The sequence below is a fragment of the Humulus lupulus genome, chromosome X (assembly GCF_963169125.1).
Source record: "Humulus lupulus chromosome X, drHumLupu1.1, whole genome shotgun sequence".
In the NCBI taxonomy this organism is placed as follows: domain Eukaryota; kingdom Viridiplantae; phylum Streptophyta; class Magnoliopsida; order Rosales; family Cannabaceae; genus Humulus; species Humulus lupulus.
In genome coordinates, this window is record NC_084802.1 from 204,827,979 (window position 1) to 204,900,067 (window position 72,089).

The 72,089-nt window shown below is 37.1% G+C and overlaps 3 protein-coding genes, 1 long non-coding RNA gene and 1 pseudogene across 4 annotated transcripts; 3 read left to right on the forward strand and 2 right to left on the reverse strand.

Annotated features, from left to right (window-relative positions):
* The first annotated feature begins 11,392 nt into the window (after window positions 1-11,392).
* Window positions 11,393-13,793, forward strand: LOC133804809 (large ribosomal subunit protein eL30-like; annotated as a pseudogene).
* A 939-nt stretch (window positions 13,794-14,732) lies between these two features.
* LOC133806658 (uncharacterized) lies at window positions 14,733-15,557 on the forward strand. The gene has a single exon (XM_062244753.1). It carries the CDS (start codon window positions 14,733-14,735, stop codon window positions 15,555-15,557), a length of 825 nt encoding a protein of 274 aa, XP_062100737.1.
* Window positions 15,558-37,174: 21,617 nt separating this feature from the next.
* Window positions 37,175-38,631, forward strand: LOC133804910 (target of rapamycin complex 2 subunit AVO1). The gene has a single exon (XM_062243016.1). The coding sequence runs from the start codon at window positions 37,461-37,463 to the stop codon at window positions 38,328-38,330; it is 870 nt and encodes a 289-aa protein (XP_062099000.1). The 5' UTR covers window positions 37,175-37,460; the 3' UTR covers window positions 38,331-38,631.
* A 21,506-nt stretch (window positions 38,632-60,137) lies between these two features.
* Window positions 60,138-60,972, reverse strand: LOC133803759 (uncharacterized). The gene is made up of 3 exons (XR_009878133.1): window positions 60,679-60,972; window positions 60,509-60,565; window positions 60,138-60,416 (listed from the first exon to the last, which is right to left on the reverse strand). It is a non-coding gene; the product is annotated as an uncharacterized LOC133803759 (long non-coding RNA).
* Window positions 60,973-62,341: 1,369 nt separating this feature from the next.
* On the reverse strand, window positions 62,342-68,174 carry LOC133806659 (uncharacterized). The gene is made up of 6 exons (XM_062244754.1): window positions 67,933-68,174; window positions 66,996-67,542; window positions 66,408-66,912; window positions 62,828-62,952; window positions 62,492-62,497; window positions 62,342-62,395 (listed from the first exon to the last, which is right to left on the reverse strand). Exons 1-6 carry the CDS (start codon window positions 68,172-68,174, stop codon window positions 62,342-62,344), a joined length of 1,479 nt encoding a protein of 492 aa, XP_062100738.1.
* Window positions 68,175-72,089: the final 3,915 nt, after the last annotated feature.

Sequence of the window (72,089 nt, forward strand, 5' to 3'; positions counted from 1 at the left end):
GGTTGGACTCGTCCAACAGAAAGCGATGATATAACTAAGGTAAAATCTGAACTTGAATGGACTGATGCTGAAGATAAACTGTCCAGTTACAATAATAAAGCATTACATGCTATTTTTAATGGTGTTGGTGAAGGTTACATTAAATTGATTTCTTCATGTGTTTCGGCCAAAGATGCTTGGCAAATTCTTCAAACTCAATTTGAAGGAATTGTTGATGTCAAGCGTTCTAGGCTTGTTATGCTCACAACAAAATTTGAAAATTTGAAAATGAATGAAAATGAAACCCTCACTGAATTTTATGAGAAATTGTCAGATATTGCTAACGAATATTTTGCTCTTGGTGAAAAACTTGAAGAGAATGTTTTGGTTCGAAAAATTGTTAGAGTTCTTCCTGACAGGTTTCAAACAAAGCTAACTGCAATTGAAGAAGCAAAAGATCTGGACAAAATAAAAGTAGAGGAACTGATGGGTTCACTTCAAACTTTTGAACTAAACCAACAAATTAGACAAAAAGGTAAGACAGAGGAAATCAAGGAAAAATCTATTGCCTTGAAATCCTCTAAAGAAAAGAAGGAAAGTTCGGAAGATGAGGATGATGAGATGGCTCTGTTGACAAAAAATTTCCAAAAATACATAAAGAAATTGGGAAACAAAAAGGCCATATCCAAAAACCCAAAAAGTAATTTTTCTAAACCCTTTGAGACTAATAAAAAGGGTATTCAGTGCAGGGAATGTGAAGGATTTGGACACATTAAATCTGAGTGTGCAAATATCTTAAAGAAAAAGAAAGTCATGACAGCCACATGGAGTGATCAAGACTCTGAACAGAGTGATGAGGAGGAAAATAGTGTTGCCTTAACCTCTGTTCACAAAGGTATTGTTTTTTCTTCGGTCAATTACAAGGATGTATTATGCCTTAATAATTCTGTTCAGAACAATGAGAATTCAGACAGTGATTCTGATGATTCTGATTTAGATGAGGAGTCATTGAAATAGTCTTATAAAATAATGTATGATCAATGGCTGAAAGTGTGTTCTGAGAATCGTCTAATGGCTGGCAGTAATAAAACTTTTGTTGAAAAAATTGAAAAACTTGAGATGATTATTGCTTCCAAAATTGATGAAATTATTTCTTTGAATAAAGAAATTGAGTTTTTGCAAAAAGGTGTCAAAATGCTTAATCCTAGATTTGGAATTTTGGATGATATTCTTTCTGTAGGAAAAAAGGTTGGTGACTACAGTGGATTAGGATCTAATGGATCTGAGTCCTCAAGAAAAATGGTTTTTGTAAAATCTATGAATTATCCATCTGTTGTGTTAACTAATTGTGTTGCAGGAACAAGTCACGCTGCTGAGAGGACAAAGTTGTCATCTATTGAAACAGATCTACAACTAAAGAAAAGTTCTCCAAAAAGAAACATTGAACATTTTGTACCAGTTTGTCATTTTTGTGGGATGAAAGGTCACATAAGACCTAAGTGTTTTTCTCTGTTAAACTTATTCAAAAAGAATTATGATAAACACTTTGGTGGTATGAATCAATTCTTGACCAAAAGAAATTCAAAATCAAAAACAGTATGGGTCAAGAAAGTTAACTCTATTTGCTTGGCTACTTTTATCTGTCACAAAATGCATGCATCTAGTTCATGGTACTTTGATAGCGGCTGTTCAAGACATATGACAGGTAATGCCAACATACTTACCAACTTCAAATCCTTGAAGTGTGGAGTAGTAACTTTTGGGGATGGAATGACAGGAAATATTTTTGGTAAAGGTACTCTAAACATTGAAGGGTTATCGAAACTGAAAAATGTGCTTCTTGTTGATGGGCTGAAAGCCAACTTAATTAGCATAAGTCAAATTTGTGACCAAGGTTTTTATGTTAATTTTTCACATGATGAGTGTAATGTTTTAAATCAAAATGATGGTATTATTCTCAAAGGTTCTCGTTCTTTGGATAATTGTTACACTCTCACACAAAAATTCACATGTCATGCATCTTCATCAAGTTTTAATATTACTGACTTGTGGCATGAAAAACTTGGTCATATAAATTTCAAAAACTTGAAAAAGATTGCTAATGCAGGTCTCATCCGTGGTATACCCAAGTTGGGTAAAGAATCACTTGGTAAGTGTGAATCATGCCAATTGGGAAAACAGTTGAAAATTTCCCATAAAGCATTATTTGATGTTAATACTTCAAATGTGTTAGAATTATTGCATATGGATCTCATGGGTCCTATACAAGTTGAAAGTATTAATGGCAAGAGATACATTTTTGTTTGTGTGGATGATTTTTCTAGGTTTACTTGGGTAGATTTCTTGAGAGAAAAATCAGATACATTTGAAGCTTTTCAAACTCTATGTACAAGATTGAGAGTTGAAAAAAATTGTAATATTGGAAATATTGTACGAATAAGGAGTGATCATGGTAAGGAGTTCGAAAATTCTGTTTTATGAAGAATATTGTAAATCCTTTGGAATTTTGCATGAATTTTCTGCTCCCAAAACCCCTGAACAAAATGGGGTAGTGGAACGGAAAAATCGTACCTTGCAGGAAATGGCCAGAGTTATGCTTAACAGCAAAAAACTCACAAAGAAATTGTGGGCAGAAGCTATTAATACAGCTTGTTACACAATTAATCGTGTTTTTCTGCGTCTAGGTACAAACAAAAGTCCTTATGAAATCTGTAAAGGTAGAAAACCCAATGTTAACTACTTTCATGTTTTTGGGTGTCTATGCTATATTCTTAGAGATCGTGAGAATCTAGGCAAATTTGATGCTAAGAGTGATATGGGAGTTTTTCTTGGTAATTCCACTAATAGTAGGGCTTATCGTGTCTATAATATGAGAACCCAAACTATTATGGAATCAGCTAATGTGGTTGTAGATGATTTAAAAGATTTTTCTGAGTACTCCCATGAGGAGGAAATTGACAGGCTCATAGATGTTCAACATCATAAAGAAATGGCGGATCCGACAGCAAAGCCTTCAGAGGGGACAACAGCCACTGCTGACGTATCAAATGCCAATTCTATTGAAACAACAATTGGGCAAACAGAGAAGGAAAATCCAGTTACTTCCTCTGACTCCGTTCAAAAAGAACCATCAACCAGAGTAAAAAAGAATCACCCTTCTGACCTTATTCTGGGAAATCTTGAAGAGAGTATGGTCACTCGAAAGAGGTATGTAAATTTGGTTCAATTTGTTTGTTTTACTTCCACTTTGGAACCTAAAAATGTGAAGGAGGCCTTAAATGATGAATCATGGATCAATGCTATGCAAGAAGAGTTAGATCAATTCACAAGGAATGAGGTATAGATTCTTGTCCCTAGACCGAGTCATACCAATGTTATATGTACAAAGTGGATATTTAAAAACAAAACTGATGAATTTGGGACCATAATAAGAAATAAAGCTAGACTAGTTGCACAGGGGTACACTCAAGTTGAAGGAATTGATTTTGATGAGACATTTTCCCCTATTGCAAGACTTGAATCCATAAGATTATTACTAGCTATTTCATGTGTTCTAGGTTTTAAATTGTTCCAAATGGATGTAAAATCCGCATTTCTAAATGGATTTTTGAATGGGAAAGCTTATGTGGAACAACCCAAAGGGTTTGAGGATCCTTACAATCCTAATCATGTTTTTAAATTGTAAAAAGCTTTGTATGGGCTGAAACAAGCCCCACGGGCTTGGTATGAGAGACTAACTCAATTTTTGGTCTCAAAGGGGTACAAGAGAGGGGGAGTAGACAAAACATTGTTTATCAAAAATGTTGATGAAAATATTATGGTAGCACAAATCTATGTTGATGATATAGTGTTCGGTTCTACTAATGATTCTCTAGTGCAAGAATTTGTGAAACAAATGCAGGAAGAGTTTGAGATGAGCATGGTAGGAGAACTCAATTTCTTCCTAGGACTTCAAGTAAAGCAGTCTGATGAAGGAATTTTCATTTCACAAAGCAAGTATGCAAGAAGTCTTGTGAAAAGATTTGGACTCGATGCATCTAAACCTGCTAAAACTCCCATGGGTACCACGGTCAAATTGTCTAAAGATGAAAATGGGAAGAAAGTTGATCCAACTCTTTACAGGAGTATGATTGGGAGTCTCCTTTACTTAACTGCAAGTCGCCCTAACATAAGTCACAGTGTTGGAGTGTGTGCACGTTTCCAAGGGAACCCCATGGAGTCTCATGTGATTGCTGTAAAAAGAATTATTCGTTACATCAATAATACTCTTGATTTAGGAATTTGGTACTCCAAAGAAACAAATTCTAACCTTGTGTGTTATAGTGATGCAGATTGGGCAGGAAACACTGATGATCGAAAAAGCACAAGTGGTGGTTGTTTTTACTTAGGAAACAATTTGGTCCCCTGGCATAGTAAAAAACAAAACTCCATCTCCTTGTCAACAACCGAAGCTGAGTACATTGCTGCTGGAAGCTGTTGTACTCAACTTTTGTGGATGAAACAAATGTTGGTAGACTATGGGTTTGATGTTAAAACTTTAACCATTTTTTGTGATAATACAAGTGCTATTAATATCTCTAAAAATCTTGTTTAGCACTCTCGCACCAAACATATTGACATTCGTCATTATTTTATTAGGGAACTTGTTGAAAACAAAACATTGATTTTAGAATATGTTGAGACTAACAAACAAATTGCAGACATCTTTACTAAAGCCTTAGACACGGTCAGATTTGATTCCCTCAGGAAGTCCTTGGGGGTTTGTTTTATTTGAAATTTCCAATAAATTGATTATTCTGCCTTGCATATGTGTTTTTGTAAATCTCTTGTCCTGATTGGAAGAAATTTGATGAGCATATTTTTTGTATTTTAGAGAATGATCGTTATAAGTCCTATACTTTGTTGGAATAAAAAACCATATTTAAAAAATTATAGATCATCCAATTTATATTTGATCAAATCATTATCATTGTATGAGCATTCCTAATCCAGTTTCTTTTTTCAGGCTCTATTTTGGAAAAGAGCTACCTATACTGATGTGTGAAAGCCGACACTGAGTAAGTTGGTTCCAGGTAATTAGCAATTATATTGGAGGATACTCTACCAGCATAAAGGGCTACCATCAGTATAAGAGTTATAGCCTCCATTATGGTTACAATTGGAAAAAGGCTAAAAATCGCCAAATATGGGCAATGACCCTAGCTTTAAAAGGCCAAAAAGAAACGCCAAATTGCTTACACATGCACACACATATGTCTGTTCTAGACTGTGTAAGATGGTTGTAAGACTCATACATATAATGAATTGACTCAAATATGTTTTGTGATTGGTATGTTTTTCGAATTATGGTCTCTTAGTATTTGAATTATAACTCATTTCTCTAATTTGTGAAAAATATGGTTATCTTGTTTCTTCTTAACAGGACTTGGCATTTACATGGACACATATGGTATGGCAATCTAAACTCTATTTTCGGCAATTTTGTAATAAAAAAATAATTAAAAAAATTGAAAAATAAGATCTGTTATCTACCGTGTACTTAAAAAAAAGGTTTGAAAAATTAATTGATGCAATTTATTTGTTTTATCTCAATATATTCTAAAAATATTCAAAAAGTTTCCAATCTTGAGGTGTGAAAGAATTTGTTTAAACAAAAAAAACAAGAGGAGATATTTTGGCATTTATCACTAAAATTCGGTTACCCAATTTTGGTTACCCATTTTTGAACTTGCCTCATTTGTGCACCGAATACTCGATTCGGATTCACTTTGGTTGTTTTATAATCAGTGTTTTTCCTGTTTGTCTCTCTCACGAATAACCAAAGTGTTTAGGGTTTTTGCTCTTTGTGTGTCTCCATTTGTTTTTATTCTAGCAGCCATGAAATCCAAGGAGCCTAACACCCCTGCTGTCATGACTGCTCTCGCTTCTGTCCAGACAGGTCTTACACATCTTTATGACCGGTTCACTCTAATGGAGGATACTCAGCGCCAAATTCTTGCTTCATTGGCCCTTATCAGTGCATCCACCTCTCCTGCTCCATGATGGTTACAGTTCCCTTTGATCTATTTTTATTTTGCTTTTGATAGACGTAAAAGAACACTTGATGGGTCTTTCTTTTGGTTTCGTTTCCTTTGTTCTTTGGCATTTTCTTAGACAATGAGGGGGAGAGAGAGTAACTCTGTTTTTGGCACTTTGATTATGTTGCCCTGCTGTTTCATATTGTTCTTTGTTAACTATGCTTTGGTTATCTTTCGCAGGGGGAGTCATTTTTTGATTATTTTGTGACTCTTATGTTTTTAAGCACTTACTTGTGTTTTGCAGGGATCTTTTAAAAATAGATATTCCTTGTCTATAAAATTGTCAAAGAGGGAGATTGTAAATCCTATAATTGGCATTTTTATAGAAATATCTTTTTTCTTAAAAGATAAATTGGTTGATTTAATTGTTTCCTTTTATTATAATTTTCGAAAATATTTGTTTTCTTTTTATTATAATTTTCAGATATATTTGTTTTCCTTTATTATATTTTTCGGAATTGTTTGGAAATATTTGGTTTCCTTTATTTCAATTTTCGGAAACCCTCTTTCCTTTTGTGTGATTTTTGGTCAATAATATGCTTCCTTATTTAGCATATATTGTCTCATTTTGTTTATAAAGGAAACAAAGTTTATTGCAAATATTCGGTACTTACCCAAAGTTGTTTTTGGATTATTTGCTGATATATTTTCGTGCAGCTCAAGGATTGCAATCAGGAAACTGGTTCTTAATGTCATTAATAATTGTTTCCTTTTTGAGCTCGTTTTGATCAGACACAGGTCTGAGTTGTCCCCACCGATATCGCATCTGTCGGATCAGCATTTTCTAAAAAAGGCAACTCTTCATCAATCAAGAATAACTACTGTGATTCTTGCTTTTATTAGAAGAATTCTTTCTCTGCCTTTGTGAGCACGAAAAAGACTCTATAAATAGGGCTCTAAAGGCAATGAGAAAAGCGAACTATTTGGTGCATTATTCATGAGCTTTATTGTAATATTGTGAGAGTTCCTCTTTGTATTCAAGATCATAAGTATTCATGTGATCTTGTTGAATTATGTGTGTTTAGTTTTTAGTGGTGAGTTTATACCATGTTCATGAGTGAATACACATTGTAATTTGAACACAGCGTTTGTAGTCTTCGGGAGAAGATTTTTTACAAGCCTTGCGTCGGGAGGATGCAGGCACTCGCTGACCATTGAAGGGAGTTCAAGTGGTTGAGCGTTTCAATCAAGATCAGATTAGTGAAGAGAAGCACAACAAGTTGCAGCAAATCTCAAGAGGGAGTCTTGTTTTGTTTAAGTCAATGTTTTTGTACTTGTGATTCTTTATTAATTGGTTTTATTCTTTGGGTGTGGCCCCAAGGAGTAGGTTATCCGAAAGGGTTTCTGAACCTTGTAAAAATTCGTTGTGTTCTTTATTCTTTTGCACTGTCTTTTTATTGTGTTCAGTTTCTGTCGTGACAAGTTTGGTTTCTGTCCCGACAGAACTGTATTCTGTGCAAACAGTTAATTACCATTCCGTACTTTAATTAATTCACTTGGTTTAATTAATTTGGTAATTACTAAAAACGGAATTTCATAGTTATCTAGAGTTATCAAGCCTTTTTGATATATTTTCTAGCCAAGTGCTTTGTGGATAGAAAAAAATGTGTCTTACAAGTGAGCACTAGGCTCTTATTTATAGAGTTTTGAGACACCATTTCAATTTCAAATTCCACCAACCCTCGTTGCTATTACCAATGTTGAATTTGGTGTTTATGGAATTAAAATGAAGATTTGAGAGTTACTTGAGCTGTCCAAAATGTTCAAATTAATCAATGTGCAAAATGAGATTTGGCAGTCAGCACCCCAAGCCATAACTTGGGATATTCTAGGCCATGACCTAGAGTGTTTTGTAACCTCCCAATTTTGCATCTTTTCACAAAAAATGTTTCAAACATTTCCTAATTGATTTTGTAACCTCCATACACCTAATGAAAGCTAACACCATATATTCAACAGTTATATCACATTATGGTTAATGAAATCAACTTTTAGAAATGTGTAACTCTTAATATTATGTTATAATATGTGACAAACACATTTGTCGCACTATTTAATCTACGTTATATTATATAAAATAATATAACAAAAAAGCTATACTTTTTTTTATCCATTAACATTTATATCTTCTTATAAACCCATATATAAAACCTTCTAAAATTAAAAAAAAAAAAAAAAAGCATAAAAACAATAACAAAAATAAATTCTCATAAAAAAAAAAAACTACGTAAAAAAAGGGATCTTTACAATTATATACTTATAATATAAAATAATTAAAAAAATCACTTACAAAATTTTATTTACAAAAATACCTTACCACGTCATAAAAAAATACGAGATTCTAAAAGTAATATACCAGATTTTGAAACATTCCCTAAATCCCGATTTTCCTGTTTTTCTGAGTTTAAAAAAGTAACATTTTGGTTACTTAAAATGTTAATAAGTTACCAATTAATTAGTTTTATCAACGTTTTTATACCGCTTTTTTCAACTTTTATTTTAATTTTCTTTTTGTTTTTTTTTTCATGGTATGGGGCCTCTCTTTCTCTCTCTCTCTCCAATATACTCTTTTTTTTTTTTTAATTTATTAATTTCTTACGTTCTCTCTTATCTTTAATTTCAAAACTTATTTCCAGCTACACCGCTAGTCGGTTAGGCTCAAAAGTGGTACCATCGCGACCTACTCTTGAAGATTATCATTTTGATATGTGGGAAGCATATGTTTTTTGGCCGTCGTCGGAGAAGATGACTAGAATAAAAAGCAACCTTTTAATTTCTTTTTTATACTGTGTTGACCAAATAGTAACTAAATTTTAAACTTGATCAAAATTTAATTTACTAAAATTTGTATATTTATTTTACATTTAAAAGATACTATATTGTATTCTAAACAACTTAAATTTATTTTAAAATATTCAAAGTAAATTTTTTAAAATAGATTATTTATGATATTGTTTGGTAACTTTTAAATAGAATATAAAAAAATTACTATATAATATATTAAAAGTAACTTTTAATAATAAGCTATATAGTAATTTGTTATATTTTATTGTAACTCATTAGTTTCTAAAAAATTACTAATTGGCAACGTAAAAGTATTTTAAGCAATAAGACACCATAATATAACTTCAAAATGACTAATTAGTGTTTTAAGATAAAAAAAATTTCAAAAAATAAGTATTGTAGGTAACCAAAATGTATATAGAATAATATGCTATAAAAATAACTTTTTTCATGAAAAAAGTAACTAATTAGTAACTTATTAATATTTTAAGTAACCAAAATCTTTCTTTTTAAATTCAGAAAAACGAGAAAATTAGGATTTCGGGAAAGTTTCAAATTTAGGTATATTACTTTAAAAATCCACTATTTTTTTAAGACATGGTAATATATTTTTGTAAATAAAATTTTGTAGGTGATTTTTGTAATTAAATTATAAAAAACAGTAAAGAATGTAAATTTCCAAAAGAAAAAACAATATGTAATGTAATTTTCAATAGAGAAGTTTACATAAATATGAGAAAAATAAATAAAGTTTCTATATTTATGGGGAAAAAACTAATTGCACAAAATATGGTAACAAACTGAGAAAAAAAAATTAATATGGGAGATCCATAAAATTAGAAAATCAATTACCATAAAATGTTACAAAAATTCATGCAAAAGTATCATCTCTCACCTATGTATATCGTTCTTTTTTTCTTCTTCTTCTTCTTGTTCTCATTCTGCAATGGTGGTTCGTGAGCCCCTCTCCCAGTCACGAGATAGGATCGTCATTCTTCTTCTCCTTCTTCTTCTTCTTCTTCTTCTTCTACATCGGGTATGGTTTTTTGCTTATTTGATTTATTTTAAGAACTAGTTAGCATTGTCTTCTTCTTCTGTTGCTGCTGCTGCTGCAATGGATATATTTAGCTCTGTTTTCATATCTGACTTTTTTTTTTTCTGTTAGTTTGGCTAAGTAACCAGTTACTATGACGATTTGGTTTTGTGTTTCAAATCTGTGTTTGTTTTAGATTTACCTGTAACCAGTTACCATCACGATGGGTTTATGTTTTTCTTGTTCAGATCTTATTTTAAAATTTTGGACTTGACTAAGTAACCAGTTACCATCTTTGATTTTCTTCCTTCTTCTTCTTCTTCATAAAGGTTGTTTTCATATCTAATTGTTTTTTTATATTTGGATTTTTTCCCCCAAATATGGTAAGTAACCAGTTTTCTTCTTCATTCTTGTTTTTAAATCTGATTTTTTTTTATAACTGATTTTCTCTTCAGATGTAAGATATGACAAAGTAATCAATTATTAAATTGTTATTTTAATAGGGGTAACCGGTTACCATCACCTTCTTCTTCTTCTTCTTCTTCTTCTTCTCATATCTATTTTTTTCTTTTTCAGATTTATTATTTTGATAGGGGTAACCGATTACCATCTTCTTCTTCTTCTTCTTCTTCTTCTTGGGTCTATTTTTTCGAACTAATTTTTTATTTCTAGATTTGGCTTAGTAACTAGATACCATTCAGTTTGTTATTTTGATAGGGGTAACTGATTACCACATCATTCTTCTTCTTCTTCTTCTTCTTTAGGGGTTATATTTTGATCTGGATTTTTTCTTCAAATCTGATAGTAACTAGTTACAATTCACTAAGTACTTGCATGGCACACACAAACAGTCACTATCCTCACATATTTTTTTTAAAAATATTTAGGTAACTGATTACCACATCATTCTTCTTCTTCTTCTTTAGTGGTTATATTTTGATCTGGATTTTTTCTTCAAATCTGATAGTAACTAGTTACAATTCACTAAGTACTTGCATGGTAGACACAAACAGTCACTATCCTCACATATTTTTTTAAAAAATATATAAAAAAAAGAACAAAACTTTTTGTAAAACATGAATAATAAAAAATATTATATATATTAAAAATATATCATATAAAAAAGCGTTATATAAATTTTGTTTAATAAAATAAAACAAAATTATAATTAAAGTACTACAATATCCTCACAAATTTTCAAAACTAGTTTCTAAAAATTCATACAATAAAATATGGAAGTAATACTAAATTATTACAAAAATATGGGAAAACAAACCCCACCAAAATGTAAAAAAACAGAAAATACCATATAAAATGCACAATATTTAAAATGCCATATTTATCAAACTTTTGGAAAAATTCCCATATTCCATGTAAATTCCACTTTTCAATATTTTTGATGTAACGGATCCATATGAAAGTCTAGGCAGCCCATCAAACTGTTATTTTTTCTAATTTCTCACGAGATATGCACGTGCAACGACAGAGGCACTTTAATAACGAAACCCTAAAAAATAGTTAGGCTCAGTTGGTAACGGTCAACCTTCCCGCGCCTCCCTGCTCACCGCAGACGGCTTTGGGACGAGCTTGGAGAAAGTACAGCAATGGCGCCGGTCAAGAAGACAGTAAAAATCTCTCTCCCTCTAGTTCTCTCAAAATGCTTTGTGTTTAACATGTAATGAAGTGTCGTTTTCAAGACATTGATCAATGTTATGCATTTTGATTTAAATGTGCAGAAGAAGACCCATGGGAGCATTAACAACAGGCTCGCCCCGTGATTAAGAGTGGCAAGTTTAGTCTCCGTTACAAGACCGTCCTTCGCTCTCTCCGTAACTCCAAAGGTTTGTATTTTATTTTTGTACATTTGTATTTTTTTTAAGAAGATTAAATATTGAATTACATGAAATTCGGTTTCTGGGTTTTGCAATGGAAATGTAGGTAAGCTGATTTTAATCTCGAAAAATTGTCCACCTCTGAGGAAATCGGAAATCGAGTACTATGCAATGCTTTCCAAGGTTGCCGTGCACCATTATAACGGAAGTAAGTGGTTCATTACAAACTATGTATTCTTTCCAGTATTTGGTTATTGTTTTTGTTTGTATTTTTTCGGGTATGTCGCTAGTTTCTCTTTTGAACTTTTGATTGGCATTTCTTTCGGACCGGATTTGTTTGTGGGGTTTGAGTTAGTGTGTTAGACTTATGGCTTCAATGTAAGTGGAGATGTGAATGTAAGGACTGCTTCTAATGTTTCTGTTTCGAGTTCCCTTACAAGAGTGTTTGCTTTTCTTTAAAATTAAGTAGAACAATGGTAAATAAGACTTGTTGAGGGTTGTATGATCACGTCCTTGGTGGGTTCTTAATTGGGTTGGTATGGTTAAATTCAATAGAACACCATTTCCAAGAAATCTCCTGTAGTCTAAACTAATCATTCTGATAAGCATTTGAAGTTAATGGGAAGAGTTCAATTTGGAATATCAAAGATTACTGTGCTGTTGACACTAATATTGTTGTAGGAAAACTCTTATGTTTTCTGTGAACAAGACTCTTAGAATTTAATCAGCAGTGACATAAACAATTGCAATAACTAATATATCAGATTAGTTATAAGGAAATGCTAGTAATCAAAAGTTAAATGCAGAAATATAAAGGAAGAATACCCAAAAATTTTATACAGGTTCAAACCAGATCAATCTGGACTACATCCTGTTTGATCCACTATCATCATCATCAATCGATGAATACAATTACAGTTGAGAACAAGCACTTCAGGACTCCCAAGAACCTTTCTCTCTCTAAGGTTCTAATCTCAAACACTTTCTAACAGTTGTGTTTTTCTCTCACAATACACAAGCTCAAATTCTCTTTCTCTGTATTCTCTCTTTCTCTCAATACAATTTCTCTCCTCTTTCTTTCACACTCTTTTTTCCACACTCCTAAAATGAAAGACAACAACACAGGCTGCCAAGATTAGTTGACAGCTAATATAGTTGGGTTAGTTAGGATTTGTAGGAAAGATCTCCACAATTGTAATTGGTATGAAGTATCCCTTGACAGAATCATGTTGTCTATCTTTCAAATTTCTTTTTAGATATACTTTGCTTTTCAATCGTATCTTCTTGTCCAGTTTCAAGAAGAATTTTCATTTATTATGTGTATGTAGCAAACAAAATAATCTTCAATTTCTTCCAAAGACAACAAATTTTAAGTTTCATCTTCCACTAAGGTTTTACATGTACTAATTTTTCTAGTGTGCTAGCTGAGGGTCACTGGATAAAGCTCTTCACACACCCACACTTGCAGGGTATTTGTTATTTTAGATCCTAATCAACTTTCATTAAAGTTCTTTGGCTGTAACTGGTATAGTGTGATTAATGATTCTTATGTTTTGAACATTTAGACAATGTTGACCCGGGGACAGCATGCGGCAAGTACTTCTGCGTATCATGCCTTAGCATTGTTGATCCAGGTACCAATATCACTCAATTTTACCATATATTTGAGGAATATGTTCTAACATAAGTAATATGAAAGAACAGATTTGGCTAACTTTCCTATGTTTGCTATAATGTTTTAGGGGATTCTGACATTATCAAGTCACTGCCTGGTGATCACTGAGAAACATATGGATGTGGGCTTGTCTCTTCTTACTGTTTCTGGTTTTGGCATTGTTTTCTCTGATTATCAAATATTTCAATTTCTTATGTAATGACAATTTTTGTTTGGTATGTAGTATATGTTTATTAATTATTATATTATATATTTGATGGAATATGGTTGATTCCATTATAGGTTGTTTATTACATATGTACAGAACTCGCAATTTGATTCCTTCACAGTAGTTGATTTTATCAAATTCACACCAAATGAAATAAGACAACTCATGCTAATGTAATAAAAAAGAGTTTTAATAATTAATGTTATTTCCTTGGAAAGTAGATACCAAATGATGATGTTCCTTGTGATCATTGCCTCCCTTCTGGCCTCAACGTATAGAAGCTGAACTTGTATTCAGAACTATGGTAATGTTTGGTTAGGGTAATAGAATAGAACAATGGAAATGAATAAGTTTGTATTCTATATTTTTGTTTTGTTGTATTTTAGAGTATTTAGAATGTCATTTCAATAGAATGTTTTTTCTACTATTTTGGTAGAATGATTATTCTATTTGAGAATGGAAGGAAATACTATTCCAATGTAAGATTAAAAAAAATTAATAATTATTTTTATTATTTTTTTATTCATATTAGTTTTATTTTATTTTTATTTATTTTCTCATTCTTATTTCTTAATTTTTATTCCCTCTGACTAAACGTCACTAAAAAATAAATAATATTTTTTTAAAGCTGAAATAGAGGAATTTTAGCTGAATTTAATTTAATTTTTTTATTATATATATATATAAATTTATTTAGTAATAGAAAGATGAAGAATGAATCTTTTTGAAATAGTCTATCTTTCACTTTATATTACTTTCAAAATGATCTATTTTGAAAAGAGAATTCATTTAATATTTCAACCAAAGTAATATTATAATTATAGGGTTAGTACTTATATTACATCAATTCATATTCATCTATGGTTACCTTTTTTTTTTCATTCGTTGGATCATTATTGAATGATTGTGATCAACTAGAAAAATAATAGTATTTATTCAACATATATTATTTACTTAAAAAGAATGTTAATTGATTCAAATTCTTCTCTGATGAACCTTCTGTACTCGAGGCATTTTCTACTATCTGCCTTACCTTAAAAGTCTCTTTTCTAAATAATAAAGTCTTGACTTCTGTCATAGTCAGATAGTTTTCTCTCAGTCTTTTTGTCTTTTTTCCAAAAAGTTGTTGTTTGTTTTATCTTCTATGGCTTCGTCCAGTAATCCCAGTCATATTATGGATGAACTGGTAATTGAAGAAGAGCTTGAAGAAGGTCTCGTGCTCCAAGATCTTGGTGGAGTTGGTGAGGAGGAGTTTGTTTATGATTGGAGATTGTGTTTGGTGGGTCGTTTTATCTTTTCAGGGACTATAGACTTCCCCTCTATGCAGCAAACTCTGGCAGCACTATGGAAACCTGGTAAGGGGGTCTATATGAAGGAACTAGACGCCAACCAATTTCTATTTCAATTCTACCACGAAATTGATATTAAACGAGTCGTTGCAGGCAGCCCGTGGTATTTTAATAGAAAGGCTTTGATTATCACTCGCATGAAGGAGGAGTCTAACCCCCGTTATCTTGCTCTAAATACGCTAGACTTATGGGTACAACTGCATGATCTTAAAACAGGATTCATGACTTCAACGGTGTTACAGGCTGTCGGAAACTATGTTGGTGCTTTTGTCGAATCTTGTCCTAAAAATTTCATGGGAATCTGGAGGGATTACATGAAGATAAGGGTCACTATTGATCTGTCAAAACCACTGAAACGTCGTATGCGAGTTCGCAAAACTGGAGACGATTGGATATGGATCACATTCAAGTATGAGAATGTTCCCACCTTTTGTTTTATCTGTGGAATATTGGGTCATTCGGAGAGATTTTGTCCAAAACTTTTTGATACACCTGAACATGAAATCACAAGACCATATGGGGAGTGGATGAAAGCTCCGTTTAGGCGTTCAACTAAACTCATTGGAGCACAGTGGCTGAGAAATGGCGTTCGAAGGTGGCACGGAAAGGATGACCGGTAGACCAGAGAATCTCGGACACGAAAGAGTAGTTACTGATTGAGGATTTCGTGGCAGCAATATTGCATTAACTACCCCTGATTTTCAGGGCGTTAATGTTACAGGCACAAATCGTGGGAAATGATTATTGGGTTCTAATTTGGTTGACCCGAATATTGGTCTATCACATTCATTACTGCAGCAAGGAGGGCATGAGATGGCAAATAATGTATCATCAATGAAAAAAGGCCCTATTTTAGTGGAGTCTAAGAAAAGAAGGACAGCTGGAGAGTTGGGCCTAAGTGATAACGTGGGCTTCAATACTGAGTTGGACCCAGAATCTGATGAAGAAGAACATGTCAGTATGGAACAAGATGAAAATGGCAGTCCAAAAAACTTGTGTGGGGCGGGATCCGTGGAACGGACCCGCCAAGGATTATGAGTATTTTAAGCTGGAATTGTCGTGGGCTTGGGACCCCATGGACCGTTCAATTCCTTAAGGATACTGTTGTCCAGAAGAAACCCAATTTTATTTTTCTTTGTGAAATTTTGTGTAAGAAGGAAAAAGTTGATAGAATTAAAAATGCTCTGGGCTTTGAAGGTATGGTTACGGTAGAGGCCCAAGGTCACAGTGGTGGTCTTGCATTTCTATGGAGATACAAGGAAGAAGCCGTTTTGAAGAAATTTGGTCAGAATCACATCGACATGGTGCTCACGGTCCAGGGGTGGCCTGAATTTCGTCTCACTGGAATTTACGGCGAACCAAATCGCGCAAAAAGGTACCTTACTTGGAAGTTAATTAGTGATCTTGTTGTTAACTCTACTTTTCCATGGTGCCTCATTGGAGACATGAACAATGTCCTTAGTCAAAACGATAAAAAAGGGGGACGCCCATACCCGAACTCACTTCTGCAAGGGTTCCAAGATGTGTTGGCTAGCTGTGATTTGATCGATATGGAATTAGAAGGTTATCCATTTACATGGGAACGAGGTAAGGGTACTGCTAGTTGGATTGAAATTCGGTTGGACAGGGCATTGGCCTCCCCAGGTTGGCTGGATAAATTCCAAGATGCTAAACTTATTAATCTTGAGGTTTCTACCTCCGATCACTGCCCCCTTCTCCTTGAACCGGTTGTTCGCCTTGCTGCAACTATAATGAGAAAGTTCAAGTTCGAAAATGCCTGGCTTTGCGAACCCATGTGTCATAAATTAGTGGAGGATGCCTGGCTCTCAACTCGTGACAAACCTTTAGCAGAGAAGATCTTTTACTGCTCTAAAGTTTTGGGTGAATGGGGACAAAACATCACAGGAAATTTTCAGCATCGTATATCTCAGAGCAAGAAAATTATTAGATCCTTGAAAGGCCATCGTGATGAATACTCGGTTCAGAGATACCAAGACGAACACAAGCATTTATTCGAAATTCTCACTCAAAAAGAGATATTTTGGAAACAAAGGTCTAAGCAATTTTGGTTGAAAGAGGGAGACCAAAATTCAAAGTATTTCCATGCTGCTGCAAAAACCAGGAAACACACTAATCATATTCGTTCTCTACAGAATGAAGATGGCCAAATGGTAGATTGGGAAAGTGGGATACAAGAGGTCATGGTGACATACTTTCAGAAGCTTTTCACGCCCTCTGAGTCTAATTGGGAGGAGGTAGTGAACTGTATTCCCAGTATGATTACTCAATCACATAATGAACAACTGTTACTTCCCATTGAAGACAATGAAGTAAAAGATGCCTTGTTCCAAATGCACCCGGATAAATCCCCGGGGCCAGACGGGATGAGTCCCGGTTTCTACCAAAAACTTTGGGGAATAGTGGGTCCGGATACATTCAAGTTAGTGAAGGATTTCTTCCAGACTGGTGAGTTTGAAGCAAGTCTGCCAGCTACTAATATTGTTCTTGTGCCAAAAAAGAAGAATCCTACTTCTATGCTTGATCTTCGTCCCATATCGCTGTGTAATGTTCTGTACAAAATTGTTTCAAAGGTGCTTGCTAATAGATTGAAGAAAGTACTGAGTTATGTAATATCTGAGAATCAAAGTGCTTTTATCCCAGGCCGTTTGATAACTGACAATATCATGGTTTCATTTGAGATAATGCATTACATGAAGCGCAAGAACTCAGGAAAGAATGGGGTTATGGCTCTCAAGCTAGATATGAGTAAGGCATACGACAGGGTAGAGTGGGGATACCTACAAGCAGTTCTTCAGAAGATGGGTTTCGATGAGCGTATGGTGTCACTTTTCATGGTCTGTGTTACTTCTGCACGATATCAAATCAGTCATGCCGGCAAGGAATTTGGTAATATTATTCCGGGACGAGGTTTACGCCAGGGAGATCCTTTGTCCTCTTACTTGTTCATTATTTGCACTGAAGGTTTCTCTGCACTAATTAAACGATATGAGCAAAGAAACTTAATCAGAGGCATTAGGGTGGCTCGGGGTGCACCTTTAGTCTCCCATATTTTCTTTGCGGATGATAGTTATATCTTCTGTAAGGCTAATGAGAGCGAAGCCCATAATGTAATGCATTTGTTAACTGTTTTTGAGAGAGCTTCTGGCCAGAAGATTAACTATGATAAGTCTTCCATCTTTTTCAGCAGAAATACCGATGTAAGAACTCGTGATGCTATATGTGGGGATTTGGGGATACATGAGGCCGATGACAATAGTACTTATTTGGGTCTTCCAAATATTATTGGGCGCAAAAAAACATCCATCCTTGGTTACCTTAAAGAGAGGGTTCAGAATCGAGTTCAAAGCTGGGAAGGGAAACTGTTATCTAAAGCAAGGAAGGAGATATTATTGAAAACAATTGCACAAGCTTTACCTAATTATGCAATGAGTGTATTCCTTTTGCCTGTTGAAACGAGTAAAGAAATGGAGCGTACTATGTGTAAATTCTGGTGGCACTGTAACTCAAAAAAGGATAAGAGTATACATTGGATGAGTTGGGAGAGGATGTGTAAACCGAAAGTGAAGGGTGGATTAGGCTTTCGAAACCTTTATGACTTCAATGTGGCTCTTCTGGGAAAGCAAGGATGGAGACTATTATTGCATTCTCAAACTCTGGTGGGCAAGATTTATAAGGCAAGGTACTACCCTCAAGGTTCTTTTCTCTCTGCTGAATTGGGAGGGAATCCGAGCTTTATTTGGCGAAGTTTCATGGAGGCTCAACCTTTGATTAAAAAGGGTGCTGCAATTAGTGTTGGCTCAGGTATGACTATAAATATCTTAACTGATCCTTGGCTACCAAATGAAGAAGACCCCTACATACACACGGCTTGTGATTCTCTAATTGGGAAATCAGTTTCTCAGTTGATGCATTTAGATCAAAGGCAGTGGATTTAGAGATTCTGCAGGATCTTTTCATAGAGAGAGATATTAACTTGATAGTTAGTATTCCCCTTGACAATGCAGATGAAGACACATGGTATTGGAAGAAAGAAAAGCTGGGGTGTTACTCGGTCAAAAGTGCCTACAAGCTGTTACAGGAGGGTCATGACAACACCAGTACTGCTGCTAACTCGGGTTTCTGGAGAAGACTTTGGAATTTGAAAGTGCCACCCAAGGTGAAGAATTTTCTATGGCAAGCTTCCACAGACTGTTTACCAACTAAAGTGCAACTGAGAATAAAACATGTTGCAATTGATGCTTTGTGTCCTTTCTGCATAACTGAAAGAGAATCCATCAGCCATGTTCTTGTCTCCTGCCCTTTCTCTTGTGCCTACTGGGTAAGTTTGGGGATTGGGGACCCGTCTGCTTTGCAAAGTTCTTTTGCTGATTGGCTTTTTTTGATGTTTGAAAGTTGGAGTGGAAAGGAAAGGCAACTGATTGGTATGCTTTGTTGGGCACTTTGGAAGAGTCGCAATGATTTAGTTTGGAAACAAAAGAGTGTCAAAGTTGCGGATGTGATAGTGTTAGCTCGAACTGCTCTTAATCAATGGCATTGTGCTCAAGACAAAACATTTGATCCATCTCTCGGTTTGATGTCCCCTGATGATGGTAGAGAGCATTGGCAGGTACCAAAAGAAAATACGATTAAGATCAACATTGATGCAGCAATCTTCGCCTCAACAAACTGCTACAGCTACTCGTGTGTGGCCCGTAACCATGCTGGTTTACTGGTGGAGGCCAGAGCTAAGTGTCTTCGAGGTGTAATTTTGCCTGAAGTTGCAGAAGCCATAGGAATACTTGAGGCTTTAAGCTGGATAAAGCACCAACACTGGAGTCAGGTGGAAGTGGAGTCCGACTGCCTTGTGGCTATACAGTCTATTCGAAGTTCATCTACCATGAGATCTTATTTTGGTAGGATAATCTCTAAGTGCAAGGAGTTGTTGTTTGAGTTAAAAGATAAGTCTATTTTTTAAAAGTTTGTTAAACGGTCTGCAAACAATGGAGCTCACTATTTAGCGAGATCTACTTGTTTTATAGCTGATCGTAGTTTGCGAGTGAGTAACGTTCCCTCGGAGTCAAAGCAAGCAAACAAGAAGATCTGACTGAGTAGTTGATGATGGACAGTTCATTTCTGTATTAATGAACGATTTGATTATCTAAAGAAGTTTTATTCATTGTCAAAAAAAATAAAAATAATGTTAATTAAATGTTATCTTATATAAAAAAATAAATTTTATTATAATTATTAAATTATTTCTAAAAATTAAATGTTTCTAACTCAAGTATCAATTAGTTTTTTTCTTCAATTATGATTCATAATTATTTTTATTTTTTTTATGCTTGCGTTCTTTAACATAACAATTTTAAAATATAAATTCTTAACAAATTATTTACATGTTATTATTTATTTAAATTTTAATATTAGAAATACAATAATTAATAATCTATGTACAGCTAATTTTTTTTAAGTAAAATAGTATCTTTGTATATAGATTTCATAATTGGTGATGGTATTACAAGTTATTATATAAAAATTGATCAAATGGATTAAATTGTTGGACAATAATTGAATATAGCACCGTTAACAATTAATAGACTAATGCATTTGTTTTGTGAAATAATATATCCAAAAACTGCTACAAACGATAAGAGATTTTTTAATTTTTAATAAAATGAAAACTATAGAGCATATACAGGAACATATTAAAAAAAAATTGTTTAATATTTAAATTATAACTAAAGTGTTAAAAATAAAATAATTTAGAGATTTTACTTATAAAACATCAATAAATTAATTGTGTATTTTTGATGTTATAATCATATAATGATTATAAAGAAATAACTAATTTAATTTTATATTTATAATTCATTTTTAATTCTAAAATTAAAATTTAAAATAGAAATTTATAAATTGACGATCTATTAAAATCTTCTATAAAAAGGTCACTAAAAATGTAATTATGATGGTAAATTAACCAGTGAAAACTCTTCCTATAATTATAATATATATTTGTTTGATTTTAAATACATTTCTTTCCTTTAAAAAAAAAAAAAAACGTTTATTTCAATTAGCTATGCTCATGGGGACTACAACTCCTCCCACACACACACTCACACTCCAATACATTTTTAAGCTTATATATATTTAGAGTAATGACCCCTGTTCAAACAATTTTCCAAAAATATTATGTACACCTACAAGCCATTTTAACTAATATAATTAGTTGAAAAAATTTGACACATAAATGTATAATATTTTAATATTAACTGTGTGTGGTTATATTATAACTCATATATTTGTAAGCATTAAGAGAAATACTCATTAACCCTTTAAAAAAAATTACACCCATTTTAAAAAAAATAGTGAATGCAATATTTATGTACGTATATTTATATATTTTTATTGGCTTAAGCAGCATAATTTTACAGGCATGACAGAACATATTATTGGGTAGGGTAAAGATTATAAAGTAATAACCTTAAAAAATAACAAAATAATTATAATAATATACAGGTTCGGTCTTGAGTTAAGTCGAGTTAGACCCACTTCTAATGCCACCTTAGCCCAAGAGCCCATTATTTTATAATTCTTTTGAAAAATACCATAAACATTTAGAAACTTCATAAAAAAATGGTATCTGATCCTTAATATTTTATAGTGTCCAATCCAATTCAGGACCGACCCTAGTTTAGTTTCACATATTCTAACGATAAGTTTTTTTTTTTTTTTTTTTTTTTCTGGAATAATGATGTTCATTGACTAGAATAAGCTCATGGGCACCACGAGAGGGGTTCCCTCCAACGTTGATGCTATTAATTCTAGCATTCTTAGCCAGACCATTAGCCATTACATTGTCTAAACGATTAATAAAGTGAAAACTACATAACTCAAAGCCTTTTGACAGGGATAGAATTTCAGTAAAAATTGGCCAAGTCCTCCAATCTGGTGGTAGATGTTGGTTTGTGAGAGCTTGGACTACAACTTTGGAAACAGATAAAATGGCCATTTTTTTTTCTTTCTCCTTAATTTTACATATTCTAACGATAAATTTATGGAGAAGATTTTGATTTTGAAGATACGTTTTGGTCCGAAGTTTAAATTACTTTTGACAATTATTAAATTTTGGTAAGATATATAGGGTATAATTTAATGAAATATTCCCCTTTAAAAATATTGACGCCGTTTTTCGTCAACTTAAACTGTAGAGCACGTAAACAGTAAAGAATTATGGCCAGAAAACACAATAAAACAAGGAGAGTTTTTTACGTGGTTCAGCAGTTAACTCTGCCTAGTCCACAAGTCTATATTATTAGAACTTAGGAAATTTCTAGAAATTATTCAGGGATGAATTCTCTAGAGTTTCTCTCAAGATCACCAAATTTCGGTCATCTACAAAGGTACATGACTTCTCTATTTATAGAGGAAGTCTCAGAATACTATCCCACACGTTCATGGAAGTTATCCTATATATTAATAAATTTAATAGCTTTAAAGCCTGTAACTCTTATATACAAGGAAACGTCTCCTGAAGACCAGGGGGCGTATAACTAACTAATAAATATCTCTTTATGATAGGGAAGTTACAACAATAAATGTAGACTGCGCTCTTCAAGTGACTCATTAAGCTGTTCGAAATCAGCATAATCAACATCATGCCAGTCTAGGTCTCTGAGTAACTTTCGAGTTATATTATTTTCTCCAAGACCACATTGTTTCGAGCTTACACTCATGTCAGGCTCGGACCTCTTGATCCGAGGTCACCTGAAATGGACGCCTTCCGATGTCTGTCTTTCGAGCTTATAAGGACTTCGAGGTCAGCCATCTTCGAGGTTGCCACCAACTATGAAGGTTCGACGCCTAGGTTGCGAACACGTGTTCTAGATATTGCGAGCTCACACCTGACGAATCCAGCTTTCGAGATAACAATTCTCGAGGCTCGAAATCTGGGTGTAACATTTTGCCCCCTCAAAAGTATTTGTTCGAATCCTATGAGAATGAAACTTTGAACTACTTTCTTCGAGAATCGCACCGTCACACATACTTGAGTATGGACACGTGCCACTTGGGTATTGCTCATTCAAGGTACTCGAGTACCTTAGAAATCTGCCCACGATCGTTTGCGTGCCACCTTTTCGACACCGTCTTGTCATTTATCCCTGGGCGTCGGATTTGATAAGGATCCTGGCCAATGGCACGGATTAATCCCTTTTTACCACTTCTGATTGTCTATATATAAGGCTCCAGTCATCTGCTTCCTCTTATTTTTACGTTTATCAGAGAGACAAGAGAAGAGAGAAAAAACCAGAAGTCAGCCCAGAAAGCTTTTTGCTTTTGCATGTTTTCCCAGCCAAAGAAGCAAAGGACTGCCAGCTTGTTCGAGACCGTGAGATTATACCTGCAGCCTCTTCTTCAATCAACTATTTCTCTGCAATCGTCATCTTCATTGCGTAAGTATCTGATTTTTTTTTTATCAGTTTCTGGCTTTGCTGTTTTTTAGTTCCTGGGAATGCACTGGTTCATTTTTTACTTTGATGTACTAGGACGCTTTGATCGATAGATATTAGGTTTAGGTTCTCCCATTACTGGTTCTAAATCCAGTTTATATGTTGAAAGACCCAAACATGGTCTCTTTTTTCTGGGTTTTCAAATTTTGGAAGACGTATCTTGCACACCAAGATATTGGGTAAAAAATCTTGGTTTTAAAGAAAGCACGATACCCAAAAATACCATTTTTGAATAACTGCCACCTTTTTCCCTGATATTTCGGGATTCTCAAATATTAAATCCACTTCCTTCCCTTTTTCGTGAAATACATGTCGTGACACTTAATCGGGTCTCCATGATCGAACTCATCTCGTACCCAAGCATTTCCGAGATTGTTTCACCAAGCTCGTTATTCTTAATTCCTTGCTTGCATGGCCCTCACCATTTTTTCTTTCTTGCTAGATGTCACAGAATCTGGAAAGACGGTGGGGGTCGTTGCTTGCCATCCCGTATTCGCCAAAAACTCCGAGCCCGGAGTCGTTGTTTGCCCGGAACCAGTGCCTGAGTCGTGAACACGAGCTAGCTCGCGAACAAGAAGAAACCCGAGCTCATTATCGTCGAGGTCATACAGAAGAAGAGAAAAATCCTTCGAGAGGCTCTTTATCCAGAATCTGACTCAGGGCCTAGACCGATCCCCCTTGATCCTAGGCTAAAAGTGACAGTCGCGTACAACCTGGGAGATCTTCGATTCTCACTGATGGGGGAGCCCTCCACCTCCCAGCCGAGGAGGGAAATTTTCGAGGCCGAGCATTATTGGAGCTCGGTTACCTCGCTAGGTCAGATAAACGATATCCTGGCCTTTCATGGTATAAGATTATCAAGCTCGCTAAGGTGTCGAGCCCCTACCTCCCACGAGCGAAGCTGCCGCGCTCCAGGAGATGGAAATCCTGACAACAAGCTGAGATACGTGGCTTGGAGTCAGGAACACATGAAGGCAGGAGCAATACTGCCTTTGAAGTCTTTCTTCAAGGACTTCACAGACTTCGTTGGGTTGGCTCCATTCCAGCTCAACACTAATTCTTACAAGGTTCTGTCTGCCCTGAGGCTGATATACCATGAGCTGAAGTGGGAAGGACCGCCGCTAGAGGAGATCTTGTATCTTTTCTGTTTGAAAAGCAATCCCTCCCGAGCTCGGGGAGGAGACGACTTCTATTATCTTTCGAGCTACCCCAAGGAGAAAAAGATGTTTGAGGATCTTCCCAACCATCCTCCTGACTTTAAGAAGGCCTTCTTCTGGACAGATGACCTAGCTCCGTCTCGATACTATTCATTAAGACGGATTCGTAAGTACCCCAACCTCCTTTATCTCTATGCTCAGACTTTTGTTTATAGGCTCGTACTTAGTTGAAATGTATTTTATTTTCCAGACAACTATCATCGTCCCATTCCTATTGATGTGATGAAGGAGCATAGAGAGACTCTGCTCCAATTCCCTTATGGTAGGAGGTCCCTCTCATACCTTTTGCATGAAGGTAAGGTCCGAGCTTGCAGGCTCTTGGGAGATGGCCAGTCCACCTCGGATTGGTCCAACAAAAAATATGACCGCTGGGAGCTCGTGCCTTTGCCAACAGGCATCCTCCCTCCAAGGAGAGAGGTGAGGCCCCCACCTCCAGTTCGCCGAAGGAGCCCGCAATCAGGGAACGAGCCCAACGATGACGCCTCGAGCTCGGGCTCGGATGATCAAGGTACAGTCATCCTAAGCTCGAAAATGTGGTCCCCCACCCTATTAAAACACAAACTCGATAGGTTAGTATTGTGCGAGGACGATAGGGACCATTTTTATGTATGGACTTGGGTAGATGAACGGGTTCATAGGTTCGATAGCTGGCTCGGGAAATATGCCACTATGTATAGCCTGAACGAGGTATAGGACGGAATAGCCGTCCAATATGGGACTAACGACTATAGGGACCTTTCGAGGTTGACGTCCACCTATAGGGAAGGTACTCCCCCCGCCTCTTCTGAAGATGGGGGAATTTCATGGTCTTCGAGCTCAAGCTCGGAGGAGAGTTCCAGTTAGTTTCTCTCCACTCGCCTTTTCATCACTTTGTATATTTGCATGATGCTGAGTTACTTTATATATTTTTCCTTTTCTGATAACTCATATTGTGGTGTGACTGTGTAGGTGAGATGGACTCCGATCTTGACAATATTCTCGAGAGTGGCGGAGCCAAAATGAGCAAGCACCCCAGGGGGTCGCAAAAGACTGACCGGTCTGCCAAGGTCCTTAAGAGGACTGAAAAGACACCTCCTCCACCAGCTCCACCTGCCACGAGCTCCGCTGTGGGGCCGACTCCACAGGTCGGGGCATCCACCATGGTCGAGCCTCAACCTCCCATCCTGATTCACTCGACGCTCGGTCCACCTCCTAAAAAACCCTCTGCTTCCCTAACCCACAAGTTGTCGGTTTCTACTCATGTTGAGGAGTATGTAGTTGACAATGTTGTGGGTCCCATGGGGCTACGCTGGGCTCGGACATCTTGTCCCAAGTGGGCCAGAGCTTTAGTGGTTTTGATGGTCCTCACTGGCAATTTTTGAACAACGTCCGAGACTGCAACACACTCTACGAGAAGAGTGTCGAGCTTACCGCCGTGGTAACTTTTCTTTTCTCACTACTAGCTATATTTATAGATGGTCCGTATGCTAATGTTGATTTCTTTGTATGCCAGGCTCTTGCTGTCTCTGCTCAGCTCAACTATAAGTTGAATAACGAGATCCATATGAGCAAATCCTATGCTCAGGAGGCGAAGGATCTTCAGCTCAAACTGAGTGATGAACTAAAGGCAACAAAGGCAAAGCTTGAGGCAGGAGCCGAGGAGCTTAAGGCCAAGACATCCGAGCTTGAGAAGCAGAACGCTAGGCTCGTAGAGCTTGAAAAGGAGAACGATCGGCTCAAGGAGGTTAATACCAAGCTCGAAGAAGACAAGGCCGCCACTTTTGATATAATTGAGAGTGAAAAGGCTCGCCTCCTTGCCGAGTACAAAGAGAAGAAGGACCAGGCGGTTGATCTGGCCATGTACAGAATATGGGCCAACAATGACGACCTCGATACCAGCTTCCTAGGTCCTCTTGAGGCGAAGCTCGTAGATAAGTGGAATGCTCGGCTTGAGGCGGAGGAGGCTGCTCGGGAGGCTGCTCAGAAGGATAGTCATGTTATTCGTCCTGGAGAGTCTAGTGCTACTGGTGCTGAGAAGGCTAAGGAGATTGCTCCTTCTTGAATCTCACCTCGGGGCTGCGTCCCTTTATTTTTGTAATTGTTTTAATTTATGCCCGTAGGGCTGATACAATTTCTTTTTCTTTTTGGCATTCTTTTAATATATATGCTTTACATTTCTTGATTTGAAATATTTTTCACATTTTATATTAAAGAATCGTGTATGCTTGTTTATTCGTACAAACATAGTTTGGATTTAGGCTCGAGGTTCAATGCATTCACGCACAGTTTGCTCGAATTATCCGCTTCCGATCTCGTTATTTGTCAAGGTCGGATATTACTTTAACCATGAACCCGAAAGTACTTGTATGGTGTGTAATGCAAACGGTTTAGTTATATCTTATTTTTTAGTTACTTTTTTCTCGTCCTCGGTTATCTCTCCGAGGTTATGAGTTCGAAACTATTGTTTTATAAGTTACTCCAGCCTCGATCTCGACTTAACTCGAAGTGGGTTTATGTTCCAACTTATCGTCGATTAGTTTTACCTGGTTCGCTCCAAACCTATTAAGGTCGTGTTTGGTTTGTAATCCATACACTTATATTTTTAATCTAGTTCGCATATTTGGTTACATCCAAACATTTTATCTTTTGATAATTTGGTTACGTCCAAACTATCTAAGCTCGCGCATTTGGTTATATCCAAACACTCGTATGTTTTTTGATAATTCGGTTATATCCAAACTATCTTATCTCGCGCATTTGGTTAATCTCCAAACACTTCTATGTATTTCGTATATGTTACTTTATTTTTCAAGTTGGTGGTATTTATATATACCAATGATGCCCCCTTAATATCCTATGAATGTAACCATAGGTTATTAGATTAAGAGAGATTGCAAAAATAAGCCATATAAGACGAAATAAATCTTTATTTGATAAAATCCAAAAGTAGGCAAAACAGTACAGATAAACAAGCATGGTTACAGGCAACATCCTTCCTACACTATTGATAGTAAGGTCTTAGGTGTTCGCCATTCCATGCTCGCGGTACTAGGCTCCCATCCAATCTCACTAACTTGTAGACACTGGGTCAGATGACTGACTCTATCTAGTAGGGTCCTTCCCAATTTGGCCCGAGCACGCCAGCTGCTGGATCTCGCATTGCCAAAAATACACGCCTTAGCACCAAATCTCCCACACCGAATTTTCGATCTCAAACTCTCTTGTTGAAGTACCTGGTAGCTCGCTGTTGGTATGCAGCGTTTCTTAGCTGAGCTTCCTTTCTTCTTTCTTCGATCAGGTCTAAGGTTTCTTTGAGCTGAGTGTGGTTCGAGCCTTGGTCATAAGCGTGGGTTCGAATTGTAGGAATTTCGACCTCAACTGGCAACATAGCCTCGCAACCGTACGCCAGAGAGAATGGGGTGTGTTCTGTTGATGTTCGGGCCGTAGTCCTATATCCCCATAAGACTTAGGGAAATTCTTCAGGCCATCGCCCTTTTGCTTCTTCCAACTTTTTCTTCAGCAAACTCTTGAGAGTTTTGTTTACAGCTTCGACCTGGGCATTCGCCTGGGGATGAGCTACTGACGAAAAACTCTTTATTATCCCTTTTTTTTTTTTGCAAACGTTGGTGAACAAGTTGCTATCGAACTAGGTTCCGTTGTCGGATACAATTTTCCTCGGCATCCCATATCGACATACAATGTTCTTTACCACAAAGTCAAGGCCTTTTTTGGAGGTTATAGTTGCTAATGGTTCTGCTTCTATCCACTTTGTGAAGTAGTCTATGGCAACTACAGCATACTTCACTCTGCCCTTGCCAGTTGGGAGATAGCCTATGAGGTCGATTCCCCATACCGCAAATGGCCATGGGGAAGTCATCATGGTCAACTCGGATGGTGGAGCTCAAGTAATCGTGGCGAATCATTGGCACTTATCACACTTCTTTACGTATTCGAAAGAATCCAACTTGATGGTAGGCCAGAAATAACCTTGGCGTATGATTTTCTTGGACAGGCTATGCCCCCCAGTATGGTCTCCACAGAACCCTTCGTGAATTTCTTCAATGATCTTCTTGGCTTCGGGTGGAGTCACACACTGAAGTAATGGCATGGAATATCCCCTTCTATACAGCCTTCCATTCAAAATGGTATAACGGGGGGCTTGATACATCAATTTTCGAGCCTGGTTCCGATCTTTCAGAAGGACGTCGGTCTCGAGATATACGACTATCGGAGTCATCCAAGTAGGTTCGGAATCAATCATACATACATCTTCCTGCTCTGGCTCGTTAATACTAGGTGCCGAGAGATGTTCAATTGGCACAACATTTAGCTCATCATTCTCGGTGGAAGTAGCAAGCCGAGCTAAGGCATCTACATTCGAGTTTTGCTCTCGGGGAACCTGTTCAATCGCATAAAACTCGAAATGTTCCAATGCTGACTTTGTCTTTTCTAAGTAAGCTGCCATTTTCATGCCACGAGCCTGATATTCTCCCAAAATTTGGTTAACCACTAGCTGGGAGTCGCTGTAGCAATGTATTGCTTTAGCTTTGAGCTCTTTGGCTATACGAAGTCCCGCCAGTAAAGCCTCGTATTTGGCCTCGTTATTTGATGCGTTGAAGTCGAATCTTAAGGCAGAATGAAATCTGCTTCCTGCGGGAGTGATCAAAATGACCCCTGCCCCCGATCCATTTTCATTAGATGACCCGTCGACGTAAAGTTTCCACAGCTCGTGGGCCGGGGTTATAACTTCATCGTTGGTCATGCCAGTACATTCCACTATAAATTCTGCCAAGGCCTGTGCCCTAATGGTCATCCTTGGGTGGTAGGTGATCTCAAATTTCCCAAGTTCAACTGCCCATTTAAGAAGTCGACCTAAAGCTTCTGGCTTAGACAAGACTTGTCTTAGTGGTTGATCAGTTAATACATGGATGTGGTGTGCCTGAAAGTAGGGTCGAAGTTTTCGAGATGAATGAATTAAGCTGAGAGCTAGCTTTTCCATCAAGGGGTATCTCGACTCTGCCCCCAGTAATCTTTTACTGACGTAATACACAGGCCTCTACACCTTTCCTTCTTCTCGCACGAGCACTGCACTTATGGCGTGCTCGGTAGTGGCAAGATATAAATATAGCACTTCTCCCGTAATAGGTTTTGATAAGATGGGGGGTTCTGCGAGGTGCTTTTTAAGCTCTTGGAAGGCGAGCTTGCACTCTTCCGTCCATTCAAATTTCTTGCCTCCCCTCAATAGGTTGAAAAATGGAAGACAACGGTCTGTAGATTTCGAGATAAACCTACTTAGTGCCGCCATCCTGCCGGTCAAACTTTGGACATCTTTGTGTCTTCGAGGTGAGGGCATATCGAACAGGGCCTGGATCTTGTCTGGGTTAGCTTCTATTCCACGAGCGTTTACAATAAAACCCAGGAATTTTCCTGATGATACCCCAAAGGAGCATTTCTGAGGGTTAAGCTTCATGTTATACTTCCGGAGCACGGCAAAGCATTCTTCGAGATCATCAACATGGTTATTGTTAAGTTGGGACTTGACTAACTTGTCGTCAACATAAACTTCCATATTGTTCCCTATTTGCTCCGAAAACATCATGTGCACAAGCCGCTGGTATGTGGCCCCAGCATTTTTGAGCCCGAATGGCATGACATTATAACAATATAGCCCTTTGTCCGTTATGAAGCTCGTATGTTCCTGGTCAGGGGCATGCATGGAAATCTGGTTATATCCAGAATAGGCATCCATGAATGACATCAGTCCATGCCTGCCGTGGCATCCACGAGCTAGTCGATTCGTAAAAACAGTCTTTCGGACGGGCCTTATTGAGATCCGAATAGTCGATGCAGGTTCGCCACGTCCCATTGGGCTTCGGAACCAGTACCGGATTAGCCACCCAATCGGGGTAAAAAGCATCCCTAATAAATCAGTTTGCTTTCAACCTGTCGACTTCCTCTTTCAGTGCCTTCTTTCTATCGTCGTCCATCTGTCTTCGCTTTTGCTGCTTCGGTGGGAAGCTTTTATCGATATTTAACGCGTGGCTCACAATATTTGGACTTATTCCCACCATGTCCGAATGTGACCATGCGAAGATATCCTGATTTCTCTTCAGAAAGCAAATTAATTTCTATTTAGTTTCTTCGCATAGATGTTTCCCGACCTTTACCGTTCTCGATGGATCTGATTCTTCGAGCTTGACATTCTCGATCTCTTCTAATGGCTCGAGGTCAGCTCTTTCCTCCACTCTTGGGTCGATCTCTTCGTCTATCTCTAAGATCATCCCGTCCTTATTTTGGATAACGACGAGTGTTTGTTCACTGGCTTGTTTTTTTCCTCTTACGGAAATGTTATAGCATTCCCTTCCGGCTAACTGGTCTCCTTTCAGCATCCCGATGCCACTAGAAGTCGGGAACTTGATGGCCAGATGCCTTACAGATGATACTGCCCACAGCCCTACTAGGGCGGGTCTCCCGAGCAGTACATTATAGGCTGATGGCAGGTCCACTACTACGAACTCCATCATCTTGGTCACCAAGACCGAGTAGTCTCCCAAGGTTACTGGGAGTTCGATGGACCCCATACAGGCAATGCCCTCTCCTGAAAAGCCGTACAAAGTTGTTGCACACGCTTTTAGGTCTCGAAGCGCGAGTCCCATCTTTTCTAGGGTGGCCTTATAGAGAATGTTCACGGAGCTCCCATTATCAATGAGAACTCGGTGAACTCTCTTGTTCGCGAGCTGGAGAGTGATGACCAGCGGGTGATTGTGGGGGAACTAAACATGGGACGCATCGTCCTCAGTGAAGGTTATTGGTTGAGATTCAACCTTCTGGAATTTTGGAGCTCTAGGTTCGGGTTCATAAGGAGACCCGTCCCCAGTTTTTAGCTCGTTCACATATCGTTTTTGGGCATTCCTGCTCACTCCTGCGAGATGAGGTCCACCCGACATGGTTATCACGTCTTCTCCATCAATTGGAGGGGGCCTATCTTCTTCCCTGGCTCGGGAATTGTTATTTTGTGCAGGTTGTGGCGCAGCTGCCCTCTGGCTTGTAGACGCCTGATTAGTATTCTGGTTTTTGACATATTGTCTGAAATAGCCTCTCGAGATCAATCCTTCGATCTCGTCTTTCAACTGTCGGCACTCATCAGTAGTGTGCCCGGTGTCTCTGTGAAATCGACAATATTTGCTGGAGTCCCTTTTGGACTTTTGATTTCTCATGGGGTCTGGATGTCTGAAAAGGACCTGGTTTTCATTAGCCAGGTATAAATTCTCCCGAGACTCGTTGAGCTCGGTGTACACTTTTTACACGGAGAAATATCTTTCCCCCTTCTTCTTCTTTCCCCCTTCGGCCTCGGGGTTACTTCCTTCGTTCTTCTTTCTCTTGGAAGGGTTTTCCGCAGTAGGCTTTGAGGCTGGTGGGTCCGCCGAGGTTGAGGTAGAGTTTATGTTTATCGTTGTAGTTACGGGCTGAGAGGTCATATTCAGTGTCGACCTCTCCTCCTCTACATTGACAAACCTCTGAGCTCGTTTATTAAACTCGGTTAGGGACCTCACCGGTTTTCTCTGCATATCGTCCCAGAGAGCACTTCCTGGCATTACTCCAGCTTGGACAGCCATTAGATGACCGCTGTCATCCACATTTCGAGCTCGGGAAACTTCCAAGTTAAACCTCGTAAGGTAACTTTTCAATGTCTCTCATGGCTGCTGCCGAACGTTAGTCAGAGTTGATGCCTCAGGTCTAACCCCCATCATGGCTCTGAACTGCTTCTTGAAGTCCTTTGATAGTTGATCCCAAGAAGTGATTGAATGTCTTTTATATTTCTCGAACCAGCTTTTGGATGGTCTTGTAAGCGATGCTGGAAATAGCATGCATCTGAGCTCGTAACCCACGTTACTTGCTCTCATTATGGTATTGAATGTGCTAAGATGGCTGTATGGGTCGAACTTTCCCTCAAAAGTTGGGACATGAGGGATCCGAAATCCTTGAGGAAACGGAGTATTGGAAATATGGGGAGCGAACGGTTCGAGCTCCTCATCATAATCCTCATGCCGACCCCGACCTTGCTCATTTTGCAAAAGTCTGAAGGCCTTTTCCAACTGATCAATTCTTTCCTGGACCGGGTCCGCGAGGGGTCTTGCCTGAAATCGGCTGTCGTTGATCACAATTCCAGGCTCGCGCCTCCACAGGGGATCTTTACGCCCATTTAGGCGATCCCTTAGGTCCGGGTTTGACGGGTTAACATTACCTCGATTCTGATTCAAGTGTTCCCGCAAGTCGGAGTGATTCCTGTGGTTCCCAGTATTCTTTCAACCTCGATCATACATACTGACTGATCTAGTATCTCCTGAGTCATCACTGGTAAGACTCGTCGCATGATTATTTCGAGATGGGTCTCTTTCATGCTGCCTCGTCTCTGCAGTGCGAGACTGGGACATTTGACTTCTTGTAGATTGGGCGCCTCTTCGCTCCCTGAAGGCTTCTTTGTTCCCTTGCCCCCTTCCCGCACGTCTTTCCTCATCATCTCGAACTGGTTGACCATTCCTGCGAGGCGGTGAAGGGTATCTTATAGGCGATGGCGGGAACCGTATGGGTGACGGTGGCTGTCACCCATTTCGAGGCCTAGACGATCCGGAGTTTGCCCGAGACGGGTCGGTTGCATTCTGCGTGTTACCAGGGATTTGAGTTCGAGCCTCTGTAAGGGCTCGGTTATTCCCACTTCCCGCTAGTACTTCTGCAGTTGAATTAACCGGAGCCCTAGCTCGGGTACTTCTTTGGGGTCTCGAGGGAGCGGATTGCTCTGCTAGTGCCAGAGGTTGCTCTGGCCTCCTCGTGGCAGCATTTTTTCGAGGACATCCACGAGGCCTGCGGAGAGGAACATGCACGTCCCTCAGAGGAGGGGCTGTGCCGCCTGAGCCTCTGCGGCTAACCTAGCTAACTCCTCATTCCGCTTATTAGCTTGAGCCAATTGTTTTTTCAACTTTCGGTTTTCAAGTTCCACAACGGGGACGTACCGTTCAGGATTGTAGTACATATCCTCATCCCTTGGGGCTGGAGGTCCCCGAGAATCACGGAGGACTCGCTTCTCTCTTCAGTATCTGGGTTTACCATCGGTTGCTTCCCAGGGCGTCTTGGATAGTTTTCTTCAGGAATGTTTTGATCGTTTGCGGCCATAACTGTTCAGGGATCACACTGCTTAAGGCTCATAATGAAAGCACCAAACTGTTGACGCCGTTTTTCGTCAACTTAAACTGTAGAGCATGTAAACAGTAAAGAATTATGACCAGAAAAACACAATAAAATAAGGAGAGTATTTTACGTGGTTCAGCAGTTAACTCTGCCTAGTCCACGAGTCTATGTTATTAGAACTTAGGAAATTTCTGGAAATTCTTCAGGGATGAATTCTCCAGAGTTTCTCTCAAGATCACCAAATTTCGGTCCTCTACAAAGGTACATGACTTCTCTATTTATAGAGGAAGTCTCAGAATACTATCTCACACGTTCAGGGAAGTTATCCTATATATTAATAAATTTAATAGCTTTAAAGCCTGTAACTCCTATATACAAGGAAACGTCCCCTGAAGATCAGGCGGTGTATAACTGACTAATAAATATTCCTTTATGATAGGGAAGTTACAACAATAAATGTAGACTGTGTCTCTTCAAATGACTCATTAAGCTGTTCGAAATCAGCAATCAGCATAATCAGCATCATGCCAGTCTAGGTCTCTGAGTAACTTTTGAGTTATATTATTTTCTCCAAGACCACATTGTTTCGAGCTTACACTCATGTCAGGCTCGGACCACTTGATCGAGAGGTCACCCGAAATGGACGCCTTCCGATGTCTGTCTTTCGAGCTTATAAGGACTTCGAGGTTGCCACCAACTATGAAGGTTCGGCGCCTAGGTTGCGAACACGTGTTCTAGATATTGCGAGCTCACACCTGACGAATCCAGCTTTCGAGATCACAATTATCGAGGCTCGAAATCTGGGTGTAACAAAAAAAATATAAAATATTGAGGCATTATAACATATTAGTTGTCACAAACCTGCTATTTTAGTACAATGGTAAAACTTTTATGGAAATGTATTATTGTAAATTCCTTCTTTTTAAATGTATTATTGTAAATTTGTGATGAGTAATAGTACGTGTACTAAAATTATATACTAAAATATTACACTTAATTTATGTGATAATTTATTTTAATTAATCATATTTACTTCAGATCAGCTCATTATTTAAAAAAACAGTTACACGTGAGTTAATGTAATGATAATTGCACCTCTCCTTATCGATTTGTGATATGGATATCCTACGTGGCATTAAGAAAATAATATTGATGTGTTGTTATTATTATTAATCTTTTACTTAATTAATTAATGAAGGAAAAAACCAAAAAACCGCAAAAAATTCTGGGCAGTCCGACTCGGTTTTGTGACTCTAATCCCCAAAACTGCGCCTAGAAATAGGCCATCCCTACTGGGAGAATGACAGGGAGACCTGAATCTCTCTCTGGCTCACGCTGTTGGCTGCCTCATCTCTCGCCGGACGACTCTTTCCATTCTCCGCTGTCGTTTCAACCCTTTTGTGTCGTCGTTTCGACGTCATCCTTCTCAAACGGCAATCTTAGTTCTTTCACGTACAACTACTCTTCTATTAATTAATCATTAATTGTTCCTTGTGGCCGGTACGTACATTTCTTAATTATATATTTTAATATTCTTATTAATTCGTCTTCTTCTTCTATTTCATGTTTTCACTGGTTAATGACTCCTGATAATTCTTTAATTTCGTTTATAAATAATCTTTCATTTATAAATTAAATAGAATGAAAAAAAATATAGGACTCGGCATAATCTTCAGATGGCTGGTCGTGTTTGGTTTCTTCAGCCATGCAAAGAAAATCCGTTCACGCAAACTTTAATCACTAAAATTCTGAATATTTAATCATTATAACATTACTAGTTTTTATTATATTAATTTTGGTCGAGTCAAAGTAATATAAATAAAATCAATCATAGAGTTTCATCGGGGAATTCTGGCCTCCATAAGGATATATTCGTTTTCAGTCTTATATTATTATAGTCAGTTTTATTTCTTAAGTATTATTTTCTTTTAAGAATAAAGTATTATGTATAATTGAAGTAGAAGTGTATAATCATTCTCCTAATTATTATTATTATTACTACTTGTTTTATAGGTCTACTTGTCTTTGTTTTTTATAATATATATATATTTAATTTTTTCTTTATATAGTACAAATTTTACTTCATTGTCCATTTTTGACACTACTTTTATTGTGAAAGCACTTCGTTCGTATAGAGACGCGTATACCTTTTCAATTTTTATTTTAAATATCATTACTTTTCTGAAGTTTTTTTAAGCAATACTCTTCTTGAGTTGTGCGCTATAAGATAAATACAAAACCGAGTTATCATTTATTATATAACTTGTAATTCTTTGTATTATATTATTTGTAAAAAATAAAAAATTCTTGGTGTATATTTTTTTCACTTAGCTACGGTTATAATAGTTGTGGATTACCGTGATGAATTGTAGATTTTACACATGTGAAACCCATTTTTTTATATAATGGTGTTCATTGTAATTACACCGATCCTTTAGCAAAATTTTAAGAAAATTTAAATAATTTAGGGTACCGAAAATAAGGTCTAAAATAATATTTAGGTACATTACGATATTGAAAATTTGGAATCCTCTTATTAAATTATTCAAATTTTTCTAAAAATTTAAAAGAGGTTTATTGTGACTATAATAAACACCAAAAAATTTAGAAGAAATTTGTTGTGACTACAATAACACCGGCATTACCATCATTTAAAAAAAAATTACAATCATAATTTATTATCATATATAAAAATGTACAATTTAGCATAATAGTGCTTAAAATTCATACAATATTGTAGTCGTGCCAAATATTTATATATGTAAGAACAATGTAAATTTGTTATTAGTTAATTAATACGTGTGGCTGGGTAGGTACTCTAATGTTTTATAGATTATAAATACATTAATTCACCGTCAAATTAATGGACTAAACTTCTGATTTCTTTATTATTTTTTAAAAACAACACAAATATCACCTTACAAAACGTGTAATTTGTTGGTTTAGTAAAGTGGTCACACTCTATCTCAATAAAAATGTGAACATATTAATATATATATCATTATATAAAAATAAACTATATTATCCTCTCATAATTCTTAATTATCTGCAAAAGAATACTCTCCTCACATCAATTCCACGTGTAATCTTTTCTGTCAATAACGGCTGATAGAGTAATTTCATTAAATCCAACGGCTCTAAAAGGCACAATCTTGTGGGCATGCCAGACAAGAAACAGCGTGGATTTTTTTAAAAAAAAAAATTTCACAGTTATTAATTGATTTTTTGGACCTCATTATTAGCTATCTTAGTTTATCAATCACCCTTAAATATATTGATTTTTTTTGGTTTTTTATATTAAGATTTTCTTTATATACATACATACATACCATTTCAATCTAATTATATATATACTCTTTTTTTTTTTTTTTTGAAATTTCCAGGTATAGCATTAAAGAATGAACCAAAGATTCTGGTTTTTCCCAAATAAAACCCAATCTCGACGTCACCACCACAGATTAGCTGGCTCTGCTCTATCTAATATATAAATATCTCTATTACAATATAACCTAACCCAACCTCACTCTTCCTTATATCCATTACCAAACAACCCCTTCCCTCTTTCTCTCTATCTATTTCTTCATGCACTTCTTATTCACCTAAACTCATTGTTTGTTATTCCACTCTTTCAAAAATGCAAGTCACAACAGAAACCCTAGAACGAGGTCTCAGTAGCCTCAATCTCTTCACCCAAGAATCACCCGAGAAACAACAAGAACCATCACGAAACTCCGGTCACGGCGGTCGTTCTGATTCGATGCCTTCGTCGTCGTCAATGATCGGAGACTACATTGGGATGGAGAGCTGCGTGGACGTTCTCAAAGAAGGAGAGGAATACGATTTCCCTGAAAACAGCGCTGATCTCAGCCATCGATTCCGGTGTAAGCGAGATGAGCATAGACTGGAGATGATGATGAAGAAGAAGAAAGTATTCCCACCACCGATCCCACTCCTCGCTCGGACCGAGAATCTTCCTTGTCGTATGCCGTGGGTCTTGAGACGAGACTACACCAGTGACGGTCGCTTGATCCTAACCGAAGAGAAGGTCCTTCGTCACGAGTACTTCCGTGCCCACAGATCCAATGGTCGTCTAACCTTACAGCTTGTTCCGCTCGACGACGACGACGACGACGACGATGATGATAACAACGTCGAAGACGACGACGACGACGACGTTTTGGGCTCCAATGATCATCGGTCATTGATTGCTGAAGGTACTTATAACGGTACTAGTAGTGAAGATGATCATAACAAAGAGTGTAACGTTGATGATAATCTTGTGGTGAATGAAGAAGAGGATGGGAATGGGAATGGGAATCGGAATCGGAATATGGTGGAGGAATCAAAGAATGGGAATAGTATAACTAATAATGAGGGAATATTGGGAGGGGGAAATAATAATAACAACAACAATAATATGTGTTTAAATTACAGTAGCGTGAGAGGGTCATGTTCATGTGTCTTAGGAATGGCAGTGCCGGCAATTAAAACCGTTCATAGTTAGACAATACTATGATGATTAGGAGTCTCATTCATATGGGTTCAGACTTGAGAGAGCTTTAGAGAGCTATAGCTTTTTTTTACATTTAATTTTAATTGGGAAAATATCTTCATTTTGAAGTTATTTTTTTTGGTCATTAATAATTGATTAGATTTTTTGTTCTTTGATTTTCTTTTTTCTGTCTTTATATTGATCAAATTTTGCGTATTAAATGAAAATCACCTCACTTTTTTTTTTTTCTCATCCTATCATTAGCAATCATAAGAGAAATAAAAAGAGCTAACTTTTAACGAATTTTCTTTTAATAAAAGAAATGTCTGCTAAGACAGCCAAAACGATGAGTTCTAAAGTAATTGCTTTAAAGCTGCCTGCTTATAGATTTAAACGTAAGTATACAGACTGTTTTAAATCATCCACGTAACGTTTATCATCTTTCAATCAATACATGGCTCGACCGGCCTGTTTCAAAATGTGAAATTTGAAATTTGAATTTCTATATTTGTGTGATCCTAAAATACTCAATTTCGAAAGGTTTATATATAAATATCAACGTGTCTTTCTATTGGATTTTTGCTAGTTTAATTATTTTTATTAAAACTAACGGTTTGACAACTAATAACACATACACTTATTTTACAAGATTGAATTCTTTTAAAAAAAATATATAGTAATAATGTATAATTATACTATTAACAATTGAAAACAAAAAAACAAAATTGTCCTATAACAACATAACAGAGATAATGAGTATATTACAAAATCAAAATTATTTTAAAACATGCATAAAAAAAAAAGTATTATTTAATCCATTTTTTTTCTAAAATAATAATGATAATAATAACATAATAATAATAATAATAATAATAATAATAATAATAATAATTATTATAAATTCTTTTATTTTATATAGCGAAAAGTTTTACATGCCTTATTAGTTTAAAACATCCTCATTTTGATTCAAATAGACAGAAAATATTATTTATTATTATATATTATATAGGATAAAAAAATTAGAGCTAAGATTACAAAATTAAAACTTATAAATGGATACGTGTCTTACCAGTACTAGTGTGTATACCGGTGTTATTTTATATTAATCATTGGTACTTAGTATTTCAATTTTATCTTTTCTAGTTTTTAATACATCTTCTAATTGAGGCGATCTTCTGCCAACCTAGTTGATCAGATGTTTAAAGTCGTATTCCGACTTTTCTCTTTACAGTAGTTTGTTTTAATTTATTTTTAAAAGTCAATATTCAATTCATGAAATAAAAGAAAGAATGTCGCAATTTTATATATATCTTGATCACACTTAACTCTTTAGGCCACCATATATATGATGATAAGTTCGATAAAGCCACGCCACTCTTCATCGGGTAAAAATGTTGATTATGAAAGGAGGTAGGGTGTTTATTGGACCATATTAAATGAATTTAAGCTCATTCGATCCAATTTAATTATTTATTAGACGTTGGATCTTTACAACTGATCAAATCCAATTAAATTGAATCAACCTAGTGAAAACAAAATAATTAAATGTGAAATAAACTATTTTAACTTTGTTTTTAAAGATTATAAATTATTTAATTTTTTTTAAATTTATAATATATTTTAAATAACTAGAATATATATAATAATGCACCAAAATTACTGCTTTAATAAGTAAAAAATTGGAGAGAGATGAACTCTTCTTGTACGTCCTTGGATAGTACACCCGGAATTTTCCATATAGATATTACATATTCTGTTAGCCATTCATCGAGGTCTGATGAAACGTCACACCCCTCGAGAAAAATATCTAAGCACTGATCTAGCTAGTGGTAGAAAAAAATTGCAGTAACAACAATTTACGAGAAACCAGCTGATTTAGATATATTCAAATTTATGTTGTATGATATATTGGGTAATCATCATATCATCATATAGTAGATGATCATGTAGTACAGCTATGTATATATCTCCTAATATCACATCAGAGATGTCAGAAATACTCATCATTGGCCTGCTCTTCATAGAGATCATATATAAAATCTCACAGTAAAAGTTGCAGGGTTTAATAATCACCTGGCCGATCATTTTCGCCATTATTGATGAGGGTTGTCAATGTCATATTTAGTTGGGTCCGAACAGCGTGCATGCTCGGCTGTCGCTCTCTTTCTTTTTGGTATGTCAAGAATTAATTAACACGATTGAAATTCCATGAAGAGCAAAATCAAGCCAGCCATGCATGCATGCATGCATGCAAGCATGATGCAATTCGTTGAATTTTCTCGATCGAGTCAATCCAAAATTTGGCTAATTTGGATGACAGTTGGCATAATTAAGTTTTGCTTTTTGGGTCACTCTATTTTTTTTAATGGCAATTAGCATTATTATCCATAGCATTGATTTCATGTAACCTAACAAAGCTATACGCGGTCAATCGAGAATGCACAATGGCAGATATAGTAAGATTGACCACTGCATCCACGTCCCTCGCAATGACAGGTATAATCATATCACAATATTGACCTTATTGTGAATGATTAATGTTGTACTAATTGTATTATTCAAAATTTTAATTTGTTTATATCAACTAGCTCATTCTTACATATTAATGATTTGATAGTATAATTGAGTGGAAGTATTTTTCATAGACATGAAATCTATAACTTCTGTTTAAGAAGTGAATCGACAATTTCCTTATAATTTAGTTCAAGTATTAAATGATAGATTACTCATTTCTATATTAATTAAGTCTACAAAATATTATTTACAAAGAATTTAAATATAAAATACTAATAAGGGGTAAAATAATAATTTACATCCATCTCATTAGTAGATCATCATTGGAGGATTGAATTAGGGGTTATGATTATAACAATAGATAACATATTTACATTTGGTGTAAGACGTTCTATGAATTCAAAAATGCAATTCTGAGTCTATAGTGGAGTCACGAGGAATTAACAAGGTAGTGTGATTATTTTTTTTATAAATAAACTCACGACAACTTATTGAAGCTTGGGTTCATGAATCCACTATTCTTGAATAATTAATTTAATTATTAATTATAAAAACATCATATTGACTGGTTCAATGGAAATAAATAATGTTAAATTATTTATTGATATTTTATTGCAAAGTCTCAAAAAGAGAGTATTATAACCAATTTAGACAATTGTGTTAATATTGATAAATTAGTATTAGTATTAATAAAATGAATTAAATAAATGTCAAAATTATAATTGATTAATTTTGACAAGTATTTAAATAATTATAATAATTAAATAATTAAAATAAAATGGGAAACTAAAACCTATTTTATGCCCTAGCTAATTGCCTATATATACTAGTGTTATAAAATGCATTAGGTCAGATGAATTATGACAAGGTAAAAATTCACTCGTAATATTCTATACCTAGTCGCCCACTCTCTCTTAGTTTTCTCTCTAGGAATTCTCTTCTCATGTGTTGAGACTTGCCGACACAAACACTAGGTTGTTTTAGAGAAGGACTTTGAAGACTTTGGTCTTGTTTCAAAGAGGTTTGGATTTATTGCAATACCTAACATTCAACAAGGACAAAAGGTTAGGGAATCCAAATAGTGTAGTCATTGTTCCGCCACACATCTCTTAAGTACTCTAATGGTTCTATTATTGTATTTACATATCTCTGTATAAAAATTACTTCAATGCATGTATTTATGTTTTCTATTGTATGTTATTTTGTGCAATAGGGAGCATGCATATAAACTTACATAAATGAGATCCTTCAACACAGTGTCACCTTTAATATACAAGAAATTAGGGACGACACATGGGAAGTCGCTTCTAATATTCTTAAAAAGTATTACGGCAACACGACACCGCTAATAAATGAATAGTTGCTCCAAATAATGAGGTATTTTGTCCAGAAAAAAAGGGAAATGTAGGCAGTTTTTTTAATTTTCGTGAAAATTATTAGGGGCGACAATAATGTTATATACCCAGCCTTGTCCCCTCCGCTCACTCCTGCAACTTAAATAAAAACAGAGAACCCCCAAACCCCGAAACCCCACCCCCACCCCCTTCCCCGATCTCTTCTCCCTCACTCTCTCGCCCCTATCTCTTTCTCTTTCTCTCTCTTGCCCCTTCCCTGATCTCCTCTCTCTCTCCCTTATCTCAGCTCCACCACCACCACTGAAAGGCTACATCGACCACCACTGGATCCAATACAGTATATATATATTTTAGTTTTTATTTATTTATTTTTATTATATATATTTATATTTTAGTAATTATTATATTGTGTTTGGGTGTAAAGATTGAAGGAGAAAGGCAGCAAGGTATTTTTTTTGGTTTGATTATGTTTTTTTTAATCAGTTTAATTTAGTTAATTAAAAATATATTTATATTTGAAATGTTTGAAATATAAGAATTATTAGTGTTAATATGTGTTTAGGTAATGTTAGTGTTATTAGTATTTATTTAGAAAAAATAAATTGTGAATGTTTACTAATATGTGTTTAGAAAAATTTATTGTGAATGTGTGTAGAAAATAATATGTGTTTAGTGTTATTAATATATTTGTAGAAAAATATATTGTGAATATGTGTATAGAAAAATGTACAATATACTGTCAATTTTTTGTGAATTTTCTGAATTCCATTTGCAGGCTTTTAAATTTTTGGGATAGCTTAGAAATAGTTGTTATGCTGCCGAAATTTTTTTAGACTTAGGGGACTAAATAAATAATTAAATAATAAATAAAACTTTGAGTAATTTGAATTAACAAAATAAATTAAAGAATAAATTAAAAAATAGATAAAAAATGTAATTTAATAGTTTAAAAATAAATTAAAAAATTAGATAAATAATTTAAAATTTTTAATAGTTTAAAAAATTGGATAAATAATTTAATTTAATATTAGCAAATTTAATAATTTAAAAAAATTAAAAAATTAGATGAATAATTTAAAAAGAAATTAAAAGTTATAATTTAATTTAATATTAACAAATTTAATAATTTAAAAATAAATTAAAAAATTAGATAAATAATTTAAAAATAAATTACAAAATTTGATAAATAATTTAATTTAATATTAAAAAATTTAATAATTCTAAAATAAATCATTCATATATTCAAATTTTTAAAAAATAATATTATTTGTAAATTTATATTAATTTGTAAGATGAAAAATTAAGTTGATAATTAAAAAAAACTAATTAAGAAAATAAAATAGTAATTAATAATAGTTTTAAATATTATAAAATAAGAGCTTATAAAACATCATATTTTTTGTTGACCCTCAATTTAGTCAGTGACACGGAGTCACGAAAAATGATAAGAATAATAGAGCTGAATGCAAGAATGTAAACGACACAAGGAATTTATAGTGGTTCGTCCTGGAGATTGGAAATAACCTATGTCCACTTAGAGTTTTATTGATGTACAAACCCAAAACCTGCGATCAGCGAGCAATGGTTCATTGAGTTTCACAAGTCTCGAAGATAGATACAAGTCTTGTGTATAAACTCACTATTTCTCTCTGAATACAAAATATTGCATGTGTCATAAATGAATCCCATGAGTCCTCTTTATAGGCTCATGGATGTACATATGGGCCGATGGGATGTCCTCAATTTGTGTTACAAGCATAAGAAATTAGAAACATAAATAATAATATTTACATATAAAATAATTAAATATCTCAGGAATATCTAACTTATAACTGTTTCTGAACGTTTGTCTCGGTTCCACAAGTAGCTCTGGTCCTATGCTTTTGTATACCTCCTTTTCTTGCTACTCAGCATATTTGTACGCCTATCGAGTATTTTAATCTCTTCTTGAAACTCTGGTCGTAGGACGACCAACTCTTCACTAATAACCAATCACGTGTTGTTCATGTGCCATTTAACATGCCACGTCATCTTGCAAATATTTAGGGAAACATTTAAATGCGAACATCATTTAATAAACTTACTCAACCAACATTCTTGCTGACCCGTGAAATCCGACTTTACTTACTTTCTAAAAAAAGTAAGTAATCATGACTTTTTCCGTTTCCCAGGCATGATTTGACGGTTATTGCTATTTCCCATGCAAAAATCCTAAAATCTCATCATTACGCGTCAGATACCCTTGACCGATATAAATACCCATCTTCTTCCTTCATTTCATTTTTACACGACCATTCTCTCTCTTCAAGAACATTAAAAAAAACCTCCAAGAACTCCGGAGATTTTAGTGCGATCTGAGGTGTCTTCGAGCAACTCCGAGCAAGTTCTTCGTGATTTCTTCAACAATCCTTACTCCAAGTTTTCAAACCCACCCTCTTAATTTTGTAGCAATTTTCTTGCATTTTTGCTGTGATTTGTCTGTTTTCGTAAATGAGTTTTGTATGTTCTTGAGGGAAATCAGTTTTCAGGTAAAACGTATTGGATTTTATGGGATAAAATGGGAATTTTAGGCAATTTATGGCACATAATGATGTTTAGGAAAGGTATTTAGACATATTGTTATTAATTTGCACACAAAATCGAAGTAAAAATTTGATTTTTGGTATTTTGGAAAAACTAGGTTTTTCCTGCCTATTTACGAAGTAGAAAAGTTTTTCTAAAAAGCTTTTCAATTTCACAGGTTTTTTGTGTTTTTACCAGGATGCTGCTAGTCGGATAAACGCCTAACTTCTATCCACGAGCAGCGTTATCTTTTTTGTTCCTTTTCTTTTTGTTCTTCTTTCTCTATTGGTCGTAGTTTCTCACTTCCCCCTTGTTCTTCTCAGATATTCATGCATGATCCCTGGGGAGGTGAGAGACCAATAGATAGAGATCTCCTTGCTTTGTTGTTCGAGGATCAGGAACAACCTTCTCTGCCCGTTCCAGAGCCTTCGGCACCACCCCCAATTCCTTTGACCAACTTTCCTTGAGAATTTTCAAAGAAAAAAAATCAAACATGGGCCGTTTTAAACATACTGCCCATAGAAAAAGAAAAAGCATTGATTCACCTACCGGCCATCCAACAACAAACACTGAGGGTCCTTCGAGTGACCCTCAACCCTTAAGGGTTGCACCACCAGAAATCCAACCTAAGGCTCGTCCACATGAGGGCCCACGAGTAGATGTACCCTGGTACATCACCCCTCCAAGTGTCATATCAACCAGGATGGTGGCAAAGTATCCCAAGAAGTACGAGCTTCCTGGGATTACTTTATATAGGTCCACATCTGACTAGATGACAAACGTGTCCAGAGGCACCTTTAGTGTCTGGTCGAGGTATCACATAGAAGCTAGGGAAATTTTTCCCTTGCACGACTTTTTTTGTGGGGTAGCTAATTACTTCGAGGTCGTCCCTTTCCAAATAACCCCCAACAGATATAGAGTACTTTGAGCACTCTATATTTTGTACAACCATAAGAAGTGACCTGTGCCCACCCCTCACGAGATTAATTACTTGTTTGATCTCAAATCCAACCCCAACCAAAGTAACACCGGTTTCTTTCATTTTTATCACCTGGAATCTGGTCGCACATTCCTGAGTGATATAACCTACAAGTCCAATGTAGGGAAGTACTTCTAAGAGTATTTCCTCACAACTTATCTGGTCGTAGATAACATGGCCTTCACTCAAAGAGGTAAATTCTTTAGTCTCTGTTCGGTATTCTCTTAGTTACTTTTTATTTTTTTCTTTGTCCTTAGTCGGTTTGCATTGTGTCTAGGTCCATGGTACCGACTAGAACCTACTCTAGAAATGGAGATAAAGGTTGCAGCCCTGTCTAGCATGACGTGTATAGAGAAAGGTGTCAAGGAGCTGATCACAGAAAGTAATTTGCGGATGGTCGGCCTTTTAGAACCCCATCAAGAGGTGAGGGAATCTACCGTGGGGAGCACCTTTGGAGATGGCACTGAGGAACAAGAAAACACCGACAAACAACAAGATGTGTCTCAACCCCTAAGGTGTCGTCCAATGGGAGTGACCATCAGAGAGCCCAACCCCAATGTTCGACCAGCTGATATCCCTCCTAAACATGGGAAGGGAAAACAAAAATTGCCTGAATACGCTAGTCGCGCGTTTGAATCCTCCGTCGAGAATGGTATGGATTTTTCACTCTTAGATACATTTCCCATCCCTTATCATCTATTTGATAGGGACGAAAACATTATTTTTTTCCAACCAGTAGTTTTAGCTTGGATGTAACGACCCAAAATCGTTATTAAGGCTTAAGGGCCTCGATTAGGGTGCCTGGAGGGCATAATGGACTTTATGATTAATTTTAATGAGTAAAATGCATGATTATAATTTAAAGCATGTTATATGACTATTTGAATATTTGAGATGCATGACTATGTGTATTAGTATGCATGTAGGCCCTGATTGTGTTAGAAGGGCATAATTGTAATTTTGGCCATTTTGGGCATAACTGTATTGTTATGTGATGATTGTTGAGACCACAATGGTATGTGGATGTATCTGTGATTTGTGACTCGAGATGATCCCAGATAGCAGATTAGCGGAAAAGTCATGGCGAGAATTTATACCCGGCTTGGGGCGAGCCTGGGGTATAAATAGGGATCTGATGAGTATATTGGGGTTTATTTTGATATCGAGGAATATTATTTGGTGATTTATCAGGTATTGGGAAGCAAGCGGGAAAATATTAGAGACACTTGAGGATTAGCGGGAATTGGGTAAAATGACTAAAATGGCCCTACTTGGACAAATGGGTTTAGAATTAATAGGGAGGGCATTTTGGTCATTTGGATTTTTAGAGATAGATTAAATAAGGCTTTATATAGTGAGTGGGATTGTTAGAGAGTGGGAGAAATCTGAAAGAAAAGAAAGAAAAAGGAAGAAAAGGAAGAAAAGAGAAAAACAGAGGGGTTTTGTTTCAAAGGATCAGTTTGGGGTTCTAGCACCATTTCTCTTCAAATTTCTTGGAGCAAAGCTCAGTGGAGAGCTAGGATAGGCTGGGTATCAAGGAACTAAGTTGGACTTGAAGATTTGGCAAGGATTAGCAAGAACACATCAACTTTTGGAGGTAAGTTTTTAGAGTTTTCAGTTTTAATGGTTTGGCTGGTTTGAGCTGTGTTTTGAGCTGAGATGGTGGGAATTTTAGGGAATTTCTGGGCAAGATTTGAGGAAGAGCAAGCTTTGAAGGTCTAGGAAATGAATCAAGGTCGAAATTGCATCAACGGTATGAATTATAAGCCTTTAACTTTGTGGTTTGACTGAATTTCTGGGTTTAGGGTTCATCTATGGTGAATCTTGAGATTTGGGATGCATGAGCTTGGGTTTTGAGATTTGGGGATGCTTAGGATGAGTGGAGAGTGTTTATAAGCTTGATTTTGAGTTTGGTAAAGATTTTGGGAAGTTTGGGTTGAGTTTGGATCATAGAAATCGCAGAAAAAGGAAGCTAGTGTTGCCTGCCTACAACTAGCGCTAGTCTTTGGGCGCTGTAGCGCTAGGCCCTGTTTCTGGGTGGTGCGGTTCTGCTTGTAGCGCTATAGCGCTCTCTTTTGAGCGCTGTAGCACTACCCTGTTCCCAGAAAGGGGTTTTTGGGTTATTTTTGAGGGATTTTGACCTAGGGTTCGGGGTTCGATTTCACCACCTTGTTTTGTGGATCTAGGACTTCCCGGGGGGCTCGGGATTGGTCCCGAGGCCAGGTTTTCGGACTTGGGGTTCGGTGTTGACTTTGACCTATGGCTGTGTTTAGGTGTGCGCTAAGGCTCAAGTGGGATTGTGCTCAAGGGGTTAAGTGTTCAAAGCTATCAAATTGACAGGTAAGAAAACTATAGCACCCATAGGACAGGGCATGGGCCCATAGTGTGATTGCAGGGCACGGACCTATATTGCATTACATGTTAGGGTGCAAACTTGATTGAATTGATATATGTTCAAATGTTATTTGAGTTAGACTATCTGTGATTATAGTTGAATGAAACGGCGAGGAGCCGAGAACGGCAATGGAGCCGAGAATGACGAAAGGCCGAGAACGGCAGTGGGGCCGGAAGTACCACTTAGCACATGAAGTGCTTGTAGTCAGGGTGGGACCCCATGGATACACGTGATATCCTTACGGTGAGGACCGAGACCCCAGGCTTTGGTAAGGCTTCTGGGGCGGCATGGCCGGGTCGCTTAAGTCTATTGGTTGACCCGTTTATCTATGGACAATCTGATATGATTAACTGTATAATTTGCATATGTTATGAACTGCATGAGTTTTCTTGCTGGGCTTCGGCTCACGGGTGCTCTGTGTTGCAGGTAAGGGCAAAGATTGAGTCGACCAGCCATGAGTACGGAGAGCATGAAGCGACGCGTACATGTTTGGCTTGCCCGACTGCTTTGGTTGGGGGTATTTTCGAGAAATGGCTGTAATAACCTGTGATTTTAATAACGGACCAACTATAATCTTATTTTAAGTTGTAAATAGTTTTCAAACCTTATTTTGGGATCCCAAATGTTAAATACTAGAAGTTTTCAATGAAACCACGCGTTTTTAAAGATTACAGCCTTAACTTTTGCTTAGTCACACTTTTGTTTTAAAATCCTCGGTTAGCGAGTTCATTGCACATTGTTTTGTCTTAAAACTCACTTGGTAATGGCTCTAAGGAAGTAGGGCGTTACATTGGACTTCTTTGAGACAGATAGTGATTGTAGCAGTAGTTCCTTAGATAACGTAGCGACCAGTAATTGTAGTTCGGGTACATTACTTGGAATTTCTTTTGATTTTCTGTCTCATTGTGCGAAATTATTTCTTGACATATATGATCGTTCTTGTTTTTTCTTGTAGTCATGCAAACCAACGGTGCATTCGACATTTATGCCTTTGGGGGCAAAACTGCTGGCTTGAAGAAATGGAGTAGGAAAGTGTAATGCCCCGAATTCTCCGTTGTGTTTATCGGCGTGAACAGTAGGCCGGGAGGGCCATACTTGCTTAATTATGTTATTAATTTATTAAATGCATGTATATGTTGATTATATTATGATATGATGTGAAATGCATGCATGTGAGTCCATATTTCTATCCACAGGGGTGTGATGGTAATTTGGCCCATTGTGGGTAAATTGACTAATTGTTCGCATGTTGGTGATATAATTTGAGACCACATTATGATGTGGGTTTGCTCGAGCTATTTGGCATGAGACGATCAAGGAATGTTTAATGTCGGTTTGGTCATAACGGGCTTAAGCTCGGGGCTCGGGGTGAGTCTCGGGGTGTTTTAATGATTAGAGTGTTACCAGACATTAAAGGGTAACGGGATGTGAAATATTGGTGTTTGAGAGTATTGAGATTAGCGGGAATTGGGAAGCGTTAATTATCATTAACGGTGTAGGTGGAAAATGCCAAAATTGCCCTTGAAGTGGTTTTAGAAGCTTTTAAAGACCTAGGGGTATAATGGTCTTTTGGTTTGGATTTATATGAAGCTTAGATGGCTGTAAAAACATAACCCAAAACAGAGTTCTCTTCTTCTCCTTCCCGTACCTTCCCTTCCCTTCATTTTCTTTGCTTCTCCTTTGGAGATTTTGGGCTCAAAGGGTGGAACTAAGCTAGGAAATCAAGGGGCTTAAGCTATAGACTTGGTTCAGCCATTGGAGAGGGTTCAATTCCAGGTTTGAGGTGAGTTTTATCCATTGTTTTACTGGTTTTGCTCTGTTTTCGTTCATGGATTTCAGCTCTTGATTTAGGTGTGGAAAGTTGGAATTAAGGGGAGTTCTTGAGGTGTTTTACTTGGGTTATGTTGAGGGATAGTTAAGGGTGATGTTTGGAGGTTTAAATGGGTATTTGAAAGAGGTTTAGGTGGTGGTTAAATTGGGTTTGAAGGGCTGGTTCCAAGAGAAATCGTAGGAGAAGAAAAACAGGGGTTTTGGCTGAACTGGGTGTTGCGCCGCGGCATGGCAGGGGTGAGCCGCGACCCTTGGGTGCTGCTGGGTTTAGGCGCCTCTGTTTGAGGGGCGGGCCGCGACATGGCCAAGGAGTGCCGCGGCCCTTAAGGAATTTTTGGCCAAAGTGAGCTTTTTAGCATGGGGATGCAATCCTAAGGCCTCGGGATTGAACCTACTACCCGGTTGAGTAGTGTTTGAGGTCCCGGAGGTTAGGTTTTGGTTTGGGAACCTTTTATTATTCATTTTATTGATGGAATCCCATAATTTGGTTATGACCAGGTAATCGCTAAAGGACCAAAAGGTCGATCGTTCTCAGGGTCACTCTTTTATTTGTTCTAGCTCGGAACCCAAGGTAAGAAAACTGCACCCCAAGTGTGACATGCATAGATATTTGTAAGGCATGTTGATTGTGTAATATGGACACGGATTGAATATGAATGCTTAGCGTATGTTGTTCGCTTGTGCATAGCACTGACTAATTAGTCAGGTTTGGCAAAGGTGCTAGTATCAACTGTGAAGCTGTGACTGATTAGTCAGGTTCGGCAGTGGTACTGGGCACTGGTCACGTTGCACTGACTTGTCAGTCAGAATTGGCAAAGGTGTTAGTGTCAGCTGAGAAGCTGTGACTTATTAGTCAAGTTCGGCGGTGATACTGGACACTGGTCACTTAGCGCTGACTTATTAGTCAAGGATGGACTTAGCGTGGTTCACGTAAGCCAATGGAGATTAAATCTAATCGATTATTAGAATTGAATGACTCAAGGAGCATTAATGCCTGACCGACGCTGAGGGTCGATGAACAAACAGAGCTTGGAGGCTAGTGGCTTACTTAACAGCCACTCTCCCGCTAGAAAAGAGAGCTTGGAGGCTAGTGGCTTACTTAACAACCACTCTCCCGCTAAAATCATGTGATGCTCATTTGCTTGTTGAAAGCTTTATGTTCAGTATGATTATAATGATAATCATTTGATAATGTTTATGAGAAATGTTATGTTTTCTTGCTGGGCTTTGGCTCATGGGTGCTATGTGGTGCAGGTAAAGGGAAAGAAAAGCTCACCTAGCCTCGAGTGGAGAGCTGATGGGGTGTTGTGTACATATGCGGCCGCTTAACCACCACGGCCAAGGCGTTCTCAGAGGAACTAGGGGGTTTACCCTATTTTTTCCACTTAGGTCGGCGGGATTGTAAATTTAAAACTGTAATGACCATTTTGAACTGAGAACCACTTGTAAATGTTTTGTTTAGCTCTGCAGAGCAGTTTGTAATAAAATCTCCATTTCCTTTTTATTGGTTTTATACCTTAACCTGTTAACTACACTTAGAGCACGTTTTTGACTAAAGGACTCAGGTAACAAGTCAAATTTCCGGTCCACCGTTCACCGTAACTGTTCTGGGGTAGCCAGGGCGTTACAGGATGAACCTAGAACAGACAGACACTACAGCTGGCCAGAGTGGTCAGGGTCAGAATAATGACAATAGTCAGGGTTAATAGAATGACCAATCCCAGATTCCACAGCCAGCACCTGCAAACTGGCAGCAGTTGTTTACTGATTTGCAGGCTATAGTGTTGAAAAAGGGGGAGGAGCTTCGTCTCCTGAGGCAGCAACAAGTGCCTGTAGTGGTTAATGTACCAAAGGCACCTTCTGTGTCAGTGCCAGTTATTGGGTAGCAGCCTAGAGTTGAAAACAGATTGGAACCTCTTTATGAGCGGTTCAGGAAACAGCAACCTCCTGTTTTTGAAGGCAGCGCTGATCCTATTAAAGCTGAGCAATGGATGAGCATGCTTAACACTATCCTTGACTTTATGAAGGTAGTGGGTAGTGAGAGGGTGGCCTGTGCTGCCTATATGTTTCGGGAAGATGCCCGGATATGGTGGGAAGTGGTTGGTCAGACCAAGGATGTTAATCTCCTGAGCTGGGAGGAATTTCAGACTTTGTTTAATGAGAAGTACTATAATGATGCTATAAGAGCGGCGAAGGCCGATGAGTTTATGAGGCTACTTCAGGGAAGCTTATCAGTTACTGAATATGCCTTAAGGTTTGACCGTTTGGCAAAGTTTGCCAAAGAGCTAGTGCCCACTGATGGGACCAGGAGAGAGAGATTCCTCCAGGGGCTGCAGCCCAGGTTGGCTCGTGATGTTCGCATCACCACTGTGGCAGGAGTCACTGCTTATGCACAGGTGGTGGAGAAGGCACTCACAGCTGAGAGTGCAGAGATTAAGATCTGGCGTGACAATGCAGCCAGAAGGGATTTCAGGAGGCCAGGTCCTCCATTTGTTGGTTCTGGTAGGGGTGTTGGCCCCAGTGATCAGAAGAGGAAGGTTCCTGATACCTTCCCAGTTCCAGGTCCTGACAGGAGACCTCGTGGTGTTACAATAGGTCATCCTGGGAGCAATGAAGCCTGGAAGGCTCGTCCTGAATGCCCTAGGTGCAAGAGGCGCCATTTGGGAGAGTGTAGGGCAAAGGCCTGCTTTCTGTGTGGAGTAGTGGGTCACCTTAAGAAAGATTGCCCTCAGATAGGGAAAGAGGAACCCAGAAAGGTGGACAACTCGACCCCAGCTCGAGTGTTCACGTTGACTCAAGCAGAAGCTGAGGCTTTCCCCTTAGTTGTTACAGGTCAGCTTCTTAGTGCAGGAACCCCTTATCATGTGTTAATTGATTCTGGTGCTACACATTCCTTTGTTGCTAGTGGCATTATTGATAGGTTGTGTAGACCTTGTGATTTCTATGCTGTGGGGTTTGGTACTTTGTTACCCACTGGGGAGATAGTGGTATCCAGGAGATGGGTCAGATCTTTGCCAGTGACAGTAGAGGGCAGAGAGTTGTCAATGGATTTGATAGAGTTAGTTATGACTGACTTTGATATAATACTGGGTATGGATTGGTTGGCAAAGTATGGGGCAACTATTGACTGCAGAAGGAAGATGGTCACCTTTGAGCCTGAAGGTGAGGATCCTTTTGTATTCGTTGGTACTATGCATGGACCCCGTGTTCCTATGATTTCTGTGTTGAGGGCCAGGGATCTTTTGCAGAGAGGATGCATTGGATTCTTAGCCAGTGTGGTTGACACCACTCAGGTCATGCCAGTGAGACCAGAGGATACTAGACTTGTATGTGAGTTTCTGGATGTGTTTCCAGAAGATTTGCCAGGGTTGCCGCCATACAGGGAGATTGAGTTTGTTATAGAACTGGCATCAGGGACGGAGCCAGTGTCTAGAGCACCATACAGAATGGCCCCAGCTGAGTTGAAAGAGTTAAAAGTGCAATTGCAAGAGCTGCTAGATATGGGTTTCATCAGACCTAGTTTCTCACCCTGGGGTGCGCCAGTTCTGTTTGTAAAGAAGAAAGATGGTTCTCTGAGGATGTGTATAGATTACAGGGAACTGAATAAGTTGACAGTTAAGAATCGATATCCTTTGCCAAGGATAGATGATCTGTTCGATCAGCTGCAAGGTATGAAGGTATTCTCTAAGATCGACCTTCGTTCTGGTTATCATCAGTTGAGGGTCAAGGAGGGAGATATACCGAAGACTGCTTTTCGTACCAGGTATGGGCATTATGAGTTTCTAGTTATGCCATTTGGATTGACTAATGCCCCTGCTGCTTTTATCGATATGATGAACAGAGTGTTCAAGGATTACTTAGACCAGTTTGTGATCGTCTTCATCGATGATATTCTGGTGTATTCTCAGACTGAGTCAGAACATGAGCAGCATCTGAGGTTGGTTCTACAGAGACTGAGAGAACACAAGTTATTTGCAAAATTCAAGAAGTGTGAATTCTGGTTGTCTCAGGTATCCTTTCTTGGGCACATTGTCAGTAAGGAGGGGATTAAGGTGGATCCAGCAAAGATCGAAGCGGTCAGAGATTGGCCAAGGCCAAAGAATGCTTCTGAGGTTAGAAGTTTCCTTGGGTTGGCAGGTTATTACAGGCGATTTGTGGAAGGGTTCTCAAAGATTGCTAGTGCTTTGACTGAGCTGACACGCAAGAGCCAAAAGTTTGTGTGGTCAGATAAGTGTGAGAACATCTTCTAGGAACTGAAGCAGAGACTGATTACAGCTCCGATTCTGAGTCTTCCGACAGACCAGGAGAAGTTTGTGATTTATTGTGACGCTTCTCATCAGGGTTTGGGCTGTGTTCTGATGCAATCAGAGATAGTTATTGCCTATGCTTCTCGTCAGCTGAAGGAGTATGAAAAGAGATATCCTACTCATGATCTGGAGTTGGAAGCGGTGGTTTTTGCTTTAAAGATATGGAGGCATTATCTCTATGGAGAGAAATGTGAGATCTATACAGACCACAAGAGCCTGAAATACTTCTTCACCCAGAAAGACCTGAATATGAGGCAAAGGCGTTGGCTGGAGTTAGTGAAGGCCTATGATTGTGAGATTCTGTATCACCCAGGGAAAGCCAACGTGGTAGCTGATGCTTTGAGCCGGAAGGGTCCGAGGCAGATTCATGGTATGAGGCTGATAGCCAGAGAGTTAGCAGATGATATGACCAGAGCTGGTATAGAGTTGCTGGTGGGCCAGTTGGCTAACATTACGCTACAGTCTACACTGTTAGAGAGGATCAAAGAAGGTCAGTTAAGTGATCCTCAGCTGGTTAAGATCAGGGAAGATGTTTTGGCTGGAGCATCCAGGGATTATACAGTGTCTGAGGTAGGCTTGTTGAGATACAAGGGGCGGATATGTGTTCCGTTAGACACTGCATTGAGGCGAGAGATTCTGGATGAATCTCATACTACACCTTACTCGTTGCATCCAGGCACCACGAAGATGTACCAGGATGTGAGATCGTTATATTGGTGGCCGGGGATGAAGAGAGATGTAGTAGAGTATGTAGCTAAGTGCTTGACATATCAGCAGGTCAAGGCTGAGCATCAGAGGTCGGCAGGGTCACTGCAGCCTCTGGATATTCCAGAGTGGAAGTGGGAAGACATCACAATGGACTTTGTGGTGGGCTTACCCAAGACTACTGGTCAGCATGATTCTATTTGGGTGATAGTGGATCGCTACACCAAATCAGCTCACTTCTTGCCAGTGAGGACTACATATACAGTTGATCAGTATGCATATCTCTATGTGAGAGAGATCGTGCGGCTCCATGGTGCACCTAGGTCGATCGTGTCAGATCGGGACCCCACTTTTACTTCCAAGTTTTGGGGGAGTTTGCAGAAAGCCATGGGGACAAAGTTGAAGTTCAGTACAACTTATCATCCTCAGACAGATGGGCAGTCTGAGAGGACGATCCAAATTTTGGAGGACATGCTGAGAGCATGCGTACTGGATTTCGGTGGATCTTGGAGTAAGTATCTGCCTTTGATAGAATTCTCCTACAACAACAGTTACCAGTCTACCATTGGAGTAGCACCTTATGAGATGCTATATGGTAGGAAGTGCAGATCTCCCATCCATTGGGATGAGACAGGAGAAAGGAGATACTTAGGTCCTGAAGCAGTTCAGAGGACCAGTGAGGCTATAGAGAAGATTAGAGCTAGAATGCTTGCTTCTCAGAGTAAACAGAAGAGCTATGCAGATCCCAAGCGCAGGAACGTGGAGTTTCAGGTAGGAGACTATGTTTTCCTCAGAGTCTCGCCATGGAAAGGGGTGAGAAGGTTTGGGAAGAAAGGCAAACTGAGTCCTAGATTTGTAGGTCCATTTGAGATCCTGGAGAGCATAGGTCAGGTGGCTTACAGATTGGCTTTGCCTCCGGCATTGTCTGCCGTGCATAATGTGTTTCATGTATCAGCTCTTCGGAGGTATGTGTCAGATGTGGGCCATATTCTGAGTTATGAGGATCTGGAGCTTGAGCCAGATCTCTCCTTTGAGGAATAGCCAGTTCAGATACTTGATAGAAAGGACAAGGTCCTCAGGAATAAGACAATACCTTTGGTTAAGGTATTGTGGAGGAACAGCAAGGTCGAAGAGGCGACTTGGGAGCTGGAGTCAGATATACAGAGTCAATATCCCGAGCTATTCAGGTAAATTTCGGGGACGAAATTTCAGTAAGGAGGGGATAGTGGTAATGCCCCGAATTCTCCGTTGTGTTTATCGGCGTGAACAGTAGGCCGGGAGGGCCATACTTGCTTAATTATGTTATTAATTTATTAAATGCATGTATATGTTGATTATATTATGATATGATGTGAAATGCATGCATGTGAGTCCATATTTCTATCCACAGGGGTGTGATGGTAATTTGGCCCGTTGAGGGTAAATTGACTAATTGTTCGCATGTTGGTGATATAATTTGAGACCACATTATGATGTGGGTTTGCTCGAGCTATTTGGCATGAGACGATCAAGGAATGTTTAATGTCAGTTTGGTCATAATGGGCTTAAGCTCGGGGCTCGGGGTGAGTCTCGGGGTGTTTTAATGATTAGAGTGTTACCGGACATTAAAGGGTAACGAGATGTGAAATATTGGTGTTTGAGAGTATTGAGATTAGCGGGAATTGGGAAGCGTTAATTATCATTAACGGTGTAGGTGGAAAATGCCAAAATTGCCCTTGAAGTGGTTTTAGAAGCTTTTAAAGACCTAGGGGTATAATGGTCTTTTGGTTTGGATTTATATGAAGCTTAGATGGCTGTAAAAACATAACCCAAAACAGAGTTCTCTTCTTCTCCTTCCCGTACCTTCCCTTCCCTTCATTTTCTTTGCTTCTCCTTTGGAGATTTTGGGCTCAAGGGGTGGAGCTAAGCTAGGAAATCAAGGGGCTTAAGCTATAGACTTGGTTCAGCCATTGGAGAGGGTTCAATTCCAGGTTTGAGGTGAGTTTTATCCATTTTTTTACTGGTTTTGCTCTGTTTTCGTTCATGGATTTCAGCTCTTGATTTAGGTGTGGAAAGTTGGAATTAAGGGGAGTTCTTGAGGTGTTTTACTTGGGTTATGTTGAGGGATAGTTAAGGGTGATGTTTGGAGGTTTAAATGGGTATTTGAAAGAGGTTTAGGTGGTGGTTAAATTGGGTTTGAAGGGCTGGTTCCAAGAGAAATCGTAGGAGAAGAAAAACAGGGGTTTTGGCTGAACTGGGTGTTGCGCCGCGGCATGGCAGGGGTGAGCCGCGGCCCTTGGGAGCTGCTGGGTTTAGGCGCCTCTGTTTGAGGGGCGGACCGCGGCATGGCCAAGGAGGGCCGCGACCCTTAAGGCATTTTTGGCCAAAGTGAGCTTTTTAGCATGGGGATGCAATCCTAAGGCCTCGGGATTGAACCTACTACCCGGTTGAGTAGTGTTTGAGGTCCCGGAGGTTAGGTTTTGGTTTGGGAACCTTTTATTATTCATTTTATTGATGGAATCCCATAATTTGGTTATGACCAGGTAATCGCTAAAGGACCAAAAGGTCGATCGTTCTCAGGGTCACTCTTTTATTTGTTCTAGCTCGGAACCCGAGGTAAGAAAACTGCACCCCAAGTGTGACATGCATAGATATTTGTAAGGCATGTTGATTGTGTAATATGGACACGGATTGAATATGAATGCTTAGCGTATGTTGTTCGCTTGTGCATAGCACTGACTAATTAGTCAGGTTTGGCAAAGGTGCTAGTATCAACTGTGAAGCTGTGACTGATTAGTCAGGTTCAGCAGTGGTACTGGGCACTGGTCACGTTGCACTGACTTGTCAGTCAGAATTGGCAAAGGTGTTAGTGTCAGCTGAGAAGCTGTGACTTATTAGTCAAGTTCGGCGGTGATACTGGACACTGGTCACTTAGCGCTGACTTATTAGTCAAGGATGGACTTAGCGTGGTTCACGCAAGCCAATGGAGATTAGATCTAATCGATTATTAGAATTGAATGACTCAAGGAGCATTAATGCCTGACCGACCCTGAGGGTCGATGAACAAACAGAGCTTGGAGGCTAGTGGCTTACTTAACAGCCACTCTCCCGCTAGAAAAGAGAGCTTGGAGGCTAGTGGCTGACTTAACAACCACTCTCCCGCTAAAATCATGTGATGCTCATTTGCTTGTTGAAAGCTTTATATTCAGTATGATTATAATGATAATCATTTGATAATGTTTATGAGAAGTGTTATGTTTTCTTGCTGGGCTTTGGCTCATGGGTGCTATGTGGTGCAGGTAAAGGGAAAGAAAAGCTCACCTAGCCTCGAGTGGAGAGCTGATGGGGTGTTGTGTACATATGCGGCCGCTTGACCACCACGGCCAAGGCGTTCTCAGAGGAACTAGGGGGTTTACCCTATTTTTGCCGCTTAGGTCGGCGGGATTGTAAATTTAGAACTGTAATGACCATTTTGAATTGAGAACCACTTGTAAATGTTTTGTTTAGCTCTGCAGAGCAGTTTGTAATAAAATCTCCATTTCCTTTTTATTGTTTTTATACCTTAACCTGTTAACTACACTTAGAGCACGTTTTTGACCAAAGGACTCAGGTAACGAGTCAAATTTTTGGTCCACCGTTCACCGTAACTGTTCTGGGGTAGCCAGGGCGTTACAGAAAGATCCTGGAGATGCCAGTGGGGAACCTCCATGCAAAATAGCTCGAGCATGAGACCCTCCAGCTTCTACTCCTTCTAGAACAACCCCTCCTCCTCCTCCTTCTCCTCGCAATTAGTCTTCCACTGAACAGGTGGAAGGATCCTTGGCGGTAGAATTGTTGAGCAATGCTTCTTACTCAATAATTAATAAAGTCCAAAATGTAGCCAAGCATTGCCGTAACCAAGAGGCTTTTTCTTTCCTCCCTTCGTTGAGACCCGAGAAGATCCTTGCTCATGGGTTCAATGAAGTAATCAACATAAGTTTCTTTTCTTTATTTTATTTTAATCGAACAACCTTTCCTTTTATTGACTCTGACAGCTTCATTTCTTCACTGTTCGCAGGGTCTTCTAACCATGAATAACGGTTGGCGCCTTGTCGAGGAGATCAAAGCATAGGAGGCCAACAACAAGGAATTGGAGGCCCAAGTCAAAGCAGCAGAGGCCAAAGTCAAAGCAATAGAGGACAAAGCTGCAACTTTGACTGAGGAGCTGAAGAAGAGCAAGGAAGATCTGGCTAAGGCTGTTGTTGCTAAGGACAAATACAAGGAAGCTTCTGAAACCAACTACAAGGAGGCAGCAAAGCTACAAGAAGATCTGGTCGCGAGAATGAATGAGGCCACCTATAACGTCCTCCTAATCCAGGACCATTACACTGTGTACTTTAAATAGTGTCAGACTTGCTAATAAATTCATTTGGTTATAAACGTGTAACTAAGGTTAACGTCAAGGGTTAGGGTTGAAAATTTTGGTAAAAGGAAACGTTGACTTTTCATTTAAAAGTTTAATACATACATGAGATCCCAAAAGGTTACAAATAGATGTTTGATAAGGTATATACAATCAATAGTTACAACCAGCCGACCTAAGCAGCAAAATAAGGGATACAACCCTAGTTTCCTCTAAGATATCCTCGGACGTGGTGGTCGAGCAACACTACAAGAAAATGGGGTCTTTACCTACCAATTGTAAGTGTAGGTAAAACTAGTCTAATGGTGGGTAATATGGTTTACCTACCAATATTCAATTGGTAGAGATTGGTAGGTAAACGTTAGTGGGGACAGAGTATTTACCTACACTTATTAATACTGGTAGGTAAAAGAATCAGTGGACCCCACTAAGTTATAAATCAATTGATGAGTCATCAGATGACGTGTTTGATGACGTGTCATCCTACGTGTCTGCTGACATAGTTTCCATAGTAGCATACACGTGGCAAACGTCAATACTGCCAATTGGCATCTTGTGGTTGCTCCACGTGTCAAACAATAATTTATCCACATGTCATTTCATAATTAGTAAATATGTCATCATTTGATATAGACCACGTGGTTACTACATGATTTTTTTATGGATTGAATACTTGAATTGTTGTAGTTAGGTTGAGTAAAATTTTATACATGTTTAAGTAAATATCAACTTTTTAATTTTTTTTTCAATATTAATAATTTTAAAATTATCATAAAAGCTAACAATATAAATAAAAATAAATATATAAATTGTACATTACTTAAATTTGAAATTTAATAAAATTGCAAGTTTAAAATCAAAATACAAAGTTACAATAATATAAATTCTCAAATTACAAAAAAATACAAAAAATCTCTCTAATTCTCAACTTCAAATCAAACGTCTCCCTTTCTTTTCCTTTGGCAGTGTAACCAGTTTTGGTTTTATTTCTTTGAATTCTTTCTTTCTATTTCTTCATGTTCTTAGTCTTTTGTACTATAACTTTTGGTCATTTTCTCCAACTGCACAAACTAAAAACCAAGTCCCAATTAGAGAAAGGACTAAAAACCAAGTCCCAATTAGAGAAAGGTCTTCATCTGCAAAAGGAAATCAAATAACTTACATGTCAATAAGAAAGGAACTTCCCAATCTTCATCATGATACGCAACATATATAGGATCTAATAAAGAATTGAAAAGAAATAAATATTTTAGCATAATAGGAACTAGTGAAATAGAGCCTTGTATGAATATGTATATATTTGAACATCTGATAAAAAAAAACACATAATACCTTTGAATGCTTGATGGTTTCGAATCAGAGTAAAGAGTTCGATTGGATGCTTGAGGCAGAGGTGAAGAGTTTAATTTCAACACAATAAATATCCCCAATTTAATCATCATAAGGATTTCAGAAAATATATGACTTATTATTATGGGCATCTATGATACTTGATATACCAGCATATATTAAAAAAATATATATGAGCACATCAAGTCTCATAATCACCAACATAAAATAAGTATACTTATTCTTGAACATCATAGGAAAAATAAATTCAAAGTCACAATGACATAAACTGCAAACTAACTAACAAACTAAAAATCAGATTATAAACATAGAACCAGACCCTACAACCCAAAAGCAACACTAAATCTGAATACAAATATCAGAATCAATGTACCAAACAAAATATATTAAAATAAATCATTGCTCAAAATAGATCCCTTGATATATAGACATATTAAAATAGATTCCTTCCTCAAAACAGGATCAGACCCTACAATCAAAAAGCAACACTAAAGCTAAATACAAAAACAGATCCCTTCCTAGACATATTAAAACAAATTCCTTGCTCAAAATAGAATCAGACCTTACAACCAAAGAGCAACACTAAATCTGAATAAAAATATCAGAATCAATGTACCAAACAAAATATATTAAAATAAATCCTTGCACAAAACAGATCCCTTCATATATAGACACATTAAAACATACTCCTTGCTCAAAACATGACCAGACCCTTCAACCAAAGAGCAACACAACACTAAATTTGAACACAAATATCAGAATCAATGTACCAAACAAAATATTTTAAAACAAATCCTTTCTCAAAACAGTTCCCTTCATATATAAACATATTAAAATAGATGCTTGACTCAAAACAGAACCAAACCCTACAACCAAATAACGTAGAGAAAAAAATAACATTATACCAAATAAGCTTCTGTTTCAGTGTGACTAACTTCCAACTCAGAAAAAATACTAATAGTCATTTGATTGAAACACGTTAGACAAACTACAAATAACAGAGGCAATGAAGGCAAGCTAATCTAACATTAAAAATGTTATATGTGAACATAGTGCTGTCAAAGTCTTAAAAACTTGATATACATGGACCTCACAAAATCATAAAGAACAAACACGTCTTGGATGCAAATGCACATATCTATGAGCTAAACTATAACTAAAAATAAAACAAACATTATTGAAATTAGGGAAGCAGGAAAAAGGAAAACTTAAATCTAAGAACAAACTTTTTTTTTCAAACACATACACCTATTAACAAGTGGTAGACTAAAAAATAAAAAAGAATCATACAAGTTACAAAGATTCAAATCATACAAGTTACAAAGATTCAAATCATACAAGTTACTGATTTAGAAAGGACATAGATCCACAATTTTTTATTAATCAAATCAAAGAAAGAAAATAAAACATTGATTAGAAACTATATAAAAAAAATCTGACTATGAATGATTTCTAGTTTCTAGAATTGAAACAATTTATTTAAAAAAAGAGCACAAAAATCCAAATCTAAATAAACAAATTCATTTGAGGTTAAAACACATAAAACTGCAAATTCAGATTAAATAACAATAGTCAAAACTAATAAATATCAACCACTCAGACTTGTAAACCAAAGGCACACATTTATATTAGATTCAAAAATATATCACAAAAGATTGCCTAAAAATAAATCAGAAGACAAAAATATGGTGACCCAAATCTGAAACAATAAAGAACTAAACACAACAAATCAGAGCAACAAGAAATTCTTTTGTTTTTTATTATAAACATGATAGTATATAAAACAAAGCAGTACAACACACTGCAAAATAAACATGGAAATATACAAAACAGATTAAACACAACAACAAAAAAAACTAAATATAAATCTAATATCAACATAAAATATAATATGAAAATCTCAAATAAAAAAACATATCAATAAACAAAACAGAGCAGAAACACAAAATTCCTAACTCTAAATCAATCAATATCTTAAATATATAAACAATATATTATGCAATTCGAAATCCTCAAATCCAAAAAACATGGCAGTACATAAACATGGAAAAAAAATATGCCTCAGATTAATGAAACATCACTAATCCTTCAGTTTATTGGGGATTTAGTCATTAGATCATACAAAAATTACCTCAACATAAGCAATCTCAAAAGCACAATTCCACCAGCTAATCTCAAAATACTTCAAAGCCTCTAGCCATTCCAAAACCCATAAAGCCTTAAAACCAATCAATCCAAAATAGGTATTAGTATAAACTACACAGATTATACATAAAACAAAACAAAAATTGAATTTAGTAAACCAAAAATACCAAAAAAAATAAAGATTAGTCTTACACAGAAAAAAAGTCAGAAACAAGAGCCACGAGTGGTAGGGGCTTAGAAGACGATGGCGACGATCTGGGCTCAAGATCGGAGTTGAGATGTTTGGGCTCAAACTTAGAATCGTGCCTGGGTTCGAGGAAAAACGAAGAACAACACTTGGGTCCAAGGAAAAATGAATAATAGCATCTGGGCCTAGGAAGATAACGAAGATTGCCTGGGTTGCGAATGGTTCGAGGAAGAACGACAACATTGTGCCTGGGTTGCACTTGGGTTCGAGGAAGAAAGGAGTCATCTGGGTTTGGGAAGGATGAAGAAGAGGCTGGGTTTGAGAGATGAAGAGTGAGGTAATATCAGCTAGGGTTCGGGCAAATGGCTAAATGAAGAGAATGAGGGATTTAAGTTTTAGATTTTAGGATTTTTTTTAAAGTGTTATATTAAAATTTTATGATTTTGTAAGTATGATAAGATGATATGGAAATTGACACCTAGGATAGTAATTAACACATAGGCTGACACATCAATATTTCTTTAAATAAAAAATAAAAAATAAAAATAAAATTAAAGGGAAAAAAGAGCTCCAAATGTTGAAAAATTTTCCCTCCAATAAATGTGTAGGTAAATCTTTTCTCTACCAATGTTTATTGGTACCTAAATATAAATCTAAAATATTTTAACAATTACTAATTTTTACCTACTAATAGGTTGTACCATTAAATATTGGTAGGTAAAAGTTACATTTGCCTACCAATAAATATGAGTAGGTAAGAAATTGGTAGGTAAAGACCATATTTCTTGTAGTGCAACCGCATATGTACACGCCCCCACCGAACTCTCCAACTCATGGCTGGTCTAGCTTTCATTTTCCCTTACCTGAACCACATAGCACCCGTGAGCCAAGGCTCAACAAAAAATCTTAAATATGTGCATGAACAATAAATACACATTTCAAATACATATCTAGCATGCCTAATAGTAATAACTTACTCATGCATGCATACAATTACAAATAAACAATCATTGGATCATTATGAGGCCAGCTGCATTGAATAGATGACCATAGGACCTGGGGCCCTATGCCCTAGCTATGTGACCATAGAGGCACATTGGGCCCTTGCCCATAAATCTGAGTAACTAGCCATAGAGCTAGCCAAGTGCATTGTTTTCCAACGACCATAGGGTCGGTCAACGTAATAGTACGTCCCTGATTAGGCCTAAGCCTCTCGACCAGCGTGCAGCGCACTATTGATGCACTTGACTAATCAGTCAAGGCTTTAATCAGACATTCAGATAACCAGAAAAAATAGATATAGAAATAGATAAGCATACTTCAGACAATACAAGTATGCATTCATATAAATCATGGTATCTTAACCAATCAAACACAAACATAGTAATAACCATGTTCCTTAACGAGGTGAGCTCTACCTATGCGAACAAGGCAAACATTCATTAAACAATTATCCAAACACAAAGCATTCAAGCATAGCCTAAATCACGTTCATTCTCAAGGGCCGAGCCTTATTCATAATTATAATCAATAACCAGGCCAAATCCTAATCATATATATCACGTATTGGGTGCAATTTTCTCACCTTAGGTTTGAGTGCAACGTATATTAAGAACGACCCTCGAGCACGATCCCGGTTCTGAGCCCCTAGTGATAATTTTGTTGCCCCAATCGATGGTAAGTCTTTCCCCAAGCAATCACGAGGCTAAGTTAGCCTTGATTCTCCTTAAACCTTAAGAATACCCAAGGAATTTGAGTGCGTATGTGAACGAAAGAGAGAGAGAGAGAGAGTTGAAAAGTTTTCCTTCTATATTTTGTGTTTTTGAGGTTTACTTAGACTCTAAGTAACCTTAAGCAAATCTTGAGGCTCGGGGCACAAAAAATGTCCCCGAGGGAAAAATGGTCGAAATCCTCTCCTAATCTCACTACCTCCAAATATATCCTCGAATATTCATTCTCATTACCCGATAATGTACTAGATACCCAAAATACCCCTTGACTCACCCCGAATTGGGTATTAGGTCCCATTGTGACTTTCCCGCTAACTTGCTCCCTAGGATCGTCTCGTGCCAAGTAACCAGAATATATCCACATAATAATGTGGTCTCACACATATATGCACATAGATTCCAAATATACCCATAACGACCCAAATTACGAAAATTGCTCTTTTAATAAGAAACGAGCCTACATGTATATTTAATACACCTAAATATGCATATCTAGTCATATTATCATATAACTCACATAATCACATTATAACACACATATATATATCACATAAACTCATAAATTTCCATAAACTGCCATCATGTCCCCCTAATAAAGGCCCTAAGCCTTATTAGGTAATTTGGGATGTTACAACTATCCCTTCCTTACAGAAATTTCGTCATCAAAATTTTTACATGAACAACTCGGGATACTAATTCTGCATATTTGCCTCCAGCTCTCAGGTTTCTTCCTTGACCTTGATGTTCCTCCATAATACCTTAACTAAAGGTATAGTCTTGTTCCTTAGGACCTTGTCCTTCTTTTTCTAAAATCTGAACTGGTTGTTCCTCATAGGACAAATCTGTCTCCAGTTTCAGATCCTCGTGACTCAATACATGAGTCCCATCTGATACATACTTCCTTGGCATGGAAATATGAAATACATTGTTCACACTAGACAGTACAGGGGTAAGGGCAACCTATAGCCACCTGACTGATTGTAACGTCCCAAATTTACTAATAAGGCTTAGTACCTTGATTAGTGTGCCAGGAGGGCAGTAACTTATTTAATTATCTTAATACGTGGATTAAATGATTATGTGATTAGAAATGCATGTTTAGGTGAATTAAATATGCATGTGAGCCCATTTTGTTTAGTAGGGGCATAATTGTAAATTTGGCCTTTTGAGGGCATACATGTGAATTATATGTATGTTTTTTTAGTAAATTAGATCTTTGTATTGCTTAAACTTTTAATTTACAAACTAACAACACCAATTTCATAGGCCTGTCAACATTCTATTACAACTTTTCAAACCATTCTCTATCTATCCTTTGTATCTTGTTAGTCATAAAGCTTCTAATTCTATTCTTTACATTACTTTGAATTTTTTTAATAAGAAATGTGACTGTATAAACTCTATGGTTCCACAAAGATTCATTTCTGGTCCACCAAATCTGATATATCAATTCAGCCAAAGCTACTATGAACACTTTCTTCCTAAATATACCAATTCGTGACTTTGCAATCCACCGCAACAACTTGGGTAAGTTTGAAGCTGCTGAGTTCCAATCTAGCCAGACCTTAATGTGCCTCAGACATGTAGAACTCAGATGACAAGAAAAAAAAAATGTTCTTGTGATTCCTTGCCACTAGCACACAGCAGACATTGATTATCACTAGCTATGTTGAATCTGAATAATCTATCCTTCAATTGCAATCTGTCTAATAAAGCCAGCCATAAAATGAATCTATACCTTGGTACGATGGCTCTATTCCATACTTCCCTATACCAAGAGACCTTTTGATATTGTATAACTAAAGCTTTGTATCCCTTTGCAATCTTGTAAACCCCAGTAGGATAAATTTGTGCCATACTCAGATTCTTGTAATTCTCCTTGACTTTCACTATCTGTTTCCAGTACCAGCTGCTGTCACTTGGTGCTTTGTAGTCCCACCATTCAATCTTTCTAATATAGACAGCATGTACCCATCTCACCCATAAAGAGTCTTCTTTCGAGGCCACTGCCCAGACATATTTACCAATAGCTGCTATATTCCACTCTTTGATCCTCCTAAAACCCAAGCCTCCTTCAGCCTTAGTTTCACAGAGATCCTCCCAAGAAACATGTCCTGAAGTGTTAGAATCAGCCATACCTTTCCATAAAATTTCCTGCAAATTGCATTAACTTGTTGCAAAACCTTTTTAGGAAGAATCATGATCTGTGCCCAATATGTGTGAATTGCCATTAATACTGCATTAACTAAAACTGATATTCCCGCATAAGAAAGATTTTTGGTGCTCCATACTTTGATCCGCTGAACCATTTTGTCCACTAAAATTGCACATTCAGTTGCTAGAAGTCTCTGTGCACATATAGGAATCCCCAAGTACTGAAAAGGTAATTGTTGCCTTTGAAAACCAGAAGAAACTATTATCCTTTGAACCTCTGATTCATCCATGTTGCTGCAATACAGAGCAGATTTCAATGCATTTGGCTGAAGTCCAGTTGTTTGGGAAAATAATTTCAATCCTTTTAGCATAAGATGGACCGATTTAAAATCCCCATGACAGAACAATAAGACATTATCTGCAAAGCAGAGATGATTTAGTTGAATAGATCCACATCTTTCATGAAATTTAAAGCCTTCTATCTTTCCAATCTTTTGAATTATTCGGGATAAATATTCCATCCCTAGTACAAACAGAAGAGGAGATAATGGATCCCCCTGTCGTAGTCCCCTTTTTGTTGCAAAAAATCCATGTAAAGATGCATTAAACATGAGACTAAACCTGGGAGTCCTAACACAGATCATAACCAACTAAATGAACTCAGTAGGAAAATTGAAAGCACCCAACACTTCTTCTATAAACTCCCACTCAATGGTATCATATGCCTTCTGTAAATTAAGTTTAATCATGAATTTTGGTTTGGAATTGCCCCTTCCATAGTGCCTGATCAAATCTTGGCATAACATTATGTTATATGCTATGTACCTCCCTTGAACAAAACCACTTTGATTCTGAGCAATAAGATCCGGAAGTACCTTCCTCAATCATGAGCAGATTAATTTGGTTGCAACTTTGTACACCATATTACAACAAGCAATAGGTCAAAAATCCTTAACAGTTTCTGGACATTTTCCTTTAGGAATCAGAGTGATAGTTGTAGAATTTATCTGTTTCAACAACCTTCCAGTATGCAAAAAGGATTGAGCAACTTCACATACTAAACTTCCAACCACCTCCCAGTTATCTTGGAAGAAAAAACTACTGAAACCATCAGGCCCCAGGGATTTAGTTCCAGGAATCCCAAACATATCTGCTTTCACTTCTGCATTAGAAAACTCAGCTGATAAAATACAAATGTGAGCTGCTATGACTTTTGGGCCTTGATTAAAAATCTGAGGCAATACAGATTTTCTTCCTTCCATTTTTCTTCCAAGGAGGCTGTGATATAACTTCAAGAAAGCATTAGTCACTTTTTTGGTTTATCTATCAAAACACTATCCATATCTTTGATTGAGTAAATCCTGTTCACATTCCTTCTGAGCCGAATTCTGTTATGGAAAAAGGAAGTGTTATCATCCCCATATTTCATCCAATGAAGCTTTGCTTTCTATTGTAAGAATGATAGATACTTGGCTTTGAGGTCTTTATATATTTCTTGAGCTTCTGTTTCTTTAGAGAGTAATTCTGGATCAAATGGATTCTGAACTAACTCTGTTTGGCTATCTAGTAGTACTTTATAACTCCGTGCATAAAGTGCTTGAATTTCCCCAAATTCAATGATGTTAAACTCCTTTAAGAAAACTTTAACTTGTTTTAATTTCTGAACCAGATGGAACATTGGGGCACCCCCATCCTTGGTCAACCAAATCCTTTCCAACCTTGTTGTAAAATCTGGAACTTGTTGCCACATTCTAAAAAATCTGGATGGTTTCTTCCCTGCTAGAACATTTGAGTAAACAGAAAGAACAGTTGGGCAGTGATCAAAAACTCCTTAAGACATAAAAACAACCTTTGCATTCAGAAATTTACTTGACCATTGCTGATTTCCTAGTACTTTATCCAGTTTAGAATAAATCCGAGTAGCTAAACTTTGTTTGTTATTCCAAGTGAAAAAAGAACCTATGTATTTGACATCTTCCACCTTACAATAATCTACACAAGTCTTAAATGCCCCAGAGCATCGATGCCTCTTATTTCCACCTATCCTTTCTTCCAAACTTAAGATATCATTAAAATCTCCTAGAAGAAGCCATGGACAAGTAACCTTGTCTGCTATATCTTTTAAATATGCCCAAAGAATCTCTCTTCCAAGTTCATCATTCATTACATATATGTATGTAACCAAGAACTGTTCTTTGCCAGCCACAGAAATAACATCAAGATGCATTAGTTGACTCGTACATAACAGAATATTGACAGTAAACATTCCCGGATTCCAACTCACCATAATTCTACCTCCTTTGTGCCAGGCGTTATTTGTTGTATGTATGTTGTGGTGATATATTTGTGATGTGAGATCCGAGACGGTCCTAGGAAGCAAAATAGCTAAATAGTCAAAACGGGGTCGAATTCCCGGCTCGGGGTGAGCCTAGGGGTATTTTGGGAATATATTACGTGATTGGAATTACTGAGTAACGGGTAATGATTTAGCGATCATTTGGGTATGTCAGGGGTTAAATGGGGAATTATAGGAACACTCAAGGAATTAGCGAGATGTGGCAAATGACTGGATTTCCCTTGGTGGCATTTAAGGATTTAAGATTGACCTTAGGGATAATTGGGTCATTTTGATACTAAGCGATAGCTTAGCATAGGTACAACAGCTTTTAACACCGCTAGAACTAAGTAATCTCTCAACCTATCTCTCTTGCTATCTCTCTCTCTCTCTCTCTCTCTCTCACACACACACACACACACACACTTTCGGCTCTCTCTCCCTCTCTTGGAGACTTAAGGAATTTTGGAAACTTCTGGTGGTGAGGCTCAAAATTTGAGGCTAGAAGTTGGGGGATTTGTAGCTGAAGGTGTTGGAAATCTAGTCTAGGGTAGGAATTGTCATTTAGGTAGGATTCAAAACAAGTTTTCTTACTAAATTCCTTGGTTTATTTTAAGTGTTTTAAGGTTTTGAATTCAAGTGTTTAAGCCTAGACTGAAGTGGGATTTTAGTTAATTTTTTGGGGTGCTTGTATCAGTTCTATTGCTTGAATATGAATTCTAGGGTTTGTTAGGAACGAGTTTCCTAATGCGCAGTGGAATGGTGGTATGGTTGGCCCAGTGTACAACAATTTTTTTTGTAACATATTTAAACTACCTTTAAATATGCGGATCCATTAATATACATACATTAATCATATACAAGATAAGGATAGAATTCATACCTCTTGAAGCCTATCAAGTATCCTTGCTATCTTTTCGTATTTAGAACGATCTTCCTATCCAAGCCGCTCCCACCTACTCACACCAAGATCTTCCAAAGCGTTCTCTACACCTCAAGAAATGTGTGGGCACTTAGAGAATGAAGGATAGTTTATTTGTGATTCTACTTGATGTTCTCAACACATGAGATCAAGAGAATAGGCCTGAGAATTGGTTCTTTATTTTCAGGGAGAGAAAACTATCGTTCTATTTTTCACAGAGCGAATGTTCAGAGTTGTCTCACTCACTTATCTGAATAATTTTTTGATTAGTCATACTTAAAAGAAAATATTCAAATTTTAAAAAATAAATCTGTAACCATTTTACAATTTACTTTTTAATTAATTAATTATTCTATTAATGAAAAAAATCCAAAAACCAATTTTTGAATTATCCATTAATTAATTAATTAAATTAATAAAAATGAAAATCCCATCCCTGAAAATGCAGGCCCTACACGCCACACACAGTCCATGGACTGTGTGTGAACGTGTAGCTTCTTAATTTATAGGGATATTGGTTTTTCAAATTTTATTTAATTATTTATTCAAATTACTTTGTCAGATAAGATCTAACAACCTGATAACTAATTCAAATTAATTATCTTTTCAATTAATTATCAAATATAATTAAATATTTGAATAAATATTAATCTTTTAAATTCAAATCCAATTTGAACTTATCAGATTATTATCTCCCACTCAAATAAAGATATTTAATTAATTCTACCAATTAATTAAATCCAAAATTTTCGAAAATAAATATTTAATTTATCATAATTTCGAAAATTATAATTAATTAATTAAATTTCGAAATTAATTTAATTATTTAATATAATTTCAAAAATTATACAATAATTAAATATTAATTAATTTTGTTAACTACAACTAATTTGTAATTAATTAATTAATCACTATTATCATATCATTGCATATTTGGCCTGAAGAACAAATTTATTCTTAAATATGTCTTTAAACTATTTTCCATTCATATCAACTCTTACCTTGAAAAGTGTTGATAGAGCCGCTATGGGGACCTATGGACCTATAATTCCAAGCTCCAATAAATTTAAGATCATTAATTAAACTATTTAATTAAATAATCTTAATTTATTAATCTCATGATTATTCCACTATAAATATGAGACTGCACTCTTGTAATTATAGACATTTCATTTACTGAGTACTTTATAATCATAAAGCGTCCATTGATATAATCATTGCATACAACTTGACCCTCTAATAATGGTTCATAATTAATCGGGAATAAAATTACCGTTTTACCCTTTTAATTATCTCTTGTTTCCTTAAGTACCATTGACTCTACTAGTGAAGGTTAATTCATAACTAAATTATGAATTTGAGCTCAATAACCTTTTAGTCCCAAAAGTCAACCCTTAAGAGAACCATCATTCAATCTCTTGCGAGAAGGCATAGATTCCATATCTGTATACTATGTCCCCAGTCGTCTATATTAATGAGTTCCCAAAACAAAATTTTCTAGCCTGATCATTCTGACAGACCCTAACAAGTGAATCAAAGAACTCATATAACATAAACAGGAGTTCATAGTAACTTCAGGATTAAGATCTATTTGTGTATGATCATCAGCTGATATATTTAATTAATACTTTGAAACGGTATTTAACTAAGTATTAATAAACATATCTGGTCCAGTTCTATATATTCTCTAATATATAAAGCACCTCCACTAAAGTTTCCTACCACACTAGTGATCCGGATCTAGATCACACATATTCATAATACTAGTGGACCGTACTTGCAGTAATTAATCTAAAGATTCCATAACTTTATTTTACTGCGAACTATTCAAGTTCATTTATCTCAAACACAATCCTCCCGTACCAATACGTGTTTGAGATCACATATATGAACTTAGGAATTTTCCTGATATTTACATAA

Coding starts and splice junctions, on each gene's coding strand:
- LOC133806658 (XM_062244753.1), top strand. CDS start 14,733: ATGGCTTCGTCCAGTAATCCCAGTCATATTATGGATGAACTGGTAATT.
- LOC133804910 (XM_062243016.1), top strand. CDS start 37,461: ATGCAAGTCACAACAGAAACCCTAGAACGAGGTCTCAGTAGCCTCAAT.
- LOC133806659 (XM_062244754.1), bottom strand. CDS start 68,174: ATGGAAGGAAGAAAATCTGTATTGCCTCAGATTTTTAATCAAGGCCCA. Junction 67,543..67,932: donor TCCTTTTTGCATACTGGAAG/GTTGTTGAAACA, acceptor GATCTGTGTTAG/GACTCCCAGGTTTAGTCTCA. Junction 62,953..66,407: donor CATAGCTAGTGATAATCAAT/GTCTGCTGTGTG, acceptor TAATCTGTGTAG/TTTATACTAATACCTATTTT.